At 42.1% G+C, this 72,089-nt stretch overlaps 1 protein-coding gene across 1 annotated transcript; it reads right to left on the reverse strand.

The window, feature by feature from the left end:
• Positions 1-8,328: 8,328 nt before the first annotated feature.
• On the reverse strand, positions 8,329-21,703 carry LOC126267448 (acanthoscurrin-2-like). The gene is made up of 4 exons (XM_049972717.1): positions 21,646-21,703; positions 18,305-18,356; positions 10,896-11,342; positions 8,329-8,550 (listed from the first exon to the last, which is right to left on the reverse strand). The coding sequence occupies exons 1-4, from the start codon at positions 21,649-21,651 to the stop codon at positions 8,537-8,539; spliced, it is 519 nt and encodes a 172-aa protein (XP_049828674.1). The 5' UTR covers positions 21,652-21,703; the 3' UTR covers positions 8,329-8,536.
• Positions 21,704-72,089: the final 50,386 nt, after the last annotated feature.

Below are 72,089 nucleotides of genomic sequence, written 5' to 3' on the forward strand. Positions count from 1 at the left end.
GAGTCCAAAACTGCACGCTTTAAGGGGCGGGAGGTTTGGGATACATGACCAGACACTCTATTGCTGGAACTAGACATGTAAAAGAACTTTTCAGCACAGGAAGCCTAAGAAACTCTGCGTGCATTTGATGAGAAAGATCTCCTAGGATAGCCGCTTCCGGACTTCATATCGAACCCGTAAGTCGGAAAACGACGAGGGCAGGTATGACAGCCAAACTGCATGTGATTTTCAGGTGGTTTACCACATCTGACTAGGTCAATACTGGACTGGTACCGTCGTCCCGCCTGAGCTACATGCTTGTTAAACATTTAGAAAACGTCCTCACACTTTCACGTGGGATAAAACTAGACGCAGATAGCTGAGGTACACAAATAGTGACCCAGGAGGAAACGGGTGGCGACCGGAAGAGCATCCGGCCACCCTCTAAGATAGCTAAATCCAGTAATTAACATGCCGAACCCGTGAAGACATGGATAAAGGCCAGTAGAAAGATGAATTCTTTCACGGGAAAAATGCAGGGAGCTACTTCGACTTGCTGCCTGCTGTTACCCAGCAGGTAGGGGTTGGGTTGTTTTGGGGGAAGAGACCAAACAGCGAGGTCATCGGATTACGGAAGGACGGGGAAGGAAGTAGACCATGTCTTTCGCAGGAACCATCCCGGCATTTTCCTGGAGCGATTTAGGGAATTCACGGGAAGCCTAAATTAGAATAGCCGGACGCGAGATTGCACCGTCGTCCTGCCGAATGCGAGTCCAGTGTGCTAACCACTGCGCCACCCCGCTCAGTCATAGCAGGTTGTTCATTCATATATGTTGTGAGGGGTCCACTTGTACGTGGATATTGTAATATATTTTATGAAAAATGACATGAAATGGTTATCACATATATAAGGGAAAAATTATACATGACTGTGCTTAAACTGACACAATATTGTTTAGCGCAACGCAATGTGACTTTCAATAATCTCTACAAAAGAATGGCCCTGACTAACATTAAACTATACCTTTCACAAATCACTTACCTCACAAAAATCTTCGTTACTCGAACTACTGCAATACAGCGAGCGCCACTACTGCCAGCTAAATAAAAGATTCAAACTACTGAAGGGACTAACTACTGATAGGCATAGTTTGGGAATGAAAGGTTATGATAAGGAACAAACAATGTATTTACCTTAGTAATTTGCTGTCTCTGTCCAGATCATCCGCTCTCAAAACTCCGCCATCTCACTCCCCACGTCCACCACTGCTGGCGGCTCACCTCCAACTGCGCAACGCTACATGCTGTTAACAACCAACAGCCCAACACTACAATAGCGAACATTACAACAATGTCACCCAGCCACAAATTGCACACAGCACAGCCACCACTGAATCAAAGAGATTACCTGAAGAGCATAATGGATTGTAAGTAGGTGCCTGCTGAGCTCAGAGGCAGTTGCCGTTACATTCTGTCGTAGGTAGGATGTAAGACTTTAAGCTAATGGCTATCTGTGAGAATTTAGCTGTTAGCCTATGGACCTAGCATAATAGAGATTTGTAAAGTAATGAAATTTTGTATATTTAGTTTTAAGTATGCAACAACGCGATGTGGCTTTTACCACGTTTACCGTACTGACCCTTGAATGTAGGAACCAAGTATTTGCCATCAGATTTCATGTATAGGTTGATTTGGTATGCCCTATTTGTAATATTTTGTGTGTTTTGTTATCCTGATACAGACAAGTCAAATTTTGGGATATGTTTTGTCAAACGATGCCAGACATTTTGTCATGTAACAATCCTAGTATTTTTAATTACGACAGTAGGTGAGAATTGTAGAACGGTATAGAAATTCTCCTTCTATGAAGGAGAGACTTTATTTTGGACATAAGTTTCTAACTGAACCATTCGGTGTTAGCATATCCCCCTATCAGTACCTCATCCTCTTCCACATCTTGCATATTTAAATCCAATGAATATTATAAAAAATAAATAATTTTTCAATCAGAGTCATACAAAATTTTAATGTGCCACAATCAGAAAGGTATTAATGCTTCTAACTGCTTCAATGCGGGCAGCATTGCATAGCAATGAGCCAATATCCAATATTATCACTGAACATTAGAAAGGTTATTTATTTGTCAACTATTCTACTAACATTATTTGTATGAAGCAATTTTACGGCCGGCACTTGATGAGCCAAGATTGAATATTTTGTATGCCTACTGTGGTGGAAACAGAATACCAAGATTACATCCGTTGCGTCTCAGGAGCTAAGGAAAATGTGTTTCATTGTTTATTTGGATAGAGAATTTTATCAGTTTATTGCACAGGGCCATAGAACTCGATGCTAACGAAGCAGAATAAATTTCAGGGGTAATGATTTCATTATAGGCATTACATGCTAGTTTTACAGATGAAGTTGTTTAATTTTTATTTGGATTACAGTAAAACTGATTAAGCACACCATTTGCTCAACAACACATTACACAGTAACTTTCCGTAAGACAAACATTACGCATTGTATAGCCATTTATAAACACAAATAATTCAATATAATTAAAAGAACGTTACAAAGTGTACCACATCTGTTACATATTTTCTCTTAACCGTGGAAATAAGCAACAATATATTGATTAATTAGGTTACAATATTTTTCCGAACTTAAGGTAAGAAAGGAGATTGGGAGTTTATTTAAAAGGTCGCAGTCAGCTGTATCAGGTGCGAGGGCTCGGTAAAACTTCCAGTCAGTCACACTTGATGCAGCGAAAGAAGATATCTCACATCTTCAGATAGTGTTGGATGCTATGAAATGTTGTAGCAAACTACTATTTAGAGAGTTATGTTTTCAGATTGATTCGATTTAGTGTTGGAGAAGCTTAGTTTACTTTTCTTATATTTGTATTTTTATCTGGTGTTCACTACCTGTGTGTGATATAGCATCCGAGTCATTGTCTGTGTTTGTATCTGTGTCGTTTACTATGTGCTGCTGATGTGTCATATGTGTAGCCTGTCTTATTTTAGCTTATGGTCTTTCCTGTTTATACGCCACTTGAAGTGCTCGCAATAGTTTGTCTGTGATGTTGCTTATAGAATTCCTGTCAGCTTGTCTGCATGTTAACTGTCCTATTTCCTGATTCGCTAAAGTCGATCTCATATTTCCTCGGGCGCCACAGATGAGCACACCACAGGCATGAGTGTGAGCCTGTTTTAGGCCAAACCTGCGGAGAGGCACAGGATACGAGCGGTGGCCCATGTGAAAGTGCACGAAGCCTTGTGTTGGATTTATGTATTTCAGATTCATCTACTCTCGGATATTGGTGAAGAAAGAAGAGACCCGTCTTCCCTTTTCAGTTGTGTGGCATTCTGTCTGGCATGAATAACTTCTCCGCTTGCTTAATTTACGTTTACCGGTAACGTCTTGTTCAGTTATTTCTCTTATTTTGTCGTGTTGTTCCCTTTTCGGCCAGTAGGTTGCTGCTTTGTAGCGAAAACTTCCAGTACCACACACACTGCCTCAATCGAGGTCGTGGCGAAAGCCCCCGAGATTATGAAAAGAGCACTCCTCCGGCCGTGCCACACAATGGTTTTACGCGAATCTAAGCACAATCGATGGGCCCAAGCACTATCCACAAAACGGGTTATTGATTCAAAGGAATAATAGAAACCATTGTGCTAAGGATTTGAATATTGCAGCGTAAACTTCGACGACGACAAGGAACTCAGTCGTGAGTGGACGCGTTGCGGATGTTGTTCGAAAAGCAGCAGTCGTCTATGGCATTTCCATAAAATGTCATGGAAACACTATGGATTTCGCACTGAAGATAAACTTGAGTTCTTTCAAGCAGAGACTCCGTAACACTAGCCGTCTGGAAGTGTTCTTATTCGGCCACGAATGCCGCGGGCCCCATCCTGTCACGAAAGCAGTCCACTACGAGGTACCCGCTGTGAGATCGTTGTGGTGGACTTTATCACTCATGAAACTTCCTGGCAGACTAAAACTGTGTGCCGTACGGAGACTCGAACGCGGGACGCTTGCCTTTCGCGGGCAAGTGCTCTACAAACTGAGCTACCCAAGCACGGCTCGTAGTTTTAATCTGCCACGAAGTTTCGTATCACCGCACACTCCGCTGTAGAGTGAAAATCTCATGCTGGAAGCATCCCCCAGGCCGTGACTAAGACATGTCTTCGCAATATCCTTTCTTCCAGGAGTGCTAGTTCTGCAAGTTTCACAGAAGAGCTTCTGTGAAGTTTGAAAGCTAGGAGACGAGGTACTGGCGGAATTAAAGCTGTGGGGAGGGAGCCTGAGAAGTGCTTGGGTAGCTCAGTTGCCGGCACGGTAACTCAGCGCGTTCGGTCAGAGAGTTAGCTGCCCTCTGTAATAAAAAAACTTAGTTAATGGAACAACGACGAACTGAAATAGGTGTCTTGCGACGTCCGCCCCGCGCAGATACAACGAACGAAAACGAACAAAACGAGATTAAAAGAAAATGTCGGTATATCATTTGCTCGATTAAGGCAAAGGTCCCAAGTTCGAATCTCGGTCAGGCACATTGTTTTAATCTGGTAGGAAGTTTCATATCAGCGCACACTCCGCTGCCTGCTGAGTTTAGTCTTAACGGAGGTTATTTGTAGCAAAGAAAATTTGTGGGTAAATCTTGCTGGTGATCGTGAGAGATCTGATGCCCCATAATTTGAGTTCGGCGAAAATTGGTTCTGTGTTTGATGTTTATAAATCAGGTGCCAACCATTGTAGTATAATATGTTAAGTTAATGTGTCAGAAAAAAATATGTGTGAAATCTTATGGGACGTAACTGCAAAGGCCATCAGTCCCTAAGCTTACACACTACTTAACCTAAATTATCCTAAGGACAAACACACACACCCATGCCCGAGGGAGGACTCGAACCTCCGCCCGGACCAGCCTCACAGTCCATGACTGCAGCGCCTAAGACCGCTAGGCTAATCACGCGCGGCATTAATATGTCATTTTTAATAAGATTCCAAAGGTAGTGCTGGCGCTAAAGAGTGAGCTCGTGTGATTTATCTTTAATTTAATCTATACACATTGCATCCTTTGTTGAAATCTTTCCGCAAAGTCCACTATTTTGAAGTGGCAGAGGTGGTTGTTATATGTGGTAAAGTTTTTGTTATTATGGTGGCTTTTGAGGATTTCCCAGCTGTGGCTCCCTAGGTATTTTCTGTCATTCTGTTTAAAAGTGTATGACTGGACCAAGGGAGCCGTGTCGTCAACTGAGTTGCTGAAATATTGATATCATTAACTGATTGATGCTCTTGATTCATAAAAAGGAGCAACTTAATTCCTTCGGTTAAATTATATGTAATCCTTTTAAGAGTTATCGAATGTGTAGTAACATAGTTTGATTGTGTTTGAGAGCTCAAAATACTAATTGTTTCATTAGACCTGTCTAAGTCTGATTGCTAAGCAGGGATGGCTACAGGACAAATTTAAGGATGTAGAGGCTTATCTCACGAGTGATAAGATAGATACTGACTACAGGAAAATTAAAGAGACCTTTAGAGACAAGACAACCACTTGCATCAGTATCAAGAGCTCAGATGGAAACCCAGTTCTAAGCAAAGAAGGGAAAGCAGAAAGGTGGAAGGAGTATATAGAGGGTCTATACAGGGGCGATGTTCTTGAGGACAATGTTATGGAAATGGAAGGGGATGTAGATGAAGATGAAATGGGAGATATGATACTGCGTGAAAAGTTTCACAGAGCACTGAAAGCCCTAAGTCGAAACAAGGGCCCAGAAGTAGACAACATTCCATTAGAACTACTGACAGCCTTGGGAAAGCCAGTCCTGACAAAACACTACCATCTGGTAAGCAAGATGTATGAGATAGGCAAAATTCCCTCAGACTTCAAGAAGAATATAATAATTCCAATCCCAAAGAAAGCGGCTGTTGACAGATGTAAAAATTACCGAACTATCAGTTTAATAAGCCACAGCTGCAAAATACTAACACGAATTCTTTGCAGACGAATGGAAAAACTAGTAGAATCCAACCTCGGGGAAGATCAGTTTCGATTCCGTAGAAACACTGGAACATGTGAGGCAATACTGACCTTACGACTTATCTTAGAAGAAAGAATAAGGAAGGGCAAACCTACGTTTCTAGCACTTGTAGACTTAGAGAAAACTTTTGACAATGTTGGCTGGAATACTCTCTTTCAAATTCTGAAGGTGGCAGGGGTAAAATACAGGGAGCGAAAGGCTATTTACAGTTTGTACAGAAACCAAATGGCAGTTATAAGAGTCGAGGGACATGAAAGGAAGCATTGGTTGGGAAGGGAATGATACAGGGTTGTAGCCTGTCCACGACGCTATTCAATCTGTGTATTGAGCAAGCAGTAAAGGAAACCAAAGAAAAGTTCGGAGTAGGCATTAAAATCCATGGAGAAGAAATAAAAACTTTGAGGTTCGCCGATGACATTGTACGAGCAGTTGAATGGAATGGACAGTGTCTTGAAAGGAGGGTATAAGATGAACATCAACAAAAGCAAAACGAGGATAGTGGAATGTACTCGAATTAAGTCGGGAGATGCTGAGGGAATTAAATTAGGAAATGACACACTTAAAGTAGTAAAGGAGTTTTGCTATTTGGGGAGCAAAATAACTGATGATGGTCGAAGTAGGGAGGATATCAAATGTAGACTGGCAATGGCAAGGAAAGCGTTTCTGAAGAAGAGAAATTTGTTAACAACGAGTATAGATTTAAGTGTCAGGAAGTTGTTTTTGAAAGTAATTGTATGGAGTGTAGCCATGTATGGAAGTGAAACATGGACGATAAATAGTTTCTACAAGAAGGGCATAGAAGCTTTCAAAATGTGATGCTACAGAAGAATGCTGATGATTAGATAGGTCAGTGATTTTCTCTGCATCGTGATGACTGGGTGCTGTGGGATGTCCTTAGGTTAGTTAGGTTTAAATAGTTCTAAGTTCTAGGTGACTAATGACTATGGGTGTTACGTCCCATAGTGCTCAGAGCCATTTGAACCATTTTTTGATTAGATGGGTAGATCACATACCTAATGAGGAAGTATTGAATAGAATTGGGGAGAGGAGGAGTTTGTGGCACAACTTGACTAGAAGAAGGGATCGGTTGGTACGACATGTTCTGAGGCATCAAGGTATCACCAATTTAGTACTGGAGGGCAGCGTGGAGGGTAAAAGTCATAGAGGGAGACCAAGAGATGAATACACTAAGCAGATTCAGAAGGATGTAGATTGCAGTAGGTACTGGAAGATGAAGAAAGCTGCACAGGATAGAGTAGCATGGAGAGCTACATCAAGCCAGTCTCAGGACTGAAGACCACAACAACAACAACAAAGAGTCTAATGGGAAGGCCTATTGGGACCTATGGCGAATGTAAATATTGTAGCGGCCTCTGAACTAAATTTTTCAGGATGTCTTTCATTTCCTTCTTCGTCTGTTGGCCTGCTGTTTTGGTATTCTTATTATGTTGTGAATTGCAATTTAAATCTTCTTACTGAAATTCAGTTTGTGACTTGTTCTGAATTAATTTATCGCTGAGGCACAGAAATCCTTTCAATGGAAAGTATTTTGATATTTCATGCGATAACTTATCTTACTGTTGCTTCATTTACTAATCAAATTTGCCCAACCTGGCAGCGCATGCCTTATCTAAAATTGTTGGTGGGAAATAAATTGCGAAATGTTATTTTGTTCAGTGTGGGCTTGGCAGCTTACCATTTTCGGATCCCCGTATCCATACCTTTCTAGTAAGATTGATTGTCTTTCAAATGAACTTGACCTTGCTCTCACTTCCCGTCTCTCAGAAGCGATCACTATACAAATCAGTCACGACGTGTCTGAGGGTCACGTGTCGCCAAATGTGCACCATGCTGTTCATCTGCTACCTATTGCTGTCATTGTATTGAGACCATGAATACGTAATACTGCATGAGCCCATGTTGAGCTGTGTGGTAAAGACTCAAAGTCCCTACATCCAGTCTCTGACACTAATTATCAACACACATCTCCTCACTTCCTGCTGAGCAACCCTAGCTTTTTAACAGTTTTCGGATTTAAAACCCATGGCTCATGGCCACGTGGCAACACACCAGATTATTAATTGTCTGCTTTTTTTTAGTTTACTGTGCATCCAGTTGGTGCCCTCACCAAACCGTCCTATGATATCGTTGTAAACTTATATTTTTATTCATTTTGCTATTTATAAATTATTTTAGTATTTTCAGGACATCTAATAGACTTTCTCTGTTAAGCTCATGCATTCCTTGTTGACACAGAATATTCTGCTACAGGGCACTGGGTTCTCGCACAGAAAAAGTCAGATTTAGAAATGGTGGTACAAAATTTTAATGTAACATATATTGCCAGAATACAAAGTGTACAGAATTTTGAAACGATTTACGCAATGTACAAGACGACGTCCGACGTGTCTCTTGGCCGCAGGGTGGATTACGGGACTCGGCTTCGGCGAGTGTCTTCGGCGGAGCTCGGCTCTTCTCGGGACGCGTCGGCGCCGCGTTAAAGCAGCTCATTACCACCAACCACCTGCAAACCGAAAGACAGTCACCAATGGATTTTACATATTTGAAAAGTAACCCACACCTTCAAGCCTCTCTGTTTTACGGGACGAGTGTAAATTACAAGAAAAGTGGCTTTCAACTGTTATCGACTGGACAATTAAATGTGCTTTTATGCACGTCGTGGATTGGCAATGTCACCACAGAGGTGTAACGTTAAAGTGTAGCAAACTACCGCATTCGTTGCTCTCCTGTAGCAGATTTAAGCAGCTGTTGTGTTCGGACACTGAATTGCTACATGCGTTCCTTTACCGCGTATGACGTATCAGACATTTGACGTAACGGTGATATCTACATACACACAGACACGCACACACACACACACACACACACACACACACACACACACACACACACACACACATAAACACACACACACATTATTTACCTCTCCAGGCTGTTAAGGCAGAGTAGTCGGAATGTGCATTGTTTTCAGCAGCGTCTGGATTAAATGATTCGTTTAGAATATGTGTGGATCTAAAAGCAAATTTGAAGAGACAAGGATGTAATAGAGGTTCATGAAACACCTTGTCGCAAGCGTTGTGCTGTCGCATCACAACTGCGAAGTAGTGTCGCTGTACAGTGGTGTAGCTTTTAGGAGTGTTGTAGGGTTCAATCCTTGATTGGCTGCCCGAAGTTCGTGCGTTGTGGGAAATCTCGGCAACTCACAGAGTCCCGAGACCATCTAAGGAGATATTTTGATAAATAAGCAGCTATTCCGGTACACAAACCGCCGAAACTAACTAGTTTCAGAAGGGTTTCAATAAGCACTGAAACACGATACCTTTACTTGCGCAGCTTCAAATGAAGTTGATGATAGCATGATTCTGAGACGCATAATACACATTTGCAGTTTATAAATATAGGAACCCCAAGTTTTCACGTAAGAGCATGAGTCGTGAACGTTAGATCTAGTCACACCTTTAAAATATCTAGAAGTGACGCAGTGAAGTGATATAAAGGAGTTCGAAAGTGTGAAATCAGTAGATCACTCAGATATGCTGTGAAAATTCTTAATGCGATCCTTATATCACGAAAATCCCTCACAACATCAGTGCAACACATTCAAGTGTATCGCTTCAGTGTGGTGGCCCATTCTCAAATAGACTGCTAACGGTAGTGAAAGGTCGGAAAAGCGCAAATACTTTTTTCTAGTGAAACCTTGTGCTATTAGAGATGCGGTATCTCACATACATGCCACAGGGATGACGTACATAAATTGTTTTTACTGCAGACATTTACTTGTGCACACGTACTGCGCAAGCTGCTGTAGGGAGCATAGCGTACGGTACGTGCACCAACATTATCGATTTTTATCCCTATTCTATTCTGGGTGAGGTAGAAAAGATGGTTTAAGTACTCTGTACTTGCACTATTCTCTCTTATCTTTTTCTTAACATCACTCAGCGTGATATACGTTCGTGACATCATAATCGTCGCACAGTCATAATTGAATACGGGTTGTGTAAATCTACCCAACACTGTTTTCCAAGAACTACTCCTTCATCCAAGGATTCTGGTTTAAGCTCGACGATTAGTTCTGTTACAATTTTGTATTACCTGTATAAATATTGTATAGTCTTAGCAAAACGTCTCTTAATTCAGTCGACTTCTATTTATCTTCCTGCCTTACACGGATTTCGAACACTGGAACAAGACACTAGATTCACGGTGCGACTTTCTTTATATATGCATTACTTTTTTTCAGACCCCTTTCAACAAGCCTTCCACTTGCCTTACTGAACATTTATTTTACACGGTCGTCGTATCTGATATCGCTTCTACTATCCCTGAACGGTAACACGATGTGATGCGTTCAAGTCGTTCACCACTAATCTTGTAACCAGCTACCACAGAGTCGTTTATCTTCGTTTTAGGCATTATTCCACATTTATCCTCATTAAAAAAGACTTGCCATTCACGACCCTAGGTGCAGTTACTTTCAAAGTATTGTAGTGCTGCTGATCCTCTGTGATGAATTTGTACATTGAAAACTCTTCGTTGGGTGACATCCGATGTTTTGTTCGCTCCTGTGGATCTTTTGTAGTCCAGTATGACGTAATGCCTCGAGCCAGTCACATATTCGAGAAGAGACTCTGTGTTATGGAATCTCGGTTCGTGGTCAATGGTGTGATCCAGTGCTGAACGCTTTCCTAACACAAAGTGCGGCACTATACAGGCATTACATGTGGCAGACTGGGGTTAACAACATTACAAGTCCCTTCAGCCAGGCACTGGAAGGAAGTTTGCGTAGTTTATGTGGCGATGTTGATGAAATGTTACTGACGCGCTGTGGTGGAGCTGGCAACTTACCGCCGCCGCCGCCGCCGTTCCATCCGCCGCCTCCGCCCGACCAGCCACCGCTGCTGACCCTCCATCCGCCACCACCCCCGTGTCCGCCTCCACCATATCCGCCGCCGCCGCCTCCGTAGCCTCCGCCTCCGAAGCCACCACCTCCGAAGCCTCCCTTGCCGCCCCCTCCGAAACCACCACCGCCTCCGTAGCCTCCGCCGCCACCGCCTCCGCTCAGCTTGATGATCTTGATGATGGTGGGGCCGCCGCCACCGCCGCCTCCGAAGCCGCCGCCTCCGAAGCCGCCGCCGCCTCCGTGTCCACCGCCTCCGAAGCCACCTCCTCCGAAGCCACCACCTCCCTTACTGTAGCCACCCCCGCCGAAACCGCCCCCTCCAAAACCACCCCCTCCATAACCTCCACCGCCACCACCTCTCCAGCCGCCGCCGCCTCCGCTGCTGATATACCCTGTAGCAAGAAAACAGAAGGTTCTAACAACGAAGAACCAACAGCTTAAATTGTATTTAAATGATCTGTCGTGTACCAGTAAGAATGGAAAGAAGCCTTCGATTTTATACAGTAATGTAGCATTCCTATCCCATGAATAGAACGTATTCTAATATTTTCTACATCTTTTGTTTAAGTAATCATTTTGATTGTTTTGATATTATTCCTCTTTTCCCGTATCGTCGTAATCTTTGTATTTTTTCCTACGTTCTACACCGACGTCTTCTAAAATGTTTCTAGGATATTGTAGCGTTATCTTCCCTACTATTTTCCCTTCACCTTCTTCTGTCAGGCACACGTTAGCTATTCCCATTAATCTGCCCTCTCTTGTGATAACTTTCTGCCGTATACATCTTTCCTGTCTCATTTTGTACTTTGTCTATCCTCGTTATTTTTACCATTCTTCAGTACCACGAGACTTCAAATGTGTTCAGTTTCTTCTCTTCTGGATTCCAGTACAACATTCCACAGTTATTGAGAGGTTGAGCTATATCCTGTAGCTTCGTAACATAATGACGCTATTGGAGAAGTCTTACAAATGAACCGCAGGATTATATCAGGCCTTTGAACTTCACGATTTAAATGATCACAACATTTTAAGACCTCTTGAATGGTCACAACATTTTAAAACTCTTAAATGATTTCATCAAGAGTGGTAAAATAATAAACAAAAGCGATAGATTATTCGCCTACTCCAGGCGGACAGCTGACATTTCTTGCGTCAAATAAGTGCTAAATGACACCAGAGGGAACTGTACTTATGTAGACTTTATTAAAAGGAACATCTACTTCTGTACGGTTTCTTACTGAGGATTAATGAAAGTAAGTGGCCGAGAACCTCAAAGAGAGATGCCGTGGATGCTATAAGCGCATGCGTGGTAGGATGACTATAAGGGGATTCTATAAAAAACAGGGCCGAGAAGATAAAATGAAATGAAACTTTAGAACAGATACGTTGAGACTGCAAAAGACATCCACACTTGGCACTTGAGAGAACTAACTAATACGAATTTTGAGCACTGCCCATTATTCTGATGTCGTTACTAGGTTCCATATATACATGATATAGAGAAGAGCGGTGCGCTACGTCATCGACTGCTTTAGCTGGTGTGAGAGAATTAGAAAAATGCTCATCAAACTTTAGTACTATTGCACACCACGGGGAGATTCAGTATTAAAATAACTGAGTGTGCGCGTTCCTGGAAAGAGACGTGCCATATAAAACTGCCTCCTATTTACAACTCGCGAAATTACCATGAAAGGAAAATCAGAGAAATCTGACCGCTTACGGGGGTTTCCCTAGAGTCGTCAGTGAATTAAACAGATCATGAATCAAATAGCAGTGCTACCGGATAAATTTTCTCTCACACACCTCCATGATGCTTCTGCAGCATGGATGCAGAAGGAAACTTGCGGGTCATAAATATGTGCGACTGAGTAATCGATTTACCGAGCGAATTTTATACAAGCTGCCTGAAGTAGGTACTAAAAGAATGCAAAGACATTTTAATCCCGGGAAGTAGTACTGTATTCTACTTACATCAGTTAAATTCAAATTAAGAAGAGTATCTGTGAAAATAATACAGTAGAGAATGTGCATTTAGCAACATGAAGGAAGATTCAGCACTACACGATGATCATTAGATTAGTATCAAAAATGTTTCTACAAAATGAGCATTGAGAGGTGGGAGTTCATTTTGTCCAGTATTATAACAAAGAAGACGATAACAGTAAGAAAATGCAACTTATCTTTGACGGGTCAGTAATTCGGAACATTATCTTTATAGGTTAGCAGCCGAGTTTTGAGGTATCAAACGTAATTATGTGCTGCACTGTTGGGAATTAATTCACTAATGCGACAGTTTCTTCTAGCAACAACTATGTGGCTCCTTGGAGCTCCGTACCCAAAGTAGTTTCAGATTTCTTATGTGTCCCCTAGCTGAGAAAAATGCGGTTTTGCCGTCGGTGTGTCACGGAATTCCCCTCTACTCCCACAGTCTTGTACAAATATGACGTTCACTAATGATGTGCGTTTAGGTAGGAGAGTTACCCGATATAGCGCTATTGGTAACAAACATACGAATATAGATCACGATGAATGAGAAAACAGTCCTCACATCGCTCGATCACCAGGTTAAGATGGAGTCCACAGTTTGATCCAGTTTATGTTCTTTTGCGAAATAAATGTGAGGAAGGTCCATGAAGGGGAACGATTCCCTGTGAATGACCATATTAAATTTCTTTCTGCCGTGCAGTGTAAAATTCAGGATTTATGGAATTTTCCAGTTGTGGCTGCACTTCGGAGAGTAAACACGTTTTCTGAATGCCTTTCTAAAAAACAATTAATTTCTGTCGAACTACACCAAGAAAACCGAGAAGCTTGTTATCCCCAATCGACTGCCATGTAACCCATGCCATTGATTCGAAGTCTCGTATTCAGGAACAACGCTACCACCTATCATACCTTTGCTGGTCAAAGAGTGGAGGCGAAAATTTTTCGACCAGCTAGAGGCTTGTTTCCGAGTAATGCGCCATTCTACAGCGTGCGTTAGAGACCACGTCGACGAAAGTGGGCGTTAGGTTTGGAATTCTTTTCGTGATAGTTTCTAATTCCATAGCTTAACTACTTTAATGATGATTTACGTTACCACCTACGATATTTTCGTAGTTTTTCATTTAATTTGCCATTACAAAAAATTAGTGGTTTAAATTTGATTTTCTTCACATACATCACCGATCGACATATTCTTATTGTGGTGTCACCGCCAGACGCCACACTTGCTAGGTGGCCGCCTTTAAATCGGCCGCGGTCCGTTAGTATACGTCGGACCCGCGTGTCGCCACTATCAGTGATTGCATACCGAGCGCCGCCACACGGCAGGTCTAGTCTAGAGAGACTCCCTAGCACTCGCCCCAGTTGTATAGCCGACTTTGCTAGCGATGGTTCACTCTCTGCATACGTTCTCATTTGCAGAGACGACAGTTTAGCATAGCCTTTTGCTACGTCATTTGCTACGACCTAGCAAGGCGTCATATCCAGTTACTATAATTACTATCTTCAAGAATGTATTCTGAACAGATAATATCGTGAATCATGTACCGTCAAGAGCGACGTTCATCATTAATGGATTAAAGTTAAGTATCAAGCTAATTACGTCCGCTTGCTGAATTCTCATTCCTTGTCATGTTCAAGACCTAACGTCGGTATAGTTCTTCCCTCCTCACGCCAGCCTGCGTGAGCTAAAACGCGTGCATTTCGGCCTCCACTCGTAACACGGTGTTGGCTCTTCTGCTAGCAAGAACCTTATTACGGTAAGATCCTAGTGCAGACTTGCTATTCTGATATCGAATAATTTTGCAAAGAAAAATTTACACTATTGGATGCTGCTGCGCTAGTTAGAGGCCTGTTGAAACCAATAACAAGCCTGTGCCTCGTTCAAGGAGCAGCTTAACAACGATTCTGCAAATTTATTACTCGCTATGTTTACCTGAAGATGGCTACTGATAAACTGGTCGAAACGCTGCTTCAGCATTACGAAGCAGGAAACGACGTCTGCAAGCGAGACAATATGCGTGGAATCATCTGCAGCCTCTGGGAGGAGACCCAGCAAGTGGCCCCGACTGGCTTTGAATAGCGGGACGCGGGTGAACTCTGGTCTCGCAAATGATCGTGATGCGCCGTGTCCAGTGAAAGTTCTCGCCAGCGTACCGCTGCGCATGCGCCTCCGAGGGCCTGAGCGATAATAGGGACGTGTCGAATACCGACCCCTTCCTCCGGCTCGATGCGTCTTGAAAGCTTAAAAGGTCGGCTAACCCGATCAGGCAATCAATTTTCATTAAAGTGCGGGTAAAAGCCCAGGAGCGGAGCTTTAAGCTCTCTTCCCTCCGCCCCGCCCCTATCGCCGACCCTACAACCCGCGTATCCGGGTATCTACCGTCTCTCATGAGAGAGCGCTCATCCCATCCCCCTCCCTCACTGCTGCACTCGAACGATTTTTCTTTTCCCTCTTTTAGGAAGGCTGCCGGGTCCTGTCGGCGGGAAGATAAATGCCTCTGGTCGCGAAAGGCCGAACACGCTATGGGATCAGCAACTGTCGTCTCTGCGAAATGGGACGGATGCTCTACGATTCACGAACACGTTAGTATTGGTTTCTCAATAGTTTTGTTAACTGACGAAGTGACTGGTTGACTGTACTAGATACGGAACTAGACAGTCCCATATCTCATACCCAGTGCTCACGCTACCTGCTTGCAGCTTTAGCGACCACCGATTGGGGATCAGCTGGCATATCCGCTTACGAGATACGCATCACATCCCACAAAATCGCGCATCACGAAGAACATTGGTATTACTGGCTGCGATTTTCCTTCCACGTTTTATGGTTAAAGAAACTGGGCCTTCTTTTAAGAATTTTTGCTTCAAATTCGTTTTTCTTAACTCATGACTTCGGTACCGTTGCCATTTCACTTTTTTGTTCCGTCTAAGGTCCTCTACAGTCACATGAGTGTTCACAGTATGTTGGTAGCACCGCAGCTGCTGTGTAACAGACAGAAAAACTTCTACCGTAGCATATGACGGGATCCACGAATTCTGTTACTGACTTGACCTAAAATAAACAGGTACTAGGTGGGGACTATATTATCTCACGTAGTCTACGTAAAATGGTAAAGGTATCATATAACGCCCAGTTATATTTCTTCTATCGAGCAACTTTGCATGATTTCCTTCTTCGCAGTCATCTATCAAAATGGTCTCATTTCGGCGTTCGAGTCATGTTTAAAAGGAAGAACCGTAATGCAATCTCTCACAGTGACACTGTTTGAAAGTCACTGTTTTACCCTTCTCTCTGTCTTTTTTATTTCGTTGATAAACAAGTGAACCTATCCCTTTACCGACAAATAATAACATCGAAAATTCTAATGATTTTCATCAGATCTGAAGATAAAATTTTACTATGGAAGTCATTAAAGCCTGCTAGCAATGTTCACCTGTCGCTCAGTTTAACTTCATTCAGGATTTGTTAAATAAGGATCCTTTTATATCGTTTAATTCACTGAGATATTATTAGCTTACGCAACATCTTCCAAATACGGCTAAAGAACTATGGTTCGTACATCTGTATCGAACAACGGAATTCATCCATTGATACGGCACATTTTCGTTCCTAGAGATTAATAATGTGATGTCTGATTCCTGTCATACTTCCTAAGCAGGAAATTTTCCCACGTGTCTAAACATGCGTTTTAATACTGTCAGACAATGATGCTACAATTCCCTTATGGCATCTACTTGCACAGCCCGAAGACTAATTTTCGCAATCAAGTGATTTTATTGCTGGAATATTTGAAAGCATTACTTCGAAATCCATGTAAAAGTACTAAGTAAGTTAAACTACAGTTTTTTTTTTCATCTTGGAGTCCTGTACATCACTCCCGTTTATTGACTATACTGTAATCTACCGAGAGACAGCAAAATAGGAATTACTTTTCAACTGTTAACATTTGTAAACGATTAAATATCTTGAAAAGGACGAAGTGGCAGACCAGAATCATAGGACAATGTAAGAGTCTAATGGAAAGCTAGCGGAATGATGATTAATTTTCCAGTTGAGCTCAAGAATGCCTCCAAGGCACAAAATTACATAACGACGCTGCGCGAGCGTCTTACACCATACCTCGGTATATTAAAATAAGCGTCAGGTAAAAGAAAGTAACGCAAGGCATTTTTGACAGCGAGAACAGGAGGAGAAGGTGAAGTGTTTGTTTCCTCGGCACACAATGGTCACCGTAAAAGGAATCGTGTCTTACTTGTATCTGTTGCGTGTGCATGTCTGGAATGGATGTGTGCATACTCTGAAGTCATTTCTGTGTTGTATAAATATGTAAGAAGCGTGAAACCTGATGCCAACGCTTAGCCTACTTCTCCTGAATGACACCACGGAGGCCGCCGAGTTCATCGAATGGGTAATGGAAAAAAAAAAATTACAGGAACCTCCACTTACCGGACGAATATTGACGACAACAATATATTCCAACACAAGAGATTCAAACCATCTTGTCCGACTCGCACGTCACCGAGTAGCCGTTAGCAATCGCCGCTACAAAGGAGAGCAGATAGTTCTGCTTGAAGGTGTGATTATGCGATAATGTGAGCGTCCAGCAAAAGGTTTCGGGAACAGTCATATGTTTCTTCAGTTGGAGACGTAAAGTAATTCTGTTCGACGACTCGCATACGTATCGTGTCAAGGATGGTACGTATTGTTTACTTTTGTACAAATTCGATGAGCTGCAAATTGTTGGAATGTCGTAGGAGTATGCCCGTTTCCCATATATTTATCTTCAGCATGACTGTCAGTTCTGGCCCCTTCAGAAGACGATATAACTAATGCTTGCAGCTAGAATCCATAATCACAAACATTACTAGCCAACTCATGTGCAATTGCAGTGTTAATCATACATCAGTTTTGCATTCGACTTACTGTATCGATTCAGTGGGGGCACACTACTTCCGTTCATTTAGATATTGACAATAGTTCTCGTATACGTAGGAGAATCTACACGCTATCCTTCCTTCTCCCCCCCCCCCCCCCCCCCTCACCAGGACCCATCACAACACACTACATCACCAATCCCAGGGTCAAAAGCTGCACACAACCCCATCTCTACTACAACACATCAGTACAGCCCACTACGAGCAGCTGCAGAAACGCTCATATCTAATGGAGAAGTACCTGCGAAATTAACAATTCAATGTCCACCCAATTTGGCCACCGAACTCTGCGACAGATCAGACATCTGTTAAGCCGTTTCTAATACTTGATCACACAAACCACGTAGCAGCTCGAGCTATGCACAAGACGCAGATCGAGTACAACACACACTAACACACTTGCACGCACACGTATACGAACTACAGTACTCACCTCCCAGCGCCTCGGAGCTGATCACAAGGACCAGCGCTGCCACACACAGCCCCTGAAACAAACAGCAGAACAGTCTCTCAGTCACAGATCACAGATGTGGCTGTCTGCTGAAAATTCACCACTTTCGTTGCTATGACAGTAGCAATAAATACCATTTGTGAGTGTGGATAAATTATTTATCTTCAAGAAGGACTAAAGTAGAGTACAGTAAATGTTGAAACATCTTTTGACAAATATGATCGAAACATATTCGTTCAAATTATGAAGGCACAGATATAATTACAAGGAGCGAAAAGTTTTCTACAACTTGTACAGATATAAGAGCCCAATCACAAGTCTTGAAGGAGATGAGAGGAAAGTTGTAGTACGGGTAAAACAGTAGCCTTTCGTTCATGTTATTAAATCTGTACATTTAAAAAGCAGAAAAGCAGAGGAAGAATTACCGTTAGCCGATAAAGGACTTGATACATCAAATGGGTGGGGCAGACAGGCTATAAAATGAACACGAACAAATGTGAAACACGGGTAACGGAATGTATTCCAGGCAAATCAGATTACGTCGTGGGCATTGCACTAACAAGTGAGACACTGAAACGTACTACACGATTTTTCGTATTTGTAAAGCAAAATGACTAATAAAAAGCATTTTTGCAAAAACAAGAAAAGATTTCCTGAATCAAGTCTTTCCTGAAAGTAATTTATCTCCAGTTAGCGAGGTGGTGCAGTGGCTAGCACACTGTACTCGCATTCGGGAGTACGACGGTTCAACCCCGTGTGCGGCCATCCTGATTTAGTTTTTCCGTGCTTTCCGTAAATCGCTCCAGGCAAATGCCGGGATGGTTCCTTTGAAAGGGCACTGCCGGCTTTCTTCCCTAATCCGATAAGACCGATGACCTCGCTGTCTGGTCTCCTCCCTCAAACAATCCAAATCTCCAGTTAGCCATATTTTAAAGTGAACCGTAAATAGTAAACAGTACGTACTAAAAATGTGATCATACAGTACGATGAAGATTACGTAAGTAGATGGAGTGAATAATGAACAACACTGAATCGAATCCATTTACAAAACGCTTTGTTGGCCAGGACTTGAATAACGTTCATTAGTCTGAGACATTTCTCCGTACACCTTCATGGAAGAGGTAGAGAACATTGAAACGAGAGATGCACGTTTCGTCAGGGGTTGCTTCGTCCCGTTCGAGAGCATCTCTTAATAATTCATCGTGGAAAATGAGAGTAATGAAACATTTTACATACTCCGTTTTACTCTGCGCAGTTATTGTTTACGATGTATTGTATGTCCTTCCTAATAATTGTCAGCCACATTTTCACTAGTGTATCGGCAAATGTTTGCAATTTCGTTTTTTGCAATGTGTATCTGCAGTGAGTCCAAATAAATACTGCTCATCGTCTCTTTCATGCGACATCAAGGGTGGATCAAAAACAAAATTATTTTTAAAGTGGAATTTTGTGTATTGTGTGTCTGTGTTACCACAGACAGTAAAACACCAAGAATAAGCAGCAGTCTAGCAGAGACAGCACAGCCCTGGTTCTCGCTGACTGCTACCGCCTTGCAGCAGCGCTGCTCAGTCGCTGCCTGAGTGCTGGTCATTATCAGCGTTTTAGTATCCCTTTTAATACATATAAATAAATAAAATAGTGCATTTGACTCATCTGGCACCGCTCTATGGGATGGACAAGTAAAATTCCACTTTTAAGATCAAGAACGAAAAAAAAAATCACTGTGGACGAAATAATTATGCGTGTTGAGCCTCATCATTTTAACTACTAAAACAGCTAAACTTCCTATGTTCCGACCGATTTGCTGCGGTCCTCGACAACTGGCTTTATATATATGGCAACGGCCTTGCCGCAGTGGATACACCAGTTCCCGTGAGATCACCGATGTTAAGCGCTGTCAGGCGGGGCCGGCCCTTGGATGGGTGACCATCCAGCCACCATGCGCTGTTGCCACTTTTCGGGGTGCACTGAGCCTCGTGATGCCAATTGAGGAGCTACTCGATCGAATAGTAGCGGCTCCCGTCAAAGAAAACCATCATAACTACCGGGAGAGAGGTGTGTTGACCACACGCCCCACCTATCCACATACTCAACAGAGGATGACACGGCGGTCGGACGGTCTCGATGGGCCACTTGTGGCCTAAAGACGGAGTGATATATATATATATATATATATATATATATATATATATATATATATATACCGCTTATCATCGCTGTTTCATGCAAAGCCAGGCGTCGAGGGAAAGCATTGAGTTGTATGCCAATACAGGAAGACCTCCAGGTGATCGACGATTGGTGCAGCATCTGGAAGCTGACACTGACTATAAATATAAGTAACGTATTGTGGACGAATAGGCAGCGTGATCCATTACTTTTCCGTCAATTTATTAGCAGAAAATAACTGTAAACTGTACGTACGGTAAAACATCTGGAAAAGGCCGCTCTCATGTACCTAACGTGAAATCACCATTTAAAAATAGTTGTAGGAGAACGTTTATGACACAATGAGCTTCATTGGATGAATCTTAGGGGAACGTAGTACACCCAAGAAAGAGGTGATTTAAAAAACAATAGTCCACGAATTCCACGGGGACTCTTACTCGTTGGAGTCGTGGGAAGAGATACAGAAGATACAACTAGGACAGACCTGCTACGTAAAGAAATCGTTTAGTTAGCGTGAGCGGAGAAGGTCAACAAGCTCCAGTGGCAGAGATTGATAGGGAGCTTTACTATGCTAATACCGAGATGGCAAGTTCCAAGAAGAGCCGGACAACACGTTGCTTGGTCCAGCGTAAGTCTCACGAAATTGTCACGACGAGAAGATGAGAGAAACAATGAAGCTTACAGTATTACTCGCCCTATCCACAAACCTATGCCGAAGATTAGATGGGTAGATCACGTAACTAATGAGGAGGTATTGAATAGAATAGGGGAGAAGAGTAGTTTGTGGCACAACTTGACAAGAAGAAGGGAATAGTTGGTAGGGCATGTTCTGAGGCATCAAGGAATCACAAACTTAGCATTGGAGGGCAGCGTGGAGGGTAAAAATCGTATAGGGAGACCAAGAGATGAATACATTAAGCAGATTCAGAAGGATGTAGGTTGCAGGAAGTACTGGGAGATGAAGAAGCTTGCACAGGATAGAGTAGCATGGAGAGCTACATCAAATCAGTTTCAGGGCTGAAGACCACAACAACAACAACATTCACAAACCGAAAAGGAACACCGTAGTTAGCGACCGCGATGCACCACGCACCCGGGCTTCGAACTACGAGTCTCGGAAACCGCTACCCCACTGAGCCACAGCGGCTGCTGCTTACCTTCATGTCTGCGTCTGTTGTGATGGGACTCGTGCCTTTGCCAGCGGCTGGCGGCGCTTTTATAGGCGCCGGAGAGAGCAGCCGCGGACCCCTGAATGAAAAGTGAAGGTGCACAGTCGCCCCCCCCCCCCCCCCCCCCTTCCACGCACTCTCGCTCTCGGCGGGCCCCGACGCCTCGGGCACTGCAGACGCGCCGGCTCGCGGGTCAGCGACGGGCCGATCCTTCTGCCCGCCAAGCGCTTCTCGCCAACAGCTGGCTGTGTGCCCCTACCAGAGTACCGGCGTCAGCGTGCGGCGGTCTCCGGCGATCTCGCTCCCGTCAGTCGGTGGCGTCGGCCGAGACAGACCGTCACCCTACTCGCATCGCGCAGCGTTTGCTGCCGTTAACGTCTAGCACTGTGACTGTGACAGCCGATTAGAGTTTATCATCCCGCCGACGCCGATGTTATTGCAAACGCGACACACGCACGGATACGATAAGCAGCCACCATCATATTTCCCTGAAGCAACTTGTGATGGTGGATTGACATCTGGTAAATTACTACGAAATAGCGGTAAATATACAATTCTTTTTATTTCTTCTAGGCTCTGTCACAGGACACGATGCCAACGTGTTTGTTTTGTACATTGCCCGCACTCAGAAACTGCAGTGGAAACGAGAAAAAGAAGAGTACTTTAAAATCTTAATTTGTCTCAAACCGACATGGTGAGACCGTGGCTGTGTACAATTAATGTAGGTTAATTCTTACAAAGAAGAAGATAGCAACCAGCCATTATTAATACTGCTGTTTATTTAGGTAAATAGCACCGTTACCGGTTTCGAACTGGAAAGTTCATCATCAGACGACTGTCCATATGATTTTCAAGATACGCTTTACATTATCGTCTGGTTTAGATTTTTATTCTTCCACTGTGGGGAAGTATTTTTGGTGTGTTGTAGCCGTGGAAGATTCCGCGCGACTTTGTTGCGAAGTTGCAGGACTGTATTTTTCGCATATTCCAAAATACCGGGTCATCAAAAAGTCAGTATAAATTTGAAAACTGAATAGATCACTGAATAATGTAGATAGAGAGGTACAAATTGACACACATGCTTGGAATCGCATGGGGTTTTATTAGACCCCAAAAAATACAAAAGTTCAAAAAATGTCCGACAGATGGCGCTTCATCTGATCAGAATAGCAATAATTAGCAACAAATTAAGACAAAGAAAAGACGATGTTCTTTACAGGAATTGCTCAATATGTCCAACATCATTCCTCAACAATAGTTTTAGTCGACGAATAATGTTGTGAACAGCACTGTAAAGCATGTCCGGAGTTATGGTGAGGCATTGGCGTCGGATGTTGTCTTTCAGCATCCCTAGAGATGTCGGTGGATCACGATACACTTGCGACTTCAGGTAACCCCAAACCCAATAATCGTACGGACTGAGGTCTGGGGACCTTGGAGGCCAACCATGACGAAAGTGTCAGCTGAGCACATGGTCATCACCAAACGATGCCATCCGTCGGACATTTTGAGAACTTTGTCTTTTTTTTTGGTTCTTATAAAACCCCATGTCATTCCAAGCATCTGTGTCAATTTTTACCTCTCTATCTACATTATTCTGTGGTTTATTAAGTTTTCAAATTTATACTGACTTTTTGATCACCCGGCATATACAGCACTTATTTAATTTGTACATCACCATATTGTACAAAGCACCACAAACACACACACACACACACCAAAAAGAATTTGCCACATGTGAAGTTGTCACAAAGATTGCAGATTTACAAATACGACAGTGTTAGAGACGGTCTCTCTCAGAGACATCACGTTGACCAGTTCTACTAGGTAGTGTCGTAAAAAATTAAAAATTAATGTTTAATTTATTATCAAAAGAAACAAATTTTCGATATGAGTCCGTAATAATCATGAATTTCTTACGAAGTTTCGACATTTGGCAACATCAAGCATCAAAAAGCTTTCAGCTTGAGAAATGTGCGTCAGTGTCAATACTGGCACTAAACCTTGTTTCTGAAGTTCAAAGTTTTTTCGGTATGTTATAATAGCAAATGCCGAAACCGTAATAAATAAAAACTTTTATTTAGCTACCTCGACGGTATTTTGTTCATAAAATAAATATCATTTTCTTTGTGGTCTGCCTTACGGCAGGTCTTGTGATGTGGGAAGCCTCGTCAGAGAGGTCCACCCCATGCCCGTTGCCTTCCACTGATGATGATGAAATGATAATGAGGACAACACAACACCCAGACCCTGAGCGGAAAAAATCTCCGAACCAGCCGGGAAACGAAACCGGGCCCCTTAGCGTGACAGACCGCCGTGCTCAGCTATCAGGGCGGACAAATAAATATAAAAGCATTCTATCTCCGTAGATCTAAGGCAGTGTGAGGTAACAATGTCCACGACATGCGCTGGCGTACTACAGTACCAGGTTCTGTATTGATATAATAGGGGTGCGCTCACCGCATGCAGGAAATAAGGAGATTCAGCACCATTTAGTTTCCCTACTTTTAATCTATGTTATACTATAAGGGGGCATGTCGTAAACGCTCTGTTCACCATATCGCACCCCGGCAAGACCAATGACACAACTCAGAAATGCGATGCTTGAGAACATATACTACGAGAGCAGAACTAGGTGTCCATATTACAATTGACTGTGTGTCCACATTACTATTGCGTAGAATATTATGAAATGTACTGCCAAAAACACTTAATAGAGATTAAAAGGAAGCTGAAGTTATGTAGAATTATTTATCTTGAAAACCATTCAAAAGCGAAGATCGTACGAAACACTTTTTATTGAAGAGTGCCGGTTTCAACATGTTTCTTCAGGTCTTAAACATTTCTCTGTAGTAAAACATGTTCATTTTACGCTGAAGCACACGCACAAGATTTCAAAAGGATAAAACGCAGCACATTATAAAGGTTTTTAATCGTTAAAATATTTAAAAACACACACCACCTCATCCGAAAGGCCTTGTCCGTAAACAAACTGCTCACAGAAACTTGTTACATGATACAAATACGGTACACGTTATACTGTGTTTCTATTATGTAACGAGCTTCTGTTAGCAATACGTATACGGAATGGCGTTTTGGGCAACATGTTGTGTGTTTCTAAATAGTGTAGTGTTGACAAACGTTTATAATGTGCCGAGTCTTATCCACTTGGCATCTTGTGCATGAGGTTCAGTGTAAAATGAACGTGTTTTACTACAGAGAAATGTTTAAGACCTGAAGATGATATCTAAGACTATTGAAACCAGTCGTCTTGAATAAAAAATATTTTGTGTGCTCTTGACATCTCAATTGTTATTAAAATTAAAAAGATCGCCCTGCAATACTCTCATAATGAGGAAATTCAATTATTTATGTCGATTTTTCTTAGGTATCGTTTTTTCAGTTGTGTCACTGCTCTAGCCGAGGTGTGATTTGTTATGATAGACTTGCGGCAGTGAAATGCATATATTTCTAATTTCATTTTCAAAATCCAGAATGGAATGTAACAATATTATGAAAAAGTAAGTTGCTGCTGACCATATAGCGAATGAGTCACAGATAGGCCCAATGAAAAGATTGTCACAAATAAGCTTTCGGCCAGAAAGGCCCGCTACGGTCGCAGGTTCGAATCCTGCCTCGCGCATGGATGTGTGTGACGTCCTTAGGTTAGTTAGGTTTAAGTAGTTCTAAGTTCTAGGTGACTGATGACCTCAGCTCTTCAGTCCCATAGTGCTCAGAGCCATTTGAAAGAGCAAGGCCTTCGTCGAAATAGACGTCATACACACACACACACACACACACACACACATTCACACAGACACACGCAAACGCAATTTACACACACACGACTGCAGTCTCTGGCAACTGAAGCCTCACTTCATTGCCAGAGTCTATTTTTGACGAAGGCTTTGTGGCCGAAAGCTTATTTCTGACAGTCTTTTCGTTGTGCCTATCTGCGACTCAGGATCTCCTCTAATTTTACTTTTTATCTCCTACAAGCTGATTCAAAATTCGGAAGATTTTAAAATTAACTTATATCAATTTTAGTTTCTGTAAATGTCCAATATACGACCTAAACCGGCCACTACTAAAATATACGCCTGGAAGAAGTGAGAATAAGTATACAGAGTGAACCAGAACTCCACCGAAAAACTTTCAGAGGTGATAATAAGGAAAAACAAGATAAGAAGCCTAATAAACATGGACTTTAAATGCATACCTTAAGCCCTATCAGCTATCGTGAAACACATTTCTTCTACTGCAAGCTCTTTGCTTCCTGTATTTAGAGAGATAGCAGATGGACCAACACAAGAAAAAAGTGACCATTAAACATGTGATCTGAGGTACATACCTCAAGATTTTCGAGAACCTGTTCATCCTGACTGCGATGAAACACATCTCTTCTACTCTACTTGTGTTCATAGCTCTTAACATATCCACTTAGAGCTCAAGTTTACTGGAAGTTCTTATTTGGTTTGGTCCATACTACATCGTCCCGATGTATGGAAAGCGAAGCGGTTGCGTTAGAAGATAGGTGTTTCAAAGTATCGGCGATAAACAATGGCTCATGCTCTTAAGGTATACATTTTAGGGCCCACGTTTACTACACCCTGTTTCCTTTTTGGTTCACACTAAAACTTCTGAACATTTGTCGGCGGAGCATTTGTGCAACCTGTATAATACAAGTCTGACACTTTTCTACAAAAAGTTTTTTCCAAACATCGGTAAACCTAGTTAAGACGTATGTATGTTTCTATGAATAAATTTTTTCAACTATTTTGTCCAAATTTCCAAACAGATGCAACCCAAAAAATGTTTACCGTTAGCTGTTTACAAGTGCTCGATGCCACTCGTTTCATAGAAATAGATCTAAAAGAAATCGTTGCATCGAGGTACGATAATACATTTTGTTTCAGGATGAAAAATGCCGCTATGGTGGTCTAAGGTCATTGATGTTCGTTAGGCTGTAACAAAAGACTCAAGCCGCTTATTATTATATAAATATATTTGAACGTGGGTTTGAGGATAATGAAAATTTTGCGTGTTCCAGGTGATGTATAAGTTTCTTTGACAATAAGTAAAAGATAAATTATGAGGTTGCTTACCGACTCGAATGAATGGATATATCAACCGGAAATGACATAAGCATACAGTGGATACCATTACTTGTCTCGTAACAGTGGCTCAAACATGATTCATCGTTACTCTTTGCCCGTTATGGTGTTCTTATTCCCTCGATGGTAAGTTACTATAGTGCTATGTGTGCTATGGAGTGTGAACGCACGATGATTCTGGAACAGACGTCGAGATACTGGTACAGCGTTGTTAGAGAGGCCATCGAATTCGCACCAATGAAGACCTCATAAACCGTGACTGTCGCTATAATCTTAGCAAGACTTGGCAACCAGCGCTTGGGTTAATCAAGAGTAAATCGAGCAAACGTATAGTTGTGACGACCACGGCGGACAGAGCCCTCACACCGACGTCATCTCAGACGCCGTTGCAATCTGTTCCACCGCGTGACCGTGGCGCGGGGCGCGGACGGCGGAGGGAGTGCGCCGCGGGAGGAGAGTATTTAAATCGGCAGCCGCCGCGGCCGAACCCAGTTTCCCCTGAGCAGCCATAGCGTACGGATCTCCGTACCGGCACGATCACAGGAGCTCAGTCCGTCCGTTCACCTGATGATGGCGACATGTATGATCGCCGAAATATTGTGCCCGTTGGAAACTGTAGACCGGCAGTACACCCGTGGATATTTTAAATATCACAATGTTGAGTCCTAGGAAGATTACATTTTCACTCAATATCTAGTATATGTACCTGCATGAAATTATTTCAGGATGAAAGTTTGAAAGAGACAACTATCTGTTGTAATATCCTTGTAACACAAAACTCTACGGCTTATACCATATCTCGACTCAAAGGCTCAATTACTTTGATTAATGTGTTTCGTACTGACTGGAGCGACAGGTTAGGAAAGCATTTGGGGTGCACCATTTCAAGTTCTCTCGTATGTAGAAAGTACGTGAATGCTTTTGAAAATTTAGCTTTCTTCTACGTTCACGGCTGTCCCTGTAACTGACAATGATAGGGCATCTCTTCTTCGTAAATTGTGTCCAGATGCCGTTTCTGTATCTACATGTCACCAACTGTCATACTGGATAGAGGTCGTTTGTAACATGTGTCCGTGACTTGCGTTTCTACAGTACCTGTGCAACGTTTCAGAAAAGGGAATGAAGAACAAGATAGGTAATACCCCTTATGAACGTGGAAAGGAGCCTCCAACACTCAACCCGGGTAGGTGATGTATCTGACTGTTGTTCCGGTCTTCAGCCCTATGTCAGATTGAACGCCATCCTCCATTTCTGTCGTTTGGCTGCTATTTTCTTCATTTCACCGCAACTGCGACAACAATCTGAGTTATATAGTGTGTCTCATGTATCTTGATCACCTAAAACCACTTTCTGTCCAGAAGCAAAATAAAAAAAAAGTCGTAAACAAATGTTTAGCTACCAAGGGGACATAAATCTGCATGACTCCCTTACTTGTAACTTTATTCGTTACGAAGGAATGAACACAGTACTTCTTGTTTAAATAGCACCGTATACCTTTTATTTGGTAACATACAGCGCCCTCAAGATCCGTTTGGAAGCGTATCACATTGTACCATTCACGTAAACACGCCGTTATTAAAAATACAACACAATATTGGCGTTTACCCTCCTGGACTAGCACACGGAGCATTTAACTTGTACACTTGCTGGAGTTTACAGCAAACTAATGGAAACACAAGGAAGGAAAATGCACACCCGCCATTCAGTTAATTGCCTCCATTTGAAGGTTATGTAAGTACACTGTACACCAAGGAAGAAAAGGTAGGAATGCTACTCACCTGTCAAGAATGTAACGGAACAGTAAGTGGGATGATGTTTATTTACGATACGTGTGCGTATTGTGCAGTATGATGGTACTTTTAAATGATATTTTGTCTACAGTGGAGGTAGTCATTGATTAAAAATCATTACATTTATTTTATTGGGATGGTAGGAGCAATACTTGTCAGAGAGATGACCTCTACAAGCAGTGATTTCTTGACAAGAACCTACCTTCCCAGTTGATCTCTTCTTATTATGACACTTCAGGAAAAGGGAAATATCAACCCGTTTCACTGCGATCATCGCAGAACTCACATTCACAGATCTGCCACGTCTCTTGTTCTCACTTCTGTAACGATTTCACGTATGAGCAGACGAGAGCTTATATAGCAGATTGACACTTCTAACACCAGGGTTTGTCGTATTATAACCCGTCAGCAGTTCAACACTTACAGCGTACGCTTACACAAAAAATAGCATGGGGATGATTTTCATAATGATGTACAGTTCTGTCAGTGGGCACAGCAGCAGATCCTTGCAAACCAGAACTTCTTCTCCGTTGTTACTTTTATCGATTGCTGTCTCTCCTCAAATAAAGCCCAGGTGAGTACAGAGAACATTGATCCAGAGAAAATCAACACTGTATGAGACAGGTAGAACATCAAGGTCACCGAGAAGTTGACGTCTGGTGTCGGAGCTTGGTACTAAAATTATTATTGGCCTTTATTTCATCAATGGTAATCTAAACCGTGGGGTTTATACCAACATTCTCACACGACTTCATTCTCGTTTCCTGACTGAACTGCCATTAAGACTCAGAATATTGATGTGGTGCCAACACAATGGATGTACGTCGTGGTCTGAACCGAAGCTATCCTTCCAGACGGAACGGTGGAGGAGGAACAGAGTACCACCCTGTTCGGTCTCTTCGTCTATATACAATTTATTCTTTGAAGATGCAAAAAACATATTCTCTACAGCGATAACTTAACAGTTCCAGAGAAAATGCAGGTATGTATCTTGCTTCATCGTAATCTTCTACAACAAGAGACGGAGGAAGAAAAGACGAATTTTTCCATTCTACGAATGAGCCAGTGCCTCACTCACCATGGTCACCAGTCTGGACACTTTTGAATATCTTACCGCTTTTCCTGCTCGGAGTATGTTACAGTATCACAAAGCGGTAATAAGGATTACCCTTTCTGTTTCTTTATAAGATGAATGTTGTGTTTACGTGAATAAGCGATACGTTTTTGAAAAAGTATTGACGAGAATAAGTCCGTTGCCGAATAAAATTAAAGATTGTTATATTTTACATGAAAATCATAAATATAAAATATGAGTTGGACTGGAGTGCTAAAACTAAAAAATACCTTAATATTACAAAACTGTAAGCATCTACACTAGAAAATACAAGTCTGGACGCAAACTTGTCTAGACAATACATTCGAAAAATGATTATGTTCTTATCGAAGCTTAAATTAATTTACATCGATTAAAATATCTTTTATGAGAACGTAGCTGTCTGAATCGGCATGTTTTCACCTGCACCTCGACTGAGAGCTCATTTGTGTCAAAAGACTATTTCCAAAGCCTAAAACCATGTGGTACAGTACTTTTGTATCAAGCATGATGGACACAGCTTACTGAAAATGTTCCCAAGAAACATATTATCCCTCTGCAAATAAAATTTTGCTCCGAATATTGATAATTATTAACAATTTATACATAATTTAAAATGGAAACAAAAAGAAAAAAACTTGAATCACATGATGTAAACCGAAAAAATTGATTGGTGTGAATAGAAGTAGATAGTTTCAAGCAATGTTAATGTGTTAGCTAAAGTGCTTTCAACGTTGGGGTCTATCTCACAGTATAAAAAACAACGTAATTTTCGTCTATGTTGAATACATCGCAATTGTAGAATATATGACATTTAATAATAATTCGACAGCATAGATCTCTTAGGAAAGATAACCCAACACTACCGCCAACAAACCCAGCAATACTATAATTTACATACGCAGCACAGTCTTACCAAAGGCAACGAAGAACTGGTAATGGATGCCTTTTATCGGTGATGCATATATTCTACGACAATAACGTAGCCTGTCGGACAAAGATCGACAATAGTTCGGAACATAGTTTTATTTTAAGTAATGTTTATGAAAAAAATTAAAAGTAAAATATCCAATAAAATTATTTCACTAATGCAGCTACAGCGATAAGCTACAATTATTGCCATAACTAAATCTTCATGTTAGCCCTGGGATAGAACCCAGGCCTCCAGCTTCACATAAACAGTTTTTTTTAGACAAATGGAAACTCTGCAGTTTTGAAAATCGCATTTCAGGAATCGTTAAGCAGGAGTATCGTACAAATATACCGTCGTTTGACCATCTCACAAACACCCGTATGAAGGTAAGGGCATATCGAGAATTGGGGGCTCCATGCAGGAACAGCATAAATAACTTCGTGAAAACGACTACTCCGCCAGTCACAATCGGGTTGCTGTACAGGCAACTCCATTGAATGGAGCCACCACACTGCCACGTAACTGCAGGAGACGCCGTCGTTCTATTCTATCGTCTACAAGAGCATCATCAAAGTCCAGATGAAGATTACTAGTGGTGCTTCAACAACCAAAAATAAAACTGTTCTTAAAAGAGTTGATAATAAAGATATCTTTGAAGGGCCTGCTGTATTTGTAGGATGTTAACTTAATTTTAGTATTGTAAATGATGAAACATTTAGTCACGATCAAGGTTTAGTGTTGCTGTTGTTAGATGCAGTCCTATCTCTAGCATCGCATGATTCGAAAGTTTTAATACATGTGACATAATATGCTACCGTAGTTTTGGTATTGGTAAAAACTCAAATAAGGATTTCGTTAGGTCCTATTTTGTATCGGATATGCCTGGTAATATATATACCCTGTCCCCCCGAAAGTATCTGATGATGAAGGCAAAGGTCACGGTGCCCAGAAATAACTGAAAGAGTTGAAAGCGAATAAGTCGCCATGTCCTGTCAATAAATATTGACGGTCATGGAATGTGTCAGTACATGAAATTACAACATAAAAGTACTAGCAGACAAAAATAAATTTTTATGGACTCGGAAAATTGAGTACAACGAGAATCAGCTTAATTTTTGAAGGAACTCCTAGATAGAATAGAATGAGTAACACATGAGAAAACTCTTCAGTTTCGATTTGAAAGCGCGTGGGTTACTGCTAAGATTTTTTAATTCTAGTGGTAGCTTACTGAAAATGGATGCAGCAGTATATTACACACCTTTCTGCGTAAGAGTTAAGGAAGTCCGATTCAAATGCCGGTTTGATTTCGTCGAGCATTAACTGAGTGAAAGCTGCTCATTCTCAGGAATAAGCTAATATTATTAACAAGAAATCACCTAAGGAGCATATATATATTGAAGCCAGTGTCAAAATACCCATACGCGTGAACAAAGATCGACAAGAGGTTCGTGAACTTACATCACTTATTGCGCGAACCGCCCATTTATGAGCGAAAAATATCCTTTTAGAGTAGGAAAAGTTACCCAAAATATAATACCATGAGACATAAGCGAATGAAAATAAGCAAAGTAGACTAATTTTTGTGTCGAACGATTACTCACTTCAGATACCGTAGCATTAAGTCTTTGAACAAGATCCCTAACGTAGGCTTTCCACGACAGTTTACTATCTATCTGAACACCTAGAAATTTAAACTGTTCAATTTCACTAATCATATGCCCATTCTGTGAAATTAAAATGCCAGGTTTTGTCGAATTGTGTGTTAGAAACTGTGAAAACTGACTCTTATTGTGATTTAAACTCCGCCATAGCCGGTCCCAAGCCTGGTTGAGAAAGGATGAGGGGGAAAAGTAACACCTCATTAAAAAACCTTGGTTCACCTGGCCTGGGTAGTACCTCGTGAGGGCCCCTTGTCACGGATACGGTGAAGACCTCAACGGCAGCGAAGACGGAGAAGATGGACTTCGGTACGGCGGTTCTTCTGCTAGTCGCTCACTATGAGTCAGACGCTGTATGTAACCGCCCCTATGGGGTTCAGTCGCTACTTGTACTCTTTTTGTACCCAAAGAGCATTGGACGAGGTGTTAGACAAGGCGTTGTTTAACGTATAGCTTGAAAAGGTTATTGCGAGAAGCTTAGCTGGGAAAAGAGGAATATGTATTGGTGGAAAGAGAATAGAATGCGTAAGATTTGCTGATGAGATGGTATTAGTGGCAGAAAGTGAGCGGACAGTAAATAACACGCTGAAAGATCTGAATGAAGCTTGTGTGGAATATGGGATGCAAATAAACACTGCAAAAATAAAGAGTATGGTCATCAGTACAAGACGCAGATTGTCCAATATTAAAATAGGGCAATGCACCGTTAGCCAAGTAATTGCATTTAAATATCTTGGAAGCACAATAACTGAAGACTTGAGATGTCACCAGGAGGTGAAAACTCGAATTGCCATAGCGAAGGAGGCATTCAACAGAAAGAGGAGACTCTTATGTGGCAAATTAGATAAAGGACTAAGCAAAAGGCTTGGCAAATGTTTTGTCTGGAATGAGGCACTATATGGGCAGAAACATGGACACTGAGACGAGAGGATGATAAAATGTTAGAAGCATTTGAGATGTGGATGTGGAGGAGAATTGAGAGAATAAGCTGAATGGAAAGAGTGAGTAACGAAATAGTTTGGAAAGGGTTGGTGAGAGAATATGTCTGCTGAAGGTTGTAAGAGAAAGGAAAAAGAACTGGTTGGGATATTCATTGAGAAGGGAGTGCTTGCTAACAGATGCTTCGGAAGTATTGGTTTATGGGAGAATACTGAGAGTAAAAAGGAGATACAAGATGATAGACGACATAAAGGGAAGAGGAAATTATGCAGACCTGAAGAGGATGGCAGAAGACTGGACAGCCTGGAGAACTACCATGTGAAAACCTGCCTTTTGGCAGACGACTGATAATTGTGATTTAGCGTTAGTTTATTTTCTACAAGCCATGAACTTATGTCATGAATTGCACTATTTGAAACCAGGCCATTGTTGCACACAACATCCTTCACTACCAAGCTAGTGTCATCAGCAAACAGAAATATTTTAGAGTTAACCATAATATTATATGGCATATCACTTACATAAATAAGGAACAGGAGTGGCACCAACACTGGTCCCTGGGGCACCCCCCACTTTATGGCACCCCACTCTGGCCACACATCACAGCCATTCTCAACGCTGTGAATAATGATCTTTTGCTGTCTGTTCTAATGTAAGACAAGTTAGCTACTCTCCATATTCCGTTATGGTCCAACTTCTGGAGTAATAGTTTGTGATCTATACAACCAATCGCCTTAGTTAAATCGAAAAATGTGCCTAGTGTTCGAAACCTCTTGTTTAACGAAAACAGTACCTCATAGAGAAAAGAGAATATAGAACTTTCAGTTTTAAACGACTTCTGAAGCCGAACTGTGCATTTGAAAGCAAATCGTGTGATACAAAATGATCAATTATACTTACATACACACCCTTTTCAGTAACTTTAGCAAACACTGATGGTATAGAAATAGGTCTAAAAATGTCTACATTATCCCATTCTGCCTTTTTCTAGAGCGGCTTTATTACTACGGAATGCTTTGATAGTTCAGAACGCTGACCATCTCTAAAAGAAAAATTACAAATTTGGAAAAATACATATGCAGCATAGTATTTTAATATTCTGCTAGGCACTTGATCATATCCATGAGAGTCCTTAGTCTTCAGTGATTTAATTATTGACTCACATTCCCCCTTGTCTGTACCACAGAGGAGTATTTCAGATATAAATCTTGGAAAGGTATTTTCCAAGAGAGTTATATGATTCCCTGTAGAAGCTAAATTTTTGTATAATTCACCAGCAATGTTCAGAAAATGATTGTTAAGTACCGTGCATGTATCTGATCTATGAGTAACATAAATATTTTTACTGCGAACTAACATTATATCGTCGACCTAGTGGTGCTGACCAGACACTTCCTTCACAACTGACCATATGGTTTTAATTTCATCCTGAGAATTAACTATTCTATTTGCATACCAGATACTCTTTGCCTTGCTAATAACATTTTTAAGCACCTTACAGTACAGTTTTAAAGGGGTACTGTAGCCTGATTGTGACTGCTTATAACATTTTGATATCATTCCCACTTCGTCCTACATGATATCCTTATCCCACTAGAAAGCCACCCAGGCTGCCTTTCACTACTAGTACTATATTTAGAACTTTCTAATGGACATCAACTCTCAAGATCGTGAGAAATGTGTTGAGGAAAGCATTATATTTGTCATCTATGTTATCAGCAGTATAAACATCCTGCTACTCTTATTCTTGAGGAAGTTTAAAAAACTCTCTATTGCTGTCGGATTAACTTTCTTACATAGTTTGTAATTATATGGGACATTTGTTTGAGTGCAAAAGCAATTTGTGTGTTAAAATTTGTGCTTCATGGTCTGAAAGGCCATTCACCCTTTTACTAACAGAATGCCGATTTAGTAATGAAGAATGAACAAAAATAATGTCTATGGCTGTGCTATTGTTCCCCTACACCTGAGTTGGGAAAAAACACACTCTGCATAAAGTCATATGAATTTATGAGATCTACCAACATCCTATTTCTTGCAACATCATATACAAAATTTATATTGAAGTCATAACTAATTTCTGACACATCCTATAAAGTGCATCAACAAACCTCTCTAGCTTGAGCATTAATGATCTGAAGTCAGAGTTAGAGGGAATTGTAAACAACAACAACTAGAAGTTTAGTTTCCCTAAATTCAACTGCTGCTGCACAGCATTCAAATCTCTGTTTAATGCAGTTCCGTGATACGTCTATGGACTTAAAAAGGAATACTGATTTTTTACGTACATGACTACTCCCCCACCCCGGAAGGAACTGCTTGCAAAACAGCCAGCTAATCTGTATCCCAGTAAAGGAAGCCTCTTATAACACTGCAACTGGTTTTGCGTAGCTTATACAATAAAATACCAAATTTGGTTTATTACGTACAATACACAAACAGAATAAGTAGTCCTGTCACGGAAAAGTCATGTATAACACTACCGTCTGCTACTGCTATACCTTAACCCTAAAGTTGGTGGCAGGTCGTGAAATAAAACTATCTTGATGAAGCAGTTATGATATAACGCAACAGAACAGTGTTACTCTCTGAGAGCAATTTGGTCACGCTGACCGTGTTGTACCTAACGGAAGTGGCTTATCGGAAGTGAAAGTCAGAACTGCCTAATTTTTTCTAAACAGTAACAAACAATATTTAACCTATCCACACTGTTTAATGGATAAAGAAAACGGTCGCCAGCCTAATTAGGCAAGAGCTTGATTAACATTCTTGTTCAAGAAAATAGTTATTAGTAACTTTAAAGGATAAACACAACCTATAACTTGTCACACGCTAGTGCAATGAACTCTGACACATACATATGTTTACAGTAAGATTGAAGCTAACAGCTAGAGCAGCACATACTATTTGCAAAAATATAACAGATACCAAAACACTCTATTACTTTCAGGGCTTGTTCAAACTGAGTGGTCTTTATAACATTACTGTTAACATTCACTGCAGAATCAGCTTATTGGGTGTGTTAGTGTGCTCAAATATAAGGTAACTTAAAATTGAATTAATGTACCTACCTTGATTTTTCCCTATCACAACGCCTTTCAGGTTCCTCTCCATTTAAACTATGATTACCGAGTGTCCTAGTTTGTGGAAAAAATGAAAGCCTCAGAACATTAAATAATGTTGTTTGATCTTTGGTAAGAAGGGAGTATTCAGATTTACTGTGGATTTAGTGAAATTGTGGGAGGTAGTAAATGTAGCCTTGTGAAATTTAAAGTTTTGTGGAGTTTCAAAGTCTTCTATTTAATCATTTACCTGCAAGTACAAGACTGTGGTAATAAACACAATTAGCAGATTCTTTTAAAGATTAAAAGCTATTAAAACTGAGGCTTATAAAGTTTTGCTTGGTAAATGATCACATTGCTGCCTGTAGTAAATTCTAAAAGGTGAGTCAGTTTCTTGCAGTTTTGTCAACATTGTGCTTCACTTTAGTAAAAGTGGAAAACTGTAATAGTAGAAAATTATATGTTCATGATTGTTAAGTGTTTGTCTGTCTTGTGTGTTGGAAGTGCATATTAATAGTATAACAGGATCCACAGTTTGTCTTTTGTGCTAATGCTAGGTAAGAAGTAACGGGAAGGCCACTATTTACGAAAACCATAATTTCTTTATTCAAAAGAAAGCGAGAAGTAACCTATTAGAGAATTCTATTTAACTTTCATTCTAAATAGAATAGTATTTAGTTGAGAGATATTTAACCAGTGATCAGTTCATAATTTTGCAGTGAACTACATTTATAATTTTATATCAGCTAGGAAAGTGTTTGACCAATAATACTTAACCTATGTCCAATTTATGATACTGCAGAGAATATTATTAGTAACGTTATAAAGACCATTCAGTCTGAATAAGCCCTGAAAGTAATAGTGTGTTTCGTTATCTGTTATAATTGTGCAAGTAGTTTGTTCCGCTCTGTTAGCTTACAATCTTACCGTGAACAAAAGCTGATGTCAGAGTTCATTGCACTCGCGTGTGGCAAAATATAAGTAGTGTTTGTCCGTTAAAGTTACCCATACCTAATTTCTTAAACAAGAATGTTAATCATTCTCTTGCCTAATTAGCCTGACGACCGTTTTCTTTGTCCTTTAAACAGTGAGGATAAGTTAAATATTCTTTGTTACTGTTTAAAAAAATTACGCAATTCTGACTTTCACTTCCGATAAGCCACCTCCGTTAGGTACAACACGGTCAACATAACAAAATTCCTCTCAGAGGGTAACACTGCTCTGTTGCGTTATATCATAACTGCTTAACAAGATAGTTTTATTGCACAACCTCTCAATTGTCAAATTATTTAAGCGGTGTTCCGATATATCAATAATTTCAGAGTCAACATCTATAATCAGTTCACTAACTTTATCTCTATTACCTCTTACATCTACTTCATTCACATGGATAATCTGCAAACCACATTTAAGTGTCTGGCAGAGGGTTCTTCGAACCACCTTCACAGTTCTCTACAATTCCAATCTCGTATAGTGCGCAAAAAGAACGAACACCCATATCTTTTCGTGCGAGCTCTGATTTCCGTTATTTTATAGTGGTGATGGTTTCTCCCTATGTAAGTCGGAGCCAACAAAATATTTTTGCATTCGGAAGAGAAAGTTGGTGATTGGAACTTCGTGAGAAGTTTCCGTCGCAACGAGAAACGTCTTTCTTTTAATGATGTCCAGTCCAATTCCTGTATCATTTCTGGCACTCTCTCTCCCATATTTCGCAATAATACAAAACGTGCTGCCCTTCTTTGAACTTTTTCAATGTACTCCGACAGTCGTATCTGGTAAGGATCCCACACCACGCAGCAGTATTCTAAAAGGGGACGGACATACGTAGTGTAGGCAGTCTCCTTAGCAGATCTGTTACATTTTCTAAGTGTCCTGCCAATAAAACGCAGTCTTTGGTTAGCCTTCCCAACAATATTTTCTGTGTGTTCCTTCCAGTTTAAGTTGTTCGTAATTGTAATACCTAGTTATTTTGTTGACTTTGCTGCTTTTAGATTACACTGGTTTATCCTGTAACCGAAGTTTAACGAATTCTTTTAACACTCATGTGGATGACCTCACACTTTTCGTTATTTAGGGTCAACTGCCAATTTTCGTACCATTTATATATTTTTTTCTAAGTCATTTTGCAATTTGTTTTGATCTTGTGATGACTTTATTAGTCGACAAACGACAGCGTCATCTGCTAACAACAAAAGATGTCCGCTCAGATAGTCTCCCAAATAGTTTATATAGATAAGGAACAGCAACGTGCCTATAAAACTACCTTGGGGAACGCCGCAAATCACTTCTGTTTTACTCGATGATTTTCCGTCAGTTACTATGAACTGCGACCTCTCTGACAGGACGTCACAAATCCAGTCATATAAGTAAGTTTCGTTGTGGGAACTGTTATAAGCATCTCTCATTGAAGTCAGCGCTCAACTTCGAGCTCCTGTAAAAGATCGCCAATCTTAGGGATTTTGCGTCTGTTTAAATTTGGCGTGTTTGTTTCGTTGTTTCTGCAACAGTGTTCTAAACCGTTTTGTGTATCAAGGAGAATCAGCTCCATCGTTTGTTAATTGATTTGTTATAAATCTTTCAGTTGCTTCCGATACTATTTGTTTGAATTCAAGCCACATTTGGTCTATACTTGTATTATTAATTTGGAATGAGTGGAGATTGTCTCTCAGAAAGGCGTCAAGTGAATTTTTATCTGCTTTTTGAATAGGTATATTTTTCGCTTATTTTTGGAGGGTTTGGGGATTACAATATTCAGCCTCGCTACGACATCCCTATGTTCACTAATCCCTGTATCGGTTTTGATACTCGTTACTAACTCAGAATTATTTGTTGATAAGAGGTCAAGTGTGTTTTCGCAACCATTTACTATCCGTGTGGGCTCATGAACAAACTGTTCGAAATAATTTTCAGAGAATGCGTTTGCCACAACTTCGGATGGTATTTTATGCGTACCTCCGGAATTGAACATGTATTTTCGCCGACATGTAGACTTTCCTACATGTAGACTTCGCCAGCATGTAGACTATTATCCTATGAGTCCGGTACGTGTTTGAAATCAAACTCAAGTTTTCATTGAACCTTTCAGCAACTGTGTGATCTGAATTGGGAGGTCAGTAAAAGGATCCTATTACTATTTTATTCATGTTGTCAACAATGAGCTCTGCCCATACTAACTCACACTACGTACTTCAATTTCGCGGCAAGTTAAAAAAATTCTAACAGCAACGAAAACGCTACAACTAACCTCTTATACACTCCTGGAAATTGAAATAAGAACGTGAATTCATTGTCCCAGGAAGGGGAAACTTTATTGACACATTCCTGGGGTCAGATACATCACATGATCACACTGACAGAACCACAGGCACATAGACACAGGCAACAGAGCATGCACAATGTCGGCACTAGTATAGTGTATATCCACCTTTCGCCGCAATGCAGGCTGCTATTCTCCCATGGAGACGATCGTAGAGATGCTGCATGTAGTCCTGTGAAACGGCTTGCCATGCCATTTCCACCTGGCGCCTCAGTTGGACCAGCGTTCGTGCTGGACGTGCTGACCGCGTGAGACGACGCTTCATCCACTCCCAAACATGCTCAATGGGGGACAGATCCGGAGATCTTGCTGGCCAGGGTTGTTGAATTACACCTTCTAGAGCACGTTGGGTGGCACGGGATACATGCGGACGTGCATTGTCCTGTTGGAACAGCAAAGTTCCCTTGCCGGTCTAGGAATGGTAGAACGATGGGTTCGATGACGGTTTGGATGTACCGTGCACTATTCGGTGTCCCCTCGACGATCACCAGAGGTGTACGGCCAGTGTAGGAGATCGCTCCCCACACCATGATGCCGGGTGTTGGCCCTATGTGCCTCGGTCGTATGCAGTCCTGATTGTGGCGCTCACCTGCACGGCGCCAAACACGCATACGACCATCATTGGCACCAAGGCAGATGCGACTCTCATCGCTGAAGACGACACGTCTCCATTCGTCCCTCCATTCACGCCTGTCGCGACACCACTGGAGGCGGGCTGCACGATGTTGGGGCGTTTGCGGAAGACGGCCTAACGGTGTGCGGGACCGTAGCCCAGCTTCATGGAGACGGTTGCGAATGGTCCTCGCCGATACCCCAGGAGCAACAGTGTCCCTAATTTGCTGGGAAGTGGCGGTGCGGTCCCCTACGGCACTGCGTAGGATCCTACGGTCTTGCCGTGCATCCGTGCGTCGCTGCGGTCCGGTCCCAGGTCGACGGGCACGTGCACCTTCCGCCGACCACTGGCGACAACATCGAAGTACTGTGGAGACCTCACGCCCCACGTGTTGAGCAATTCGGCGGTACGTCCACCCGGCGTCCCACATGCCCACTATACGCCCTCGCTCAAAGTCCGTCAACTGCACATACGGTTCACGTCCACGCTGTCGCGGCATGCTACCAGTGTTAAAGACTGCGATGGAGCTCCGTATGCCACGGCAAACTGGCTGACACTGACGGCGGCGGTGCACAAATGTTGCGCAGCTATCGCCATTCGACGGCCAACACCGCGGTTCCTGGTGCGTCCGCTGTGCCGTGCGTGTGATCATTGCTTGTACAGCCCTCTCGCAGTGTCCGGAGCAAGTATGGTGGGTCTGACACACCGGTGTCAATGTGTTCTTTTTTCCATTTCCAGGAGTGTATAATAAATCTCCTTAAGAGGGAAAAACTTCTGTCCATGAATCAGCACGGTTTTAGAAAGCATCGCTAGTGTGAAACTCAGCTTGTCCTTTTCTGACATGATATCAGCGAAGCATGGCTGAAAGGCAACAGGTGACTTCTATACTACTCGAATTCCGTTAAGCATTTGACACGGTGTCGCACAGCCAACTGCTAACGGAGGTACGTCGATACGAAATAGGTCGTCGGGAATGTGCATGGTTCGAAGATTTCGTAAGTAAAAGAACCCAATATGTTGTCCTCGACGACAGTTGTTACCAGAGATAAGGGTATCGTCATGAATGCCCCAGGGAAGTCTGACAAGAACACTATTATTTCCTGTGTACGTAAATGATAAGCCGGTGAGTCTGCCGCTATCTACTGATGATGCTGTGGTGTACAGTAGGGTGTCGAAGATGAGAGATTGTAGGAGGATACAAGATGACGTACACAAATTTGTAGTTTGTGTAACTACTGGCAGCTAGCTGCTAATGAAAAAAATGTAAACTAACGCAGATGAGTAGGAAAAACAAACCCATAATGTTGTAATACAGTATTATCAGTTTGCTGCTTAACACAGTCGCTTTGAATAAATTTGTAAGTGGACTGAGCATGTAATGAATATAGTAGGGAGGGCCAATGGTCGAATGGTATTGAGAGAATTTCAGAGAAGTGTGGTTTATCTGCAAAGGAGACTGTGTACCGGACATTACCGCCATTCACTGTTCGAGTGTTTGAGGACGGATGAAAGGAAGTCATCGAAGCAATTCTGAGGCGGGCTGCTAAATTTGTTACCGGTATGTTCGAACAGCACGCAGCATGGGAATTGATGGAAGGAAGGCCACGCTTTTTACGAGCAACAGTGACGAGAAAATTTAGAGAACTGGCAATTGAGACTGACTGCAGATCATTCTTGTGCTACCATTGTACATTTCGCGTATGTTCCACGAACGCAAGATACGATAAACTGCGGCTCATATGATGGCATATAGACAGACGTTATTCCCTGGCTTTGTTTGCGAGTGGAACAGGAGAAGAAATGACTTGTGGTGATACAGGGTACCCTCCGTCACGCACCATATGGTGGTTCCAGGATTATGTATGTAGCTGTAGAAATCAAGGAAATCAGTGGAGTATGAGAAACAAATTGAAAGCAATAACCAGTCACAATGCACCACTTCACAATGTTCTGCATTTTGAAATTCTTGAGTCTCTTCATCGGTCAGTTCCGCAACTGATCTAAAGGGGGAAAAAAAGACGAGCTCGTCGCCAGGCCGTGAAGTGCCAAGGGATATCTACCGGCCGCCGCGTTATCCTTTACCTAGCGGCGTCTTGCAAATGCGGTGTGGAGAGGCATCTGGTCAGCACACCGCTCTCCCAGCCGTTTAACAGACATTCCAAACAGTGGAGCCCCTACTACTTCGTCAAGGAGATCCTGAACTGGCATTAAGAGGATGAGTGTAGTCCATACCAGTTCTCCGACCAAGGACAAATCCTTGGCAGTGCCAGGAATCTAAGCCAGGTCCTCCACATAACAGCCCTCAGTCCTGAACACTCCTATGGAGGTGAACATACTATATATACAGGGCCGTCAGAAAATGTGTGAAATGCTCGTAGGGATGTTACAGGGCAGGTTGTACTGAGGCATAAATGTTAAGAAAAAAGTTCTATACGTTGCGCCGTTTCCGAGTTATTTAGCATAGACTTTAGCCAATCGGGACGTCGCGCGCTCACACTCAAGCGGCCTGCCAGGGGCGGTATTGCCCAACGAGTGCTTTGCCTCGTTAGCTGAAACTTGAATTTACGCGCGCGACGATCTGATTGGCTAACTTCAATGCTAAATAACTCTGAAACGGTGCAACGTATCGAATTTTTTCTAAAAATTTATGCCTGGCTTGTAACATCCCTACAAGCATTTCACACATTTTCTGACCACCCTGTACATATGTAAACAAAAATGGAACATGGATCAAGAAAGCTACAAAGGAACTATACAAACATACGACGTAGACAATCACAGAAGAGATTAGGAAACACAGACTACAATTCCATGGACACCTATATAGAAATGCCATCACAAAGACTGACACAAACAGATCATTGAGTGCGTAGCCAGTAGAAACAACAAATGGGTGGCAGAGGTAAAAAACGACCTGAACCAACTCAACATAATAGCATACACAATAAACGACAGAATAAAATTCAGAAACATCATTAAGAAAAGTAAACTACATAAGATGCACTGCGACAAACGAACAGGCGTCAAATGGACCAAAGAACGCAAGCAAGATCACAGCCGGAAGATGAAAGAAATATGGGCAACCAAAAAGGCAATCAAGATGAAGCCGAAGACACGAAACCGACAAGAAGCATGGACAGAGGACCGGAAACAGAAACACAGCTAGCGAATTAGGGAAGTGTGGGTAGTAAGGAAGGCAGCAAAAGGAACTGGCCATGTAGTTTAGTCCAACTGCGCTCTTTAAGGGCAAAACACCAATAATAATATGTTAATTGTGAAAAGAGCTTCAATACTGTGACCTTCTTTGAGTGGGAGGTAAGGGCGAGGGAGATTTGTAATCTAAACTAATAGAAGTTTAATATATATTCTTAATCCATTTTTAAATGATGGAATACAGTTTTTACGTGCTGAAGTCTTTTTCGGATATTTGCAAATTTTACTTTGGAAAATTATACTTCTTCCAAGAGAAAAAAAGAAAAAAAAATCTTGTTCCGAGGAGATGTACCTAGGAGCAAACTTTCTATGGAAATTTAAAAGCGTGGCAGTAGAGAAAATCTTGTCACAGTGTATGTAATAGACCATTATATTATTACTCTACTACTTATCAGTAAGTAGGAAGTGAAATAAAATTAAGCAGAAATATTATCAAAAACCTGCTGCAAGTTAAACGTATTTTGCAACCGAAGCTGTTCTAACCTAACACAAACTTCCGTTTTTCATGCCAAGTAGAACTGTGAAGATATCAGCGGAACTCAGTTAATTTTTCTAATATCTCATCTCCCGTGGTGAGGCGTGGCGCCTTACATCACTCCTGTCTAGAGCCTGTGCATCGGGACAATGACTCAAGCGTGCACAGTGGCAGATGGTCTAAAGTGGGCTCAGTCGAATACATAGTTCATCTCCTAGAGGACAGCAGCGGACAGAGACATGCAATAAACAGGACAAGAGAATGTTTTTTGTGAATTGTTCTGCATATTTCTTGAAGGATTTTATGTTTGCACAATTTTGTATATGCTTCTAGTAGTGTGAATGATGCGTGGATGTCGTCTAAAGTAAATATGTAGATCATTGTTCTACTGATAAAAGCTGTACGCACTAGTGTGAGAAAGTATTAAGACAGTATGAATGCAGACGACGGAGTATTTTGTATCATAATATGTTAAGTAAGTTCCTGGAAAAAGCAAAGCTCATTGGAGTCAAAATAATTAATAATTTAAAGTATAAACAAAGTGTTAGAATGTTACATATTTGTTTCGGGAAAAAGTACAGTTCTACAGTGTGTTATTTGTTGATTGGTTAGTCACGAAAAGCGCGGATTAACCCGGGAGGATAATGTTTTTCTGTTGTACTTAAAGAAAACTGACCAATCAGAACGGAGTATTTTTCGCGTGTCTTTTCTCTTGGAGATATAGAATTCTTACAGCAGTCTTAGAAATCGGAGCCCAGTCTTTCAATGGTACGGTCTTGTGTAGTATGAGCTCCGAAGGGAAGTTATAATTTGCCGGTTTTAGTTGTGCTACATGCTTCAAAAGTGTTTTAATGTAACAGCATATTTATTCCGACGTGTTTTTTTTTTTTTTTTTTTTACAAAGTACCGATTTTTAAAGTCATTTTGTGTGTGAGGAAAGACAGTAATTCCTCGTGGCGTATTGATCAGATCTGTGACTAAAAACTTGAGTGCATTAGACACCGAGAAACTTAATAATTTGGCGAGCATTTTCATTTAAGAACAATTCGTGCTCAGTCGTTGTTAAGATTTCGGGAAATATGTTACCATAAACTTCCTAAAGTGAATGAAAGTGTTTGTGCATGACTGTGTTAAGATTTACACGGGCTTGGAAGTGAATGTGTACATCTCAAGGTTCAGAATATACCGAAGTATTGTCACCTTTCATTCAAAATTAAGACATTTCCCCGATTCGTGGAACAGTTACGTTGTATGCAACCTGGTGCGAGTTGCAGTACGGTATGTTTGTGGTCGGCTTTCCTGCCGGCGATCTGCTGCAACGAGTTCACAGGTAGGCGCAGGTAATGAACGAAAGAAACTGTGCCGCTGCAATCGACAAAGTACTGTTTTGCCCGCCCGGTTGGCCGTGCGGTCTAACGCACTACTTTCCGGGCGGGAAGGAGCGCCTGGTCCCCGGCACGAATCCGCCCTGCGGATTTGAGTCGAAGTCCGGTGAACCGGCCAGTCTATTGATGTTTTTTAGGCGGTTTTCCATCTGCCTCGGCGAATGCGGGCTGGTTCCCGTTATTCCGCCTCGGCTACACTATGTCGGCGATTGCTGCGCAAACAAGTTCCCCACGCACGCGTACACCACCGTTACTCTACCAAGCAAGACATAGGTGTTACACTCGTCTGGTGTGAGACATTCCCTGGGGGGTCCACCGCTGGCCGAACCGCACAATAACTCTGGGTTCGGTGTGGGGCAGCTTAGGGGTGAAGTGAACTGCGATAGTCGTCGTAGGGTTGTGGACCAATGCGGCTGCGGCGGGGACAGAGCCTCTCCGTCGTTTCTAGGTCCCCGGTTAATCCCCGGTTAACATAACATAATATAAATACTGTTTTACCATCCACGCGTTCTATAAACGTTTTTAAAATGTATAGAATTTTACAATGTGGCAGTGCCTCTGATGTTGAGAAGAACGATGCAATGTTGTTTTGGACATTCATGCATAACACCGTGCATCAAGTATCAATTAAGACGTTCTCTCGTATACGGGAATTAAATATTTGTGGGCGAACACAGTTTGTGACGCAGGAACGACGACTTATGGATTTATGGCTCTGGTCTTAAGCCGTGCACGGATAGCCACAGCGGTTAACGCGAACGCTCACCTAAAGCGGCGACTCAGGCTTGGTGTCCCGTTCCGGCAAGAATTTTTATTCTCACCACTCGCTTTTACAGCTGATGGTTGTTCGTATTCGCAGCTGCGCATACATTTTATGTATACAGAATTTTACTTGTTATAAACTGCTCTAACCGAAAACTTAAACATGTATTCCAAAAAGCTTTAATACATTGTACACTAATGGCCATTAAAATTGTTACTCCAAAAAGAAATGCAGATGATAAACGGTTATTCATTGTACAAATATATAATACTACAACTGACATGCGATTACATTTTCATGCAATTTCGGTGCATAGATTCTGAGAAATCAGTACCCAGAACAACCACCTCTGGTCATAATAACAGCTTTGATACGCCTGGGCATTGAGTCAAACAGAGCTTGGATGGCGTGTATAGGTACAGCTCCCCATGCAGCTCCAACACGATACCAGAGTTCATCAAGAGTAGTGACTGGCGTATTGTCACCAGCCAGTTGCTCGGCCACCATTGACCAGACATTTTCTATTTGTAAGAGATCTGGAGAATGTGCTGGCCAAGGCAGCAATCGAACATTTTCTGTATCCAGAAAGGCCCGTACAGGACCTGCAATATACGGTCTTGCTTTATCCTGCTGAAATGTAGGTTTTCGCTGGGGTCGAATGAAGGGTAGAGCCACGGGTCGAAACACATCTGGAATGTAACGCCCACTGTTCAAAGTGCCGTCAGAGGTGACCGAGACGTGTAACCAATGGCACCCCGTACCTTCACGCCGGGTGATACGCCAGTATGGGGATGACGAATACACGCTTCCAATGTGCGTTCACAGCGATGTCGCCAAACTCGGATGAGACCATCATGATGCTGTAAACAGAACCTGGATTCATCCGCAAAAATGGAGTTTTGCCATTCGTGCATCCAGGTTCGTCGTTGAGTACAGCATCGCAGGCGCTCCTGTCTGTGATGCAGCGTCAAGGGTAACAGCAGCCATGGTCTCAGAGCTGATAGTCCGTGCTGCTGCAGACTTCATCGAACTGTTCGAGCATATGGTTGTTGTCTTGCAAACATCTCCATCTATTGATTCAGGGATCGAGACGTGGCTGCACGATCCGTTACAGCCATGCGGATAAGATGCCTGTCATCTCGACTGCTAGTGATACGAGGCCGTTGGGATCCAACAAGGCGTTCCATATTACCGTCCTGAAACCACCGATTCGATATTCTTGTAACAGTCATTGGATCTCGATCAACGCGACCAGCAATGACGCGATACGATAAACCGGAATCGAGATAGGCTACAATCCGACCTTTACCAATGCCGGAAATGTGATGGCACGCATTTCTCCTCCTTACAAGAGGCATCACAACAACGTTTCACCAGGCAATGCCGGCCAACTGCTGTTTGTGTATGAGAAATCGGTTGGAAATTTTCCTCATATCAGCACGTTGTAGGTGTCGCCACTGGCGCCAACGTTGTGTGAATGCTCTGAAAAGCTAATCGTTTGTATATCACAGCATCTTCTTCCTCTCGGTTAAATTTCTCGTCTGTAGCACATCTTCGTGGTGATGCCAGTAGTGTACATCGCTGTGCAGAATTGTCAGTATTAGAAAATGCTGTATAAAACACAACTTTACATATATCGACAACAAAAATTGTAAAAAATGTTGGACACTGCTTATAGTTGTGATTCTTGAGTTTCTCCCGGCGTATTTGATAATCAAAATATCCACGGGTGTACTGCCGGTCTATAGTGTCCAACGGGCACAATATTTCGGCGATCAAACATGTCACCATCATCAGGTGAACTTACGGACTGAGCTCCTGTGAACGTGCCGGCACGGAGATCCGTACGCTATGGCTGCCATAGCGTACGGATCTCCGTGCCGGCGCGTTCACAGGAGCTCAGTCCGTCAGTTCACCTGATGATGGCGACTTGTTTGATCGCCGAAATATTGTGTCCGCTGGACACTATGGACCGGCAGTACACCCGTGGATATTTTGACTGCTTATAGTTGTTTATAGTACGCATTTCTACATTTGATTCTAAAACGAGTAACTAGACTGAAGTATAGACCACAAAATACAGACCGTTCCTACGTGCACAGTCCTCCAGGTACAACGATCTCCCGTATATAATGCTATGAACAAGACACTTTGTTTGATCACAGAGTAGTGACGGCTGTAGCATGCGCATTATGCATGACAATTAATTAATTTTAAAGGTTGTGACGTTAATGTCACTTACTTCTACGTGATATTGATTTTTGCTATTTGTAGGGCGCATTGGGTAGGAGGAATTTCTGCCTGGGAAGGTGTTCTGCAGGTGTACCCTCGGGGTCCTTTCTGTCCTGAGGAGGGCCATTTGTATATCACAGGGCCATTTGTGCGGAGTTGTTTGCGCGTTTCGAGGCTGGTCATAACAGGTTTTTGTCAAACATCGGCATAGGCGATAAAACATGGATACGTCTCTTCTAACCGGAAAGAAAACGGCAGTCAGTGGATTGGCGGCGATTCACCATCTCTCCTCTCAAAATATAGTTCAAAGTCGCACCCTAAGCTGGTAAAATCATAGCTCTGACTCTGAAGTAGTGATTCTGTGTGATGTCCTCCCTCATGGCACAACGATCAACTTTGAATTGTATAGTGTTACCCTCAGGGAATTCAAGAAACGACTTCAGCGTGTTCGTTGCCACTAAAATGCAAACGAATTTCTCTTTCTCCATGACAATACAAGGCCTCATTCAAATCTGCGCACCCGAGAGGAGAATATAAAAGTTCACTGGACTGTTCGTCCTCATCCACCTAAGAGCAAGGATCTCGTGCATTCCAACTTCCATCAGTTTGGCCCAATGAAGGAAGTACCCCAGTGGAAAGCAGCACGTGGGTGATGGGAAGGCTACTGATGCAACAAGAAAGTGAGGTTACTGATGCAGCAAGAAGGTGACTGCGACGTCGGTCAGTAGAGTGATACCAAACGGGAATACAGGTCCTCCCAAATAGATCACGGAAGGCTGACACATTGAACGGAGATTGCGTTGAAAATAGGGTTTTTTAGCCAAAAGAGTAGGAAATGATATGGTGTATTGGAATCTTGAATAAAACCAAGCTGCTTTCAGAAAAGAATGTGTTTCATTACTTATTGAACGTCCCTTGTATGTAACTCGATTTTTCTGCTTTATGTGGGGGATTTGGGTTTTCAAATGCGTATTCATGTGAGCAATGTTAGCTCTTTGTAGGATCAGTATCTAATGTTTATTGGATATTCCGAGCAAGCCAGTTATTCATTATATTACCATTCATTAAATAGTATTACAGGAGTTACTATCAATATGGAACTACTTCTCGGCCTTTTCTAAATGTGTGGTTCTTTAAAACTGCGTGGTCTTTTAGAAGACATTTTTCCGCGTTATTCATGAGCTTTTGAGTCCACTTTCTGAAAAATGAACGAATTTAAATTGAACGCTCAGAATTCATTTCCCCATGAAGTAATTTCTCGTTCTTCTGGTCTTTAACGCTCGTCCGCACATGAGCTCATTTTAGTTTTGTTCAAGAAAGTGTCATGTTCATGTGCAATATATTTGAAATATACTGGAACTGCTTTCAGCGGAAGCAACTTTTCTTAAGGTGCCTTCAGCAGCCATTACGCGATGTCGAAATTTAGTTTTCCCCTTGCCATTCTTCGTCAGATGGTGCAGTTGTTAGTTATAGTTCATTTCTCTGTGGATGTCGTTGTGCATGTATAGGTAATCACATAACAACACAACAAGTAAGCATTGCATGTGGCGAGGTATGGGGTATTATTTACATCTTGAAATCATAAGGCTGACTGGATGGGTTCCTTGCAGTTATTTTACATCACGACGTTATTCCTGGTCTTCAAATGACTTTGGAAAAAATATTTGTGTCACGTTAATTACGCTACGCTACACACACTTTCCCGTAAGTATCAGCTTTCACGCGCTTCAAAGGACGTAAAGAAACCAGAGTAAGATCCAAGGTAACCTTCAAAGAGTATTGGAGTTGCTGCCCAATAAAAAAAATATGAAGCCTGCACAACGTGAGGAAGAAAAGAAATTGAAATTCACTGTTTCAAAAGCAACGTGATATTCTTTCAGTGATTACAAAATCGAACCAAATATAAAAGAAGTATGAGCCCACTTATCAACATGATATTGCGCCCCCTCCGGACGCATGCACTGACTCGGTTTTTGAAGAGTGTCACAAAGCCGTGGTGTCCTCTTCTGAGACAAGCTATCCCACAACTTCTGTATCTGGTGTTTGGTATCATTGATGCTGGCAGTTGACGTCTTAGTGGTACCTCGGGAGGACGACGGCTCAATCCCGCGTCCGACCATCCTGATTTAGGTTTTCCGTGATTTCCCTAAATCGCTCCAGGCAAATGCTGGGATGGTTTGCAAGGGCACGGCCGACCTCCTTCCCCATCCTTCCCTAATCTGATGAGACCGATAACATCGCTCTTTTGTCTCTTCCCCCAAACAACCCCCCCCCTCCAACCCCCAGTGGTACCATACACGTTCTGTCAGTGAGGGGTGAGGGGCTCCTGTTGACCACGAGAGTACTTCACCATCACACAGACAGTCCATAGAGACGCAGGGAAGCATTGTCCTGCAGCAGTGTACTGCCGCACGAGAGGTAATGTGCGCTATTCACCGTTGTGCCGACATATTTCCCTCAAACAACCGTGACCTGAAGTCAATCCTGATGGCTCCTGACCCCATGACATCAAGAGTAACACCGCTGTGTACCTCCAAGACTTCACAAGAACGGCACCTCTTCCGATTCGCCGCCACGTTCGACTACGATGGTCTTCCATGGTGGTGCAGAACCACGATTCATCGCTGAACGCAATGCGACGCCATTCGTCAGCAAACCGTGCTTCCTGGTCACCGGACGATCTCAAACTCAGGTGCTTGTGTTTTGGTGCTAACAGCTCCCTACACATCAGTAAGCGCTGGCTGCCATTTAATCACAATATAAACAGCTAATATCAGGAGCCATTAGATTTGACGTCACGTCACAGTTGGTAGTAACTGAGAGAATTATGTCGGCATAACGGTACGTTACTGACGTTCTGCGTCATCGTATGTTACTGCTCGTGTGACAGCATCCTGTCATGTGTCTCTATGAACTGCATGACTGATATTGAGGTATTCCCACAGCTAGTAAGATCCCACATATGTGTGGGACCAGCTCTGACATCAACTCCGTCCGAACGCCCTTGTCCAGAATATCAATGACAAGTTACAACGGTGAAATGATAATTAAATCAAGGCCGTAAGCTGGCGATAGGCGTTGATGTTCATCAATGGGGACAGATGAAAATGTGTGCCCCGACCGGAACTCGAACCCGGGATCACCTGTCCGAAAGAACAGACACCATCTTCATATACTTTGACCGTCTTCTTCTCTGCAGTTGTACAGGCATTGCTCGAACTCTTACGGGACTCGGTAAGATTGTTCGCCCATAGAAATGAGTGTAAATGGCAGGGGTACTACTAATGTACTGTGTGGACGTTAAGTTGGGGATGTGGGTCTCACGGGGAGGGTAGAAGGGACAAATCCCTGCATTCGTACTATCCTCTGTGCCCTCGGTGGGAGAGCGTCTGCTATGTAAGCAGGAGATCCCGGGTTCAAGTCCCGGTCAGGGCACACATTTTCAACCGTCCCCTTTGATGTATATCAACGCCTGTCGAAAGCTTGGGGTCTTGACTAAATTATCCATTCTAGAGAGCTGCACGGTCACCAATGGTATCTGTTCTTTCGGACATGTTCGAAAGAGCAGATACCATCTTCATTAGTTACAACGTTTGTTGCGCAGTTTGCTTCTGTAGAGTAGGCAATGGCTTTTGACACAGTTTCTAAGCAAATCAATAGACGTACCCAAGTCAGTTGGGGTGCAACATCATGCTGATAAGAGGGCTCACAAGTTCTTTGTAAATTTTACTCCGTACTGTAATTACTAACATCACATACTATCTCAAATCGAGAAGTTTAATTTCGCTTCATCCTCCATTTCTAGGTGCTTCAATTTCTTTTTGGCAGGCAGTGTACACTGAGTTGAGAAAAATCATGTCATAGACATATGCACATATACAGATGTCGGTAACATCGCATACACAAGGTATAAAAGGGCAGTGCAAGGGTGAAGCTCTCATTTGTGCTCAGATGATTCACGTGAAAAGGTTTCCTACGTGATTATGCCCGCATGAAAATAATTAATAGAGTTTGAATGCGGAATGGTAGTTGGAGCTAGAAGGATGGACAATTCCATTTCGAAAATCGTTAGGGAATTCAGTATTCTGAGATCTGCAGTATTAAGAGTGTGACGAGATTACGATATTTCAGGCATTATCTCTCACCACGGACAACTCAGTGGACGAAGGCCATCACCTAACAACCGAGGGCAGCGGCGTTTCCGTATAGTTGCTAACACACCATCAAGTCTCCGTGAAGTTTTTAATTTGTTTATTTATTGAGTCATCAATCTTCTGATAGGTTTGATACGGCCCACCACGAATTCCTCTCCTGTGCCAACACCTTCATCGCAGAGTAGCACTTGCACCCTACGTCGTCAATCATCTGTTGGATGTATTCCAATCTCTGTCTTCCTCTACAGTTATTACCCTCTGCAGCTCTAGTACCATGGAAGTCATTCCCTGGTGTCTCAACAGACGTCCAATCATCCTGTCCTTTCTCCTTGTCAGTGTTTTCCACATATTCCTTTCCTCTCCGATTCTGCGCCTCCACATTCCTTACCTTATCAGCCCACTTAATTTTCACCATTCGTCTATAACACCGCATCTCAGACGCTTATATTCTCTTCTGTTCCGGTTTTATGCAGCAAATGAACACAGGAATCAATGTGGAACGTAAGATGAACGTACCCGTTTGGACAGTATGGTGAAAATGAGCGTTAATGGGCTGTGGCAGCAAACCATGGCCTGGTCAGAAAAATCCCGACTACGGATGGTAAGAGTTAATGTAACGGTTCGGGTGTGGCGCTAACCCCAAGAAGCCACAGATCCAAGTTGTCAACAAGGCACTGTGCAAACTGATGGTGTCTCCACAATAGTATGGGTTCTGTTCACATAGGATGAACTGCACACCGACTGGAAATGGTTTTGTTCAGTTACTGCAGCCATTCATGGACTTCATGTTCCCAAGCAGTGATGTAATTTCTGTGGTTATCGACGCGCCATGTCACCGAGCCACAACAGTTCGCTGTTGGTTCTAAGAATATTTTGGACGGTTCGAATTAATGTCATGAGTGCAAGGGAACATTTATGGTACAAAATCGCGATATTAGTACGTGCACAAAATCCTGCACCGGCAACCACTTTCGCAGTTAGGGACGGCTACACAGGCAGGCACTTCCAACGATTTGTTGAATCCAGGCCACCTCGAGTTGCTTCACTAAGCCGTGCAAATGGAAGTCCGACCCAATATTAGGGGGTACACGATGACTACTGTCACGTTAGTACACTACTGGCCATTAAAATTGCCAAACGACAAAGATGACGTGCTACAGACGCGAAATTTAACCGACAGGAAGAATACGCTGTGATATGCAAATGACAAGCTTTACAGAGCATTCACACAAGGTTGGCACCGGTGGCGACACCTACAACGTACTGACATGAGGAAAGTTTCCAACTGATTTCTCATACACAAACAGCAGTTAACCGTTGTTGCCTGGTGAAACGTTGTTGTGATGCCTCGTGTAAGGAGGAGAAATGCGTACCATCACCTTTCCCACTTTGACAAAGGTCGGATTGTAGCCTATTGTGATTGCGGTTCATCGTATCGCGACATTGCGTTGGTCGAGATCCAATGACTGTTAGCAAAATATGGAATCGGTGGGTTCAGGAGGGTAACACGGAATGCCGTGCTGGATGCCAACGGCCTCGTATCACTAGCAGTCGAGATGATAGGCATCTTATCCGCATGCCTGTAACGAATCGTGCAGCCACGTCTCGATCCATGAGTCAACAGATGGGGACGTTTCCAAGACAACAACCATCTTCACGAACAGTTCGACAACGTTTGCAGCAGCATGGACTATCAGCTCCGAGACCATAGCTGCAGTTACCCTTGACGCTGCACCTCAGACAGGAACGCCTGCGATGGTGTACTCAACGACGAACCTGGGTGCACGAATGGCAAAACGTCATTTTTTTGGATGAATTCAGGTTCTGTTTACAGTATCATGATGGTCGCATCCGTGTTTGGTGACATCGTGGTGAACGCACATCGGAAGCGTGTATTCGTCAGCGCGTCACCCGGAGTGATGCTATTGGGTGCCATTGGTTACACGTCTCGGTCACCTCTTGTTCGTACTGACTGCACTTTGAACAGAGGACGTTACATTTCAGATGTGTTACGACGTGTGGCTCTACCCTTCGTTCGATCCCTGCGAAACCCTACATTTAAGCAGGATAATGCACGACCGTATGTTGCAGGTCCTGTGCAGGCCTTTCTGGATACAGAAAATGTTCAACTGCTGCCCTGGCCAGCACATTCTCCAGATCTCTCACCAATTGAAAACGTCTGGTCTATGGCGCCCGAGCAACTGGCTTGTCACAATACGACAGTCACTGCTCTCGATGAACTGTGGTATTGTGTTGAAGCTGCATTGATAGCTGTACCTCTACACGCCATCCAAACTCTGTTTGACTCAATGCCCAGGAGTATCAAGACCGTTATTACGGCGAGATGTGGTTGTTCTGGGTACTGATTTCTCAGGATCTATGCACCCAAATTGGATGAAAATGTAATCACATTTCACTTGTAGTATAACATATTTGTCGAATCAATACCCGTTTATCATCTGCATTTCTTCTTGGTGTAGCAATTTTAATGGGCAGTAGTGTATATACAGCACATACGCACGAACTCAGTAATCCGCTTCCCAGTTGTTATCACTAAAGCGGCTGACGTAGCGAAAGCGTCGGTTCGCTTCCAGTCAGCAGGCTATGTCCCAGGAGAGGGCGTCTTGACGCCGGTCAGGTCTGCTCCCGTTAACCGTGTCGGCGCCGCCCTCAGGCTGCGTTCAACTGTCTGAGAGAGACGGGCGTTCTGTGACACCCCTCAAAGCTACCGCCTCCCGCCGTGTAAACAGCGTAACGCGCGCGGCAGGGGAAAACACACAGCGGGCTGCAAATATTTTTTTCCGCTTAGTCTCCGCAAAGGAAAGTCCTCTTCCGACGTCGGTTCTGCTGATTTGTGAAAAGGTTATCCGGCCAGACGGTAAGAAAGTTTAACGTATGAGTTCAGAGTTCAATTACAATAATAGTATAAGAATTCCAGGCGACTGCTCATCTCCGGTAACGTGATTAAGATTTTTCAGTCTACACTGAACCAGGATATAATGAAAAAGCTAGTAGATCTGTTAGAATAATGTACAGAAGAGTGCAAAGCCAGTTTGAGGATATCTGAGATTACGATCAGTTTATCCGAGCGGAAGAGAGAATCAGTTCTGATACTTAATTGATAACTGAGTCAGTAATGAACAAAAAGCATTTTCATATGGTTTGTCGACCAGAAGAAAACGTTCGACAGTTTAAAATGGTGTAAAATGTTCTAAATTCTCAGGAAAATAGGTGTGACCTCTGGGGAAACAGGGGTAATATACAGCAGGTGCAAGAACCAAGAGGGAAAAGTAGGGAAGCGTTATATGTATCCTATTGTACGATCTATAAAATTCACAGTTAAGGGATTCGTTGAAGATATTGTTATCCCCAGTGAATTGCAGGATATGTTAAATAGCATGAACAGTCTGATGAATACAGTATATCGATCACGTCGACTCAGAGTACACCAAAGAAAGACGAAATTATTGTGTAGCAGAAATTAGATGAGCGATCAACGAAACATAAAAATGTGGGACCACGGAATAGAGGTAGTGAAGAAATTCTGCTGACTTGGCAGCAAAATAACAAATGAAGGACAGAGTATGGAGGACAAATGGAGCAGCAAAGGGCAAACAGGACTTTCCTGGCCAATAGATGTCTAGTGGTATAACCTGTGGTCACTAATTTGAGGAAGAAATTTTTTGGAATGTACGTTTCGAGCACAGTGTTGTGTTCAAGTGAGAAGTGGGCTGTGTTAAAAGTCGGAAAGAAGAGAATCTAAGCATTTGAGTTGTAGTCCTATAGAACGACGTCAAACTTCGGTAGACTGATACAATAATAAATGAGTAGATTCTACGGAGAATCGACGAGGGGAGCATGATTTAGAAAACGCCGACAAAAAGAAGAAGCACTGTTTGTGTAAATACAAATAAAAATAGCTTCCGCGGTGCGAGAGGGAACCAGAGATGATAAAGCTATAGGCGAAGATTTGGAATGTATCGAACAAGTAAGTAAGGACTTAGGGTGTAATTGCTACTCTGAGATGAAGACGCTGGCAGAGAACATGGAGGGCAGTAGCTATCCAGTCACAAGACTGATTAAAAACAGATTTCTTTCCGTGGGGGAGAGAGGGACGATGCAACGTAACGGGACGACAGGGAGATTCTTAACTGCACTGGACTGCGGCGCGGGCACATGGTCTGTTTTGGCTTTGTTGTTTGTTCTCTGAACCACTAAGATACAAAAATGTGCGTAGCTTAAAGGCTAGTGACTTAAGTAGCAGAGACTTAGGAATTGTTATACTGAAGATATTTCATATCTGTCTATCGCCCTTTTCTTGTGACACATCTGCGTATTTCTCTAAGTTAAGCATTGTCAGGTATTTTTCGTAATGCGGCCCTTTAATTGGATTTATTGGAATTACTGGACTATCGATCCGAGAAAGCAGGTTTCCTAGACACCCCACATTCGACGACTAGGCAGCACTCAACATTTGACGACGAGCATTAAGAAGAAACCAGTGCCTGTCTGATAAGAATTTTCTTTTGTGTTTTTGCTGGCATCTTAATTTTACTGTGTCTTTACTTTGCCGAGGTGTGTTTACCTGCTCTAACAGTACCCCTTTTAGTGTTTTTGCTATTCAGTGTTTGCAGGTGGGCGTTGCGGAAAATTTCTTTATTTGTATGTTTAATTTTATTGTTTGCCTTATCTGTACATTGAATTTCTCTCTTCCATTTTATTATTCCAACCCACCTCTCCCGTCGCCCGGAGTGGCTGAACGGTTCTAGGTGCTTCAGTGTGGAAACGCATGACCGCTACGGTCGCAGGTTCGAATCCTGCCTCGGGCATGGATGTGTGTGATGTCCTTAGGTTAGTTAGGTTTAAGTAGTTCTAAGTTCTAGGGGACTGATGACCTCAGAAATTAAGTCCCATAGTGCTCAGAGCCATTTGAACCACCTCTCCCACTCCTTCTCATGGCCTCAGCTGCAAGCTACAGATGTTTCAGTTTCAGACCCAGCAAACTGCCTCACTGCTAAACATGATACGTCAGCTGCTGAAGACTCGAGCCACTAATACAGTGTAAAAAAGAACAACTGTAGCTCCGAGTGCCATACCGCCATATTGCCAGTTTAATGACAAAGACCAGGAATATCTTGACTAGCTGCAACCGTTCGAAGCCTACGTGATTGCTCACAGTGTAGCAGGTACTGCGAAACATTACTTTTTCTCAACGATAGGAAGTGCAGTGTTTCTCCTCATCAAGAAATTATTCCCTGACGCCAATCCAAGTAAGCTCTCCTGTGATCAGGTCGTAGATTCGCTAACTAACTGTTAAGACCAACTAGTGAATGTGGTAGCAGCTAGGTACCAATTCTTTAATTGTAAGCAAAGGTCAGAAGAAACTTATCGCGAGTGGGCGAGAGATTTTCAGGCTATGACGATGAAATACAAATTCATATGTGCCTGTGGTGCTTTACATTCAGATATGAAGTTTTGTGATGCGATTGTGTTCAATGTAACTGACGTCAGAGAAAATATTTTCAAACAGTAAGATCCATAATTTCAGTACGTACTGCAAATACTAGATCAGTATGATTCAGGTGCCATGTCGGCTGATAAATTTCAGTAGCCACCAATTTCTCGTGTTCAGTCGGCCCTTACTTATGACTGTCCCAGTTGGCAGTGACGGCATGCGCGGTCCACACCGTGTAACAGTTCTCCGTGCTTTGTAAACAGCTCTCTAAACAGGTGAATAGAATTAAGTCATGCCCTAGGTGCTATTCACAAACGCCAAGACTGCTCATCCCAACCACAAGCACAGTGTTTCGCTTGTGGCAATAAAGATCACATACAACCCGTATGTTTGCAATGGACCAAAGAATTCTGCCCTCTCACAAAAATGTTGGCACAAGGCAAATGTAATCAATGCAGTGTGTTCAAAGCTCACCATGTCTGCCTAAAACTAGCAAACACGTGACATCTTATAATGGACAACACATTCCCGTTCTTGTAAAATATTCTTTGCCTGCCATGTATCACTCACATACGCAAACTGTGACTTTCATTGTGCTACAATCACGCGACTGTGAGAACATTTACTTTGTTTGGATTTCACATAGTTGTCAATGACAACATACAGTGCCAAAGATAGTGTACCTAACGCCGGCCTCGGTGGTCTAGCGGTTCAGGCGCTCAGTCCGGAACCGCGCGACTGCTACGGTCGCAGGTTCGAATCCTGCCTCGGGCATGGATGTGTGTGATGTCCTTAGGTTAGTTAGGTTTAAGTAGTTCTAACTTCTAGGGGACTGATAACCACAGATGTTAAGTTCCATAGTGCTCAGAGCCATTTGAACCATTTGAAGTGTACCTAACTTGCTGAAAGACTTCCCTGAACTCTTTTCTGTTCTGAAAGCTGATGCTTCCTCTCGTAGAATCGGTGCAGTGCTCTCGCACAGAATTAGTGATGAAGACAGGCCTATTGCTTTCACATCAAAAATGTTGTCCAAAGCTCAGTGTAAATACTCACAAACAGAGCGGGACCGGGTATTGTGTATGGTGTCACCAAATTCCACCACTTTTTGTATGGCAGAAAATTATACTTAGCAACGGATCGCAAGCCATTGCAGTCGTTACTTCATGCGACGAAGCCGGTTCCTGTACGAACTGCCCAAAAATTCTAAAGATGGGCTTCGTTGTTGTATCAATACCAGTACGATATTTTGTATCGTCCGACAGTTCAACATGGTGATGCGGACGCACTTTCAAGTCTTTCGATTGGCCCTGACGCAGATTTGACGCTTCTGCTGCATCTTGCTGTCACATTGACACTCAGGGTTCTGAATTGTTTCCATCCTTTCCTCTGAATTACAGGAAAATTGCCCAAGCACCGGAAACTGATTCAGTTTTCAACGTTTTGCTAAACTACATTCGCACACTTTGGCATCGGTAATTGCATAGCATAAAGAACTCTGTAGTGCGCCAGTACTTCGCACAGGTGTGAGTCTTGTTGGAGACGACACTGGGCAGTCACGTGCGTTGCTCCCCAAATGAGAGACAAACCAAACCGCTCCCCCGAAAAAATTCTGTGCTTGGGCAATCACCATGGCAACGTGTGCACATAGATTTTGTGGGACGTTTCCGGAATACTCGTTGGTTGATTGTGGTAGACTCTTATAGCTAGTTTCCTTTTGCTGTCCCAGTGAACTCAAAAATGTCACGTAACACAATTCAGCCGTTGTCCTCTATTTTTTTTGCCTCGAAGGTTTGCCTGAAGTCATAGTGTCAGACAATAGCCCTCAGTTCACGTCCTAGGAATTTGAAACGTTCTGTGAACGCAATGGCATGTAACATCTAACTAGTGCACGGTTCCATCCACAGTCAAAGGGCCAAGCGGAACGTTTTGTCAGAATATTCAAGCAGCAGATGGCCAAACTCGACCCCGCACACACCAGGGAAGCATTGAAACTGTTTCTCGCCTCCTATCGTTCGCATCCACGAGATGGACCTTCGCCGGTTGAATTGATTCACGGCCGTCACCTGCTTCACTTTCCTCAGGATCTGGCGCCGAAGGAAGGCCGCAAGTATCGCCTCGCGCCGCAAGATATTGTGTTTTACAGGGCGTTTAGCGGCAGCAGACAGTGGGCGCGTGGCGAGATCGTTCGTCGACGTGTAGCAAGCATGTATCTCGTTTCAGGCCCAGACGGATTGCAGCGCGGACATCACCATAAATGTCGCCGCTGTCATGTGCTCGGTGAACCTTCTGTGTGTCTTCCTGCAGATTCACGGATCCCGAGGACAGTGCGGTGACAGCAGCCACCATAGGGTGTCATTACAACACGGCGCGACGACACCCTGGAGGCGGACACTTCTGCATCTTGTTATTGCTTCATGAGGAAGACGCGTAATCCTTCCGATCGTTTTCCAGGGGACCTCTCCGTCAGAGCGAAGGCCGGATGGTGGGGTACTACTGGAAGCCTTATGTCCCCTGCAGCCACAGATTCCAGTCCATCGCAGCATCCACGCTCCTGCTTCCCCTCCCGTTGTCATACTCCTTGTACGACAACGGTCCGTCGCTTTGGGGGGAAGGAATGTTACGGAATAAAGTCAAGCACTCGCACGACAGTCGGGAACGATTGAGCAGAGAGAGCTGTGAAGAAGACGTCAGCCAATTGCAAGCTGATCGACCCCTCTCCAGGACGACAAAACGACAGCAGCGGCCTCTATGAGAAGAAGACTTAAGCGCCTCACCTACCGGCTGCCTACAGCTGCCTGAAGACTAGTGACTTTTATACCAGCGACTTAGGAATTGTTACACTGAAGAAATTTCTTACCTGTCTTCCGCCCTTTGCTTGCGACGCATCAGTCTACAGGGTGTTACAAAAAGGTACGGCGAAACTTTCAGGAAACATTTCTCACACACAAATGAAGAAGATATGTTATGTGCACATGTGCCCGGAAACGTTTAATTTCCATGTTAGAGCTCACTTTAGATTCGTCAGTATGTACTGTACTTCCTCGATTCACAGCCATGATTTCATACGGGATACTCGACCTCTGCTGCTAGAACATGTGCCTTTACAAGTACGACACAACATGTGGTTCATGCACGATGGAGCTCCTGCACATTTCAGTCGAAGTGTTCGTACGCTTCTCAACAACAGATTCGGTGACCTATAGATTGGTAGAGGCGTATCAATTACATGGCCTCCACGCTCTCCTGACCTCAACCCTCTTGACTTTCATTTATGGGGGCATTTGAAAGCTCTTGTCTACGCAACCCCGGTACCAAATGTAGAGACTCTTCGTGCTCGTATTGTGGACGGCTGTGATGCAATACGCCATACTCCAGGGCTGCATCAGCGCATCAAGGATTCCATGCGATGGAGGGTGGATGCACATATCCTCGCTAACGGAGGACATTTTCAACTGTAACAAAGTGTTTGAAGTCATGCTGTTGCTGGGTGTTTCCATTCCATGATTAATGTCATTTGGAGAGAAGTAATAAAATGAGATCTAACATGGAAAGTAAGCGTTTCCGGACACATGTCCACATAACATATTTTGTTTCTTTGTGTGTGAGGAATGTTTCCTGAAAGTTTGGCCGTACCTTTTTGTAACACCCTCTATTTCTGTAAGTTAAGTATTGTCATGTACTTTTCCTGTCAAAACTCATTAATACGATTTGTCTGAATTGTTTGTCTAGCGATCCGAAAAGTACATTTCCTAGACACCCCATATTCGACGACTAGGCAGGATTCAACAATGGGCATCTTTTCTCTCCGTGCTGCACCACGTAACTGAAATTTTTCTTCAAATTTCTTCATTAGATTCCCTAGCCCATTTATTGATATGAGATCTTTCTTCAGATGTTTATGTCGGCGTTTTCCTGCAGTGCAGCACTGTTATTGCTGGTTCCGGCGGAGGTTCGAGTCCTCCCTCGGGCATGGGTGTGTGTGTTTGTCCTTAGGATAATTTAGGTTACGTAGTGTGTAAGCTTAGGGACTGATGACCTTAGCAGTTAAGTCCCAAAGGACTTCACACTCATTAAATTTTTTTTCTGTTTTTGCTGCCGTGCTGATAATACGACTTTATCAGCAGTTCACGGTCTTTCGCCTATGCGTTTCTTACGGAAAACTAATCTTCTTAACCCTTTACACCACCAATCAGTCCACAAAACAAATCAATACGCCTCGTTAAGCGACAAACAGCACACCGATGTCAAACCAGGAACTATTTGACATTCTGGTTACTTTCAGTGTCATATTGCCACCTGGTTTCAGAAAGTGGAACTTGTTTTCTGAAGCACCGCGAGCGCCCTGATTAATTAACATACCAACGACTTTGCAGTGTCCTGCAATGCACATAGTGTGCACTGCAGCACTCAGAATACCGTGTGCCATTCTTACTTTTTCATCCAACGAACGGATCACTATCAAAAATGTCACATGCCCTCACTTCATGAGACACTGTGGAGGTGTTTGGAATTTAATCCAGGACTTCGGTGCCGGCCAAATACTGACACTAAAAAATTTCTTCCACCACCAGGATTCGAACCGGCGTATCTCCAAGCCAACCGCCATCGCACAAGCGTGCGGTTGTGAGCTATTAGTACGAAAGCGGGTACCGACACAGATATAGGAGTCGAAAATGAGTTTCTCGAAGGGACCCATTCACAGTTTGTAGTTTTCTTATACCACTGACATATTCAACAAGAAATTACCGTAACAAACATATATAGAATTTGACTTGGTAGTACGATATATGGTAACCATTAACTGTATTTTGTACTATTTTGAGTCTTTATTCCTTTGATTTCTACAGTTCTCCATCTTTCCTTCTATTCTACTGATATTTTATCTCAACGTAAGCACTACGCTGAATATCCTACACCATAATGTTGGCCTAGCCCTGGTATTTTCTCCCCTCTACTGTCTCTTCTAGTGACAACTTATGAGCAATTAAACCTGGATGCCGTGACAGATACCCCGCTAACCTATCCCTTCTTTCGATAAGGGTCATCCCTAAACATTTTCCTCAATTATATTTCTTCAGTACGTATTCTACCTGTTCACATAATCGTTAATATTCTTTGACCAGACTCCAGCCGTTTCCTGTTTACTTGAGTAACGTGTCGCAGCTGTAAGAGACTGGAATGGCACTCTTGTAGTGCTACAACGATGAAAATTAAATTACAACGATGTCAAACCTTATTTTCATGATTTAAAGAAGTATTCATGATATTAAAAATGAAATTATAATTTTATTATTTTCATTTTTGTGCTCAGTGTATCAAAGACTTTCTAGTGCACGGAATAAATTAGCATTGTTTGTACTACGAAACTATATATGATTGTTAAGGGTTAAGCATGTATTAATTCGATGTAAGACATTTTGTTGAGTCTGAATTTTGTTCTCGTACTGGTCGGTAGAGAAGGAAAAGTTCCTTAATCGATGTGAAGGTATAAAGGCTGTAAAAAGGAGAGAGAGAGAAGGTAAATACAAGTTATTCAAAACAAATATCTCTAAAGTGTGACGTCTTGTGATTTCTTATAACTAAAAATTGCAAGGTCTAATCTGAGCCTGTCCTGAATAACAGCGAAGAACATTTATGTTATCATACATTTTCTTCGTTTGATCACGGTTGTGATTCGCATGTTTCTTTTTGTTACGCGACGTGTTATGAATATTTTCATTATACGCGCAAAAGTGCGCACAGCTTTAATCGAACCTGCGTCTTTCGGAAACGATAACTTTTAATCAGTACAATTACGCGAATACCGTCTAAATCACAACAGTGATCGAAAAGTGTTTCCTGGACCAAATAATTCTTATAAAATGTGTTTTCTCCAAAGCGAGCAGCGTTGCACTATCGCTGACTCGCAACAATTGAAAGAGTAAAAACAGTGCTTAAATAAAATTGCCACCTTTTAATAATTATTATTATCCCATTAAATAAATAAATAGCAATTCAGTGGCTATTGAATCAATAAACAGAGAGGACAATTCACTCTGAAGAATGACGGATGAAGTGCCGGTCCTTCCATCCAGATGCATTTTTTCCGTTTTTATTCAGCTGTTCAGCATCAGGCATGACTTTTGGATTTATTAGTTCTTTATCAATATCTCTATTCTGAATACATTTTAGAGGCAGTACCTGCATTACCATTGAATGTATTTGTAAAATTATGTCGTTGTACAACACATAGTTGACGATATATCAAGTGAAAAACTTCTTGCTAAAACACAGCGCTAATTACCCACGTTATACTCATCCATTGTTTGACAATACAATGAGAGCACTTATCGACTTGAGAGTAACTTCAAAGCTAATTTTAAGCGTTTCCCAAGTTTTTTCTAACTTAAAGCCTCAAAAATAAATGAAAGGAAAACAATTGTTCGTGTGGTGAAACTTCTACAACAAACATGAAGTTTTAATTTATTGTTTCCTTGATGCTAACACTGACACCACCCACATATACCACTGAAGATATCCATAAAAAATATATTTTCAGGAAAGCGTAAACAGTATTGGAAGGTATGTCTCGTAATACTCTACAAATTTGGCCTACAATTACCGATTAAAAAAAAACTAAGCTCCATTAGCATTATAACTGAAACTATAATCCTTTTATGCACTTTTCACTACTACTATCAGAATACGTTAAGAATATTTTTAGTTTTCAAGAATAGACTATCTCCTTTTTTTAACCATTGTTAATTTGTGAAAAATAGCAATTAAATGCGTTTGTATTTTGTTATATGTTTACCACGTAAGTTAAAAAGTGATACTGTAATACTTCCATACAATAATATTGGTAGCCTGCAGTTTAATGACTTTGAAATTATAACTTACTTTTACTATAATCTAGCCTAGACTGAAAGGGTTTCGTTGTATTCACTAGTTGACCAAATAATCTGACATTAATGTGTAAAGGGATTATCACTTTACTGAAGTACCAGTTTTAGTTTTGCCTTTTTCGTTAATCTATGGTTAAATAATCTGAAACTACCACACCCACCGTAATTAGGGTTTTGGTCTTGATCCATATCAGTGATAAGTGCTTAACGTCGAATACTTAACACATTACTCGTAGGTAATCAGTCATTTGAAGTTTTTTATACGTTGGAGTACGATTCTTTAAAAAAAGTGATGGTTACTGGCTCTGCGCTAAGTAGGCTGTCTTTTCCTCTCTTTTAAGTCATATTTCTATCCAGCCACAATAACTACCCCATCTACAGACCTTGTTATTGGTATCTATTGCCCTAGCACTTTTGTTCCTCTTCCAATATTTTCTTCTTTATTTCTTCTTCTGCGTACAAGCTGTAATGATTGGTTTTTTCTCTCAAACTTGGGTGTCATAGACGCTGTAGATTCTTCTTCTGTTTCTGTATTTCAGCCTGAATATTCAAAGATTGTGAAAATATTTTTCTGCCTTAAATTTTCCAGATCAACGAACATCTCTTCCTCCAGATGTCTTCAAATTTCCTTCCTCCTCCTCTGTGTAATTTACTAGTCAGTAGTTTGGAAACTGTGGGTGTCAGACTATCCTTTCCGTATTTTCCACATTCATTCCCATATACTTTCTTTGGTAAAACGATGGTTATACTTTTCTGGATTTACGATTATGAAGCTAAATCGTACATTTTATAGTTAGCTAACACTAATTCTAAAATCCTGTCAGTTCCTACATCTCCAGAAAAGTTAAGAATTGTGTATCATTGATAGTTTTCAGGCAGTTTTAAAAAATTTGGTCTCGATCATACAATGCTGTCTGTTGTTAGTTGTAACTGGAGAAGTGCTGGAATTAAAGTCACCAGATTCTCGAAAATCGAGTCAAAGAATGGAGTGTCGATTATGTTCGCTTTAGGTTTCTGTCGTATGTAATGCTAGAGTAGATGTACGAACATGAAAAAGATTTCTGCTGAAAAGCATCGTCAACCCATGCAATACTGTAGCATTAATCGTTAAGGTAATTGTATAGGATGGTACATGATCCGTCGTTTACCGTAGACGCTAACGTTCATCACACTATGTTTGAGCGTGAACAACTAAACTGTTCATATAAGTATGTTATACAGTTTGCCACTATTCTTAGGCTAACTACGCTCCATGTACCATGCGGGCAGCAGATTTCTTGTATAATAATCCTTGATTGCCAGTTACCTAGATGCTATGCCTGATAGGTACGGGGTGCGAAAGCTGGAACGCTACTCCGTCGAACTATCGTCGTGAGTGCCTTTGGTTCACAGATATGTGGCATTTTCTGAAAATCTAACTAATTTAAACCTTCCATTCGTCTTTGTATTGATGACGTCACGTGTTTGTCTCATTTCATATCAGTCCGTAGTATTAATCCCTAAATATTTAGGCGCTGTGACGAGCTGCAAAAGTTTACAACGATTCAATGACTCCCCTGACAGCCCAGAGCCCTCGTCTTGGCGTTTACCGAAATTCCAAAGTGGTGTTGGGCTAGCGAAATGATCAATAGCTGTATTTCGCCGTATGACTCTTGATGCACAGACGAATGCTCCCTATTGACATGTCAAAAATATAGTTGCCTTAACTCCTTAAGATCACACTTTTTAAAATACTGTGTCAAATGCGTTTCCACTGTCTAACGACGTACATGTACGTGGGGAAAGAAAGAAAAACGCCATTTGTGGCGTTCTCTGCAATCCACAGTCATGGCCCTTCTTGAATTCGCACATATTCCAAAGTGGTGTTGGGCTAGCGAAATGATCAATAGCTGTATTTCGCCGTATGACTCTTGATGCACAGACGAATGCTCCCTATTGACATGTCAAAAATATAGTTGCCTTAACTCCTTAAGATCACACTTTTTAAAATACTGTGTCAAATGCGTTTCCACTGTCTAACGACGTACATGTACGTGGGGAAAGAAAGAAAAACGCCATTTGTGGCGTTCTCTGCAATCCACAGTCATGGCCCTTCTTGAATTCGCACATATTGACTTTTTACGTCTTTGTACAATTACAGTCAACTAAATAAACTATTTTACAACCTAGCCAATCACCAAAAACACACAAATAATTATAGCACTTCCACATAGCCCCATAACATAAATCCACCGTGTTTGGAATGCGTTTGCAAAGAAGTATATAAAAGATTACAAATGTCACTGAAAATTTTGTTCCTCTTTAATTTGTCGTCACTTGTTTTATTTCGCGTGTCTCCTTTATCGCTTACTGCCTGTCACATTCAGCCGTCTAACGGTATTACGAATGCAGCTACTAATTATGGCGCAAGCAAGTAGCAATTAATGGTGAAACGATTATAAACCGATTCATAAAAGTTAGAATAGCTATAGCTTTGTCATCATGGATAGAGTAATTGTACAACAAGAAAATTATGTGGATGCTGTATCAGTGCTGTTTCCATAACAGCCCAGTCCTTGTTGTTCATTCCTGTTAGTGTGCAAATCAATGCACTGCGTTGTGTCCACGCTGCGCGCTTGCTATGCAGTTTTACTGGTCAGTAACGGACGCAATTAACACGTAATGTGTTATAATTGCTATGCGATACCTCTGCCAGCGCATAATTCGTGTCTGTCAGCGTAGTTTTCAGCAACGTCAAACACACTCAATATCTCAGCGTCATTAAAAGTAGAATTTCAGGGCGCAGTCCGTTTTAACTGTCATTTATTGCTCTCGTATAAAACCAGTAATGTAATGTTAGCTCGCCTCACGCGATTAACTGTGAGGTAAAGTGTCGAATTACTGTACATAGATTTCCGCACGTACTCAGTTTCGTATCGGGAGCTGTTGACAATAAAAGCTATTAGGATCTTATAAAAAGTGTTTACAGCGCCAAACCGAATATTAATTAAAAAAACAGCAATGCTGAAATGTGCAACAGTCTTGTACGCAGAAATTTTCCAACAAAATGAGCCTCTATCTTTTGACAAGGGTCGTTTTTGTGCGAAAGTTGGCGGCAATGTAACATGAATTTTTATTGTCCCCTTCCTAAAAATTGTTGTATTCGTTGTCTGGTCCTGGCTTGCGTTAAGGGTTAGTGTCTGTTATTCTGTAATGAATTACGAATATAATGTCAAGAGACCTAAAAACAAGAGACGTAGAGAATGAAGACAAAATTAATAAACAGAAGTTAATTGCTGAGAAGCGATTAAACCAGGTTGAGAAAAATGTTCTCATCACACGTGTTGGAGCTGACGACAGGTAAGCATTGTTTCCATTCTTATCTGCTCTCGGACAGTAAGTTTTCCCATTCGCTCTGATCGACAGGAACGTATGTAGGTCAACCGATATCCATTCTTAGTATTTTCTGGTACAAAATACCACCACGTTTCTAGTAAATAGCTGCTGAACGAGCAGAACGACTTTTGTCAGAGTTCTACAGAATGACGTCAAGACTCCTACCTTTCCGATCTTGTCACAGTTGTTAGTATGAAACAACTTCAACAAGGCTTAACGTGTGCAGAGAAGTATTCACACCTTTCCATACATTTCTCGACGTCGAACAGGCACTGTACAGCAACATCCGATATCGAACCACAATTCTACAAAGGATTTAAGGAGACAGAACAGTAACAGACCTAGTGCAGAACTTATAACACTAATGTGTGTCTCTCTTCCCTAATACCTGAACCCTTCGTCCTGTCACGGGAAAAGCCACATATGTAACTAACGCACCGTGAAACACGCTAATGTTACCCTCTGAGAGGATTTTGAAATCTGATCGCGCGTGTGTCTAATGGACAAGGGCATCGGATTATAATTTAGAATTTAGTGAAATTAACAGAAAAAACAATCTTGCGATTTAAAAAAAGTGGTAAAATCATAAATGAATGAAAAAAATTAACTGTCGTCAGCCCAATTACGCACATTAATTTGGAAACATATATATTTGAGAAAACCGAATATTGGTTATTGACGTTACTTTTGTTGAGATTTCCCTTTGAATACCAAACAGGGTACAAACTGGCACAGTGCAGTCTGTACTGTGTCCAGAAACGGTTACCAATAACTTTTACATCAGCAAATTGTGGAGAGCAAAATTTGCACCAATCTCATACTGATGACAGCCACTTTCAAGAGCATCACTTAATCAAATACTGAAACGTCACTGCATGAAATACAGAGCTACCTTAGGACATGAGGGACTTCTATCTTGACTAACATGAAAAATACAAATAAAGATGAATAACATCATAAATACCCTGTTTAGGCTCCTCTACATATAGCAGCTTTCCCTAGTAACAGTAAGAGGTCATTTTACTCCTAGTAGGTGTAGAATATGATGGGGACCCATCTACTACCAATAGTATATTTGACTAGTTCAAAATTGTTCAAATGGCTCTGAGCACTATGCGACTTCACTTCTGAGGTCATCAGTCACCTAAAACTTAGAAGTAATTAAACCTAACTAACCTAAGACACCACACACATCCATGTCCGAGGCAGGATACGAACCTGCGATCGGAGGGGTCGCTCGGCTCCAGACTGTAGCGCCTAGAACCGCACGGCCACTCCGGCCAGCTTATTTCACTAGTCAATGCTCTTTAATTATTACAATAGTAAAGACTAACTCTAAAAGATACTCATTCAGTTCACTTGGAGTAGTTCCTAAATTACTTTACAAGATAGTGAAATACAACACTGGGATAAATTAACTTAAAAAAAGAAACCTTTCATGATGGGTACCAAAAAAACATCTTCTTTAAAATTGTGCATAATTTTTCTTCTAACAATACTATCGCATTTCTATTCATTAAAGATTTATATGTATTTGAACTTTAATTACCTGTGGAGCAGGTATTCTTTGCTATATTATATTTGCACAATCTTGCACTTTAATCCTACAAAACTATATTTTATAACAAACTAAGGATAACTTAGCAAAAGCCCATCTAACGTGACTTTTGTGGTTTTAGCTCTAACTTTAAGTACTCCTTTTACTTTAGACAAAAAATTACTTTTCAAATGGTTAAAATGGCTCTGAGCACTATGGGACGTAACTTCTGAGGTCATCAGTCCCCTAGAACTTAGAACTACTTAAACCTAACTAACCTAAGGATATCACGCCCATCCATGCCAGAGGCAGGAACCTGCGACCACAGCAGTCCCGCGGTTCCGGACTGCACCATCTAGAACCGCATGGCCACCGCGGCCGCCCAAAGTACTTTTAAACACACGAATGTAAGAACTGTTCATTTAAATCAGGATACTCGGTTTTAGTAGCACTTAGACGAGGACACTGCGTAGGTTCGTGATCAGGATTTAAAATATGGTTCTGGACATGAATTTATGTTTTATGTGACTATTATCGAAATAACACACAAATTAACTGGTCCATGCTCATATACATTACTTAACTGACTGTATGAAGTTTGTGAAGCAGTGGCGAAGATTGGTGGCTGGTAAAATGGCGGCTAACCGTAACCACGGCCCTTCATGTACGAATGCTCTACAAATTCTCTTCATTTGTTGGAATTTTCAACATATTAGAGCCATTCCATTATGCCTTGAATGCCAAATAATATCCAGATCCACATCCGAGGCAAATCCCTTATAATGCAGCTTCCAATTGCCTCTCTTAGCACTGTATGTACCATGCTAAAGATAGCCACATACAGCGTGTCGTTCACACCAAGGAGGGGCTCAGTTCGACCCCCAAAGCCACCTTTTACATCGCTCCCTGCCACTTCCATTGCGGAGGGACTTCCCTACAGCGTTTACATGTTGCAAATACAAGTGCCCTAAGCACGAACCAGCTTTTCACAAAAATTTTCTTGTTATAAACATATTTATATTATAATAATTTACCATTTCAATATATTCTTTTGCTTTTTTTATATATACATTACAAAACTTTAGTTTTCTTGCCATAAATCAATGAGTTTAAACAACACACAATACATACTTCATAAACATTATAAAAACAGGTACATAATAAATATGTGTTAAAACTATGCTGAGAAATGTCGAATTATTTGAATGTATCATCTGGATATCGTCTGTCTACCTGTAATGCATTGGAGAAACAGATAAAGATTTTTAGTTTTAGTGACTATGCTGGCTGGACCGATTGTGAAGAAAGGAGAAAATCGAATGACTTTTATTAGCTAAACAGACGCTTCAAGCAGGAGATAGTGTCAGTTACATATAAAATATTCCTCTGTACAGAGCGCAACGGTTGCCCTGTTATATGCGTGACACCAATAGCATTGTGTTTTTGTCATTCATTATATTTTCAGCTACGAAGCAGCTGAAAAGAGGGAGCTGAACAAAGTTATCTCTTACTTATTTCATTGAACAAAATACAGGCAAATTTGGGAATATCGTATTTCTACTCGAATAGATAGTCACACTATAAATTTCGTCATAATGTACTTCCTGTGTATGCTGGTGGACAGCATGAAAATGTTCAACAGAATAACTTACGTCATTCACATGTGATGTCATTTTTCATGTAAATTGAAGCCGGCCAGAGTGGCCGAGCGGTTCTAGGCGCTACAGTCTGGAACCGCGTGGGCGCTACGGTCGCAGGTTCGAATCCTGCCTCGGGCATGGATGTGTGTGATGTCCTCAGGTTAGTTAGGTTTAAATAGTTCTAAATTCTAGGGGACTGATGACCTCAGCAGTTAAGTCCCATAGTGCTCAGAGCCATTTGAACCATTTTGTAAATTGAAGGAGGAGGGGGGAGAAAGGAAGGGGTAGGGACTATTCACATCAGCACCATCAGTACCTTCTGCAGCACCATTGGCGATGAGTGAAAATGTGTGCCGGACTGGGATCCGAACGCGGGTAAGTGCCCAAAAGAAAGGACACCACGCATTCATATAAATGATTCGCCTCGATGGGCAACGAATCCACAGTATTCCGCCCTGATGCACATTTACGTCCGACCTCCTGCGGGAATCTCGAAGTAGCGAGCATGGAGAACATGGGCAGGGACTGTAGGCTGGTGGCACTAGAGAGGAATGTGGGTCGGCCAAGACAGTCCACACAATGACAAAGAGGGGGGGAGAGGGATCGCTGCCGACTGAAAGACATTCCGCTCTTCACACAATAAATTCAAAAATATAACTAAGACGAAAACAAATATTATTAAGACGCGTAAAGTTTACATATGTTTTTAAAAACAATAACAGGGTGAATTTTGTTAGCGTTTACATAGAAACGTTGAGACTATCTTTTTCAATAAAAATCATAGGACTAAATGACAAATAAATAGAAACAGACATTTAAAA

Source organism: Schistocerca gregaria, chromosome 4 (assembly GCF_023897955.1).
Source record: "Schistocerca gregaria isolate iqSchGreg1 chromosome 4, iqSchGreg1.2, whole genome shotgun sequence".
Lineage (NCBI taxonomy): Eukaryota > Metazoa > Arthropoda > Insecta > Orthoptera > Acrididae > Schistocerca > Schistocerca gregaria.

Bases quoted from the DNA above. Each gene is read 5' to 3' on its own strand.
- LOC126267448 (XM_049972717.1), bottom strand. The intron at 11,343-18,304 runs GTGAGTACTGTA...TTCTTGCTACAG, and splicing joins CAGCTCCGAGGCGCTGGGAG to GGTATATCAGCAGCGGAGGC.